This window comes from Coturnix japonica, chromosome 4 (assembly GCF_054131305.1).
Source record: "Coturnix japonica strain WE chromosome 4, WE-NBRP24, whole genome shotgun sequence".
NCBI classification, from domain to species: domain Eukaryota; kingdom Metazoa; phylum Chordata; class Aves; order Galliformes; family Phasianidae; genus Coturnix; species Coturnix japonica.
This window is the reverse complement of record NC_140666.1, coordinates 74,022,408-74,094,496: the sequence shown is the minus strand read 5'-3', so window position 1 is coordinate 74,094,496 and position 72,089 is coordinate 74,022,408.

The following is a 72,089-nucleotide window of genomic DNA, read 5'->3' as shown; positions in this document are numbered from 1 at the left end:
TTTTGATTCTTCATGGGAACCAGAGTTTGTTTCTTTGTATACAAGTGGTTCTATTAATATTCTGAGACGATTAATAAAATTTAGAAAGAGTGAGTATATTAACCCCCTCTTGTATCTTCATTTATAATTATCAAGTATGGATCTAGGACAAATGATTCATCAAGGTAATAACAAAAACCATAACTGACTTAAATGGCTATTTAACCCAAATATGAAAACTTGCCTTCAAGCTTAGTACTAACAAAAAAAGAGGAAATAAATAAATCTGGAGATGTGATACTTTCCCAGGTTTTCCTATTTTTGCTGAGAAGTGTGTGAATATAATGTATCCCATCCCTAACCTTGATGAGTATAGAATACTCCTGTATAGCAAACTTATTTTTTATCGTGCACTTTGCTTTTTCACTCTACTACAATATTGTTTGTGCATTTCCTTTGAGGAAAATATCTTGCCAATAACAGTAGCTGTGACCTAAATGAGACCTGCAGTTTTTTACACTGAATGAACAAAAGTGTGAGGAAAGACTTCTTGCATTGAGTTGATGTAATACAAGCATTTTGGAAATGAATTATGTCTTCATATGAAGATCTAAGAAGCTTCAAGAAATAAGAGGAATGATGCAGTATGCATATTGTGGTTTTAAACTCCACCTCGCTTCTTTCTATAATACCAAATTCTATTACATGTTCTGTTGACAGTACATTGAACATATGTATCCATTTATCCATCCATATAAAAATAAGTTATGTTTTCACACCTTGGAAAGAATGCGCACTGTTTCTATATGTTTTGTTCATTTGCACAGTCTTTTTGTTTCATTTTATGTTTTAAGCTTTAAGGCTCAAAATCAAATCACTTTTTAGACACAATTGTGGAGGGTATATTATAGTGAACAGATATTCAGGTATTCATCAGAGACATTTTAGGCCACAATAGAAAAGTCTTTCTTCTTTCTTTCTTTCTTTCTTTCTTTCTTTCTTTCTTTCTTTCTTTCTTTCTTTCTTTCTTTCTTTCTTTCTTTCTTTCTTTCTTTCTTTCTTTCTTTCTTTCTTTCTTTCTTTCTTTCTTTCTTTCTTTCTTTCTTTCTTTCTTTCTTTCTTTCTTTCTTTCTTTCTTTCTTTCTTTCTTTTTTTTCTTTTCTTCCTTTCACTGTGAAACACAGTCTTAAAAATGTACCATAGTGGTTTTTTTTTTAATTTTGCTATTGGTACTCCACATCATAACATCATGTAAAGCACGAGTAACAAGAGTTCATACTTCAGTTCCACCAATTCACAACTTTCCAGATATCTGGTTCTCAAAAGAGAATCCCATATCCCAGTGGACCTTACAGTCAGAGGAATATGTCAAGGAAGGCACAGGATCTCTCTCTCAACGGGAGCTCTCTCTCTTGCTGGCTGGCAGAGGATGTGGGTATGCTTCCAAACAGTGTGCTTTCATTCAAGTAGGCCTTTCAGTTTTGGAAACTCGCTCTCTTATTTTCTTTAATTAATTATCCTCAATTTCAATTAGATTGTATTATACTGTGTTATTTTGCATTAATTTGAAAATTTGCATTTGATATTTTAGTTAGTAAAATAAGTTTTCCTGCTTATATTTTATAATTTTATAATTTTATAAAATATGTAGTCTGTTGTAAAGTGTACAGTTGCTAAGCAGAGCATTATCAACTACTCAATATTTGTGTTCCACAATTAATATTAGTGTTTCATTTTCTATAATGTAGAGAGTTCATGCTGTATTTGGGGAATGGGTTTAGGACATAATGTTTTTTTTTTCTGCTTAGGCACTTTATCGAGGTAGCATAAACCATCAAAAGTGTGTCAGAGATATAAAAGCTTAAGTCATATTGTAAAATTATATTAATGTGATACAGAATGTGGTAGCCCTGTGTGAACATAGAAGAGTTCAAGATGCTTTTGAAAGCCCACAGAGTTACTATTAGTAATCACCTTTAGGCAATTAAATCCTCTTTGCTTCTATGTCTATACCCTCATCAGACTGAAATTAAACCCACTTTTCTTAGGTCCAGTAAGCATGGATATTTCAGCCTAAACTATCAGTATTGGGAACTGTGACTCATTTACTTTCTTTCAGAGTTTGGAACTTCCTTTCAAAGCAGAGGCTCAGAAGCTTTCAGCCTTTCCTCAGTGGTCCAATTTTCACAATCAATATTTCAACTGCGATCACATAATAAAAATCTTAGTTATTATATCCAACTTTTTTCAGCTCTGACACTTAAGATCAGCTATGAGATGCTCTCTTTGCTTGCTAGAAGTCCCATCTGAAACACTCTAGTTTGATCACATCAAATTTTCTTGTGTTTATTTGTCAAATGCTTGTTATGTCATTGCACTTGAGAACTATCTTTGACTCCAATATATTATTATAAAGCCATTGTCAAAAATGCTGTTGTTTTGAAGCCTCATGCTACCAGAGATATAGAAACCATCATGCTAACCAATATAGAAACAAAGACTTTTTAGAACTGAATTTTTAGATTTATAATAATTTTTAGAATTAGTTTTCTGAAAGGCCACTATATATTTATATTTTAAGTGGAAACTCAGAGAATTATTTAAGTGTTCAAAGTTATCAGAATTGTATGAGCAGTTTTTATGTTCCTTCAGTGCATGACAAAAATGCTGACAGGGAACCCTCAGGCCACCTGCTAGGCATAGCAGCATTCACTATGTGCCACATTAAGGGCTGAATGGCAAGGCTGACACTGAGTTGCTCAATAAAATAGATCTTTCACATTCTGCAGGAATTGAAACTCTAGTGTTTCAGGACAAGCATCTATAACCACCCAAGAGAGCACTGCAATATTTATGTTTTTTAAATGGGATTTCAGCCTTCTGTCTACTTCAGTCTCCAGCTGGGAATAACAGTGAGGAGAGAAATCCAAGAATTCAAGCAGCACTGAGACATTTGTTTTTCTACTCCACATTTATGGTCGTGTCACATGCCACAGATGCAACATTTTGACATTATCTAAGCTTGGTTTCTTGAATGAAGAATTTCTATTACAAAGAACTGTTGCTTCATACTGGAAAAAATTCTATGAACTTTCTTTGATTTTAATTCATTTTAAAGTGTTAACAACATTAAAAGGATAAAAAGAAAACAAACAAACAAAAAATTCTGACTCTAACCTCAGATTGCTCCTGGCCACGAGATCCTTATTCTTTTGCCCTTGTAGAGAGATTCGGGCAACACAGCAGAAGTCTGTTTTTATGAAGATCAGGCTGCAGACTGCATTAAGTGTTAATCTTCGAACTGAAGTTAATATTGAGTAATTCAGAAACTGGCCGGACTTGCACTAAGCAATGTGTAGAGTGATGATGTAGTGTAACCACTGCTGTAATGCAATCATTAATATTCAGAAAACTGCTGCTTCTATATAAAGTCATTCAAATGAAATAAAAAATTGTATATGAGAAACTACTTTTTGGCCTTAATACAACTGGAAGTTTATATATCATGATAGGAAGAAATGGGGAAAGGCAACAGTGAACAAGAAGTTCTGGGACTGTAAGGTTCAGTTTTCAGGAACAGTATTTAGCTAAATGTTTTCTGCTTTGTAATTTAACAAACTGGCAGAACAGTATTGGGTAATCTTACTATTATGAATATTCATTTTCCATTTAACTCAATCAATTCCCTGTATTGAAACTTATAAAGTTTAAAAGAAAATTTTCAACTAGTAAAGAAGAGGATGTATTTCATATTGGTGATGGGTAGGCAATATATATACACACAGAGACCACCCTTGCTGAAACACAAACATTTAACTTGTTAACACTATCTTATCTTTATGAGATGGCTCAGGCACGTCAAGCATTCAAATTTTCATGTAAGCAAAACATTTCCAATATATGAGACACAAAATGATGCTCAAAAATGTTCTGTTTCTTCTGATGCATTCTAAATCAAACACTACAGTATGTTTTAGGTTAATTAGTTTAATCCATTTTTAATTAAGCTGACGTTTCCATGCCAACAAATGGTTTTTAAATTGTGGAAATCTTGGTGATTTAGAGTGTGAATAAAAAATTAATTGCCTAAAGTATTTTTTGTAGTAATTCTTTCAGCCAGTATGTGAGGCATCAGATTTGTAGTGCATGTTCATCTAATGGACACTTCCAATTCTATGAGGGAATCATTTAGCTAAACATCAATTTTATCACACATCAATTTTATACCACTGTAACAACTTTTCTGAAATTTCACCTATAGACGGACTGGTTCTAGAAATGAGATAGATCTTCACTGCCAACAGGTACTGTGCATGGGTCTAAACTACCTCAGACACTGTTTTCATATTTTGATTGATTATTGCTAGATTGTTTAGTACATTAGGATTAAATTCTGCATCAGCAGCTTTAAGCATAGTTATAGTGTGAAAGAAAAAGTGGTCTGGGATGAAAATGAAGAAAAATGGATGACATTTTTTCTTGCATTCAAACTCAGTGGTAAAATATGCCATGTGAACTGTACAAACAATGCATAACTAGCATGGACAACAGGGAATATATTTGTAAGTATAAAAGTAGCTTACAAACTGAAATAAGGAGCCCTGTCTTTAGTCTTTTGGTTAAATATTTCCAGGTAGAGCCTCTACAGTAACAAACTGTCCATTGAGTTTACAAGCAACATGTCCACCTTCTCCTTTTTTCCTTCTTTCTCTTTCCTCTCTACTCTTCTACTTTCACCTTTCTACTTTCTCCTCTCCTTCTTCTTCTTTTCTCTCTCTTCTCCAGTTCTCCCTGTTTCCTTCTATACCCTTTCTTCCCTTTGTTTGTTTATACTCACTACTTATATTCCTTATTGTTCCTGCTACAACATAATTCTGATATTTTTTTATCTGACTTCTGAGCACTGTGAAAGCTCTATTACTTTTTGAAACTATCCACAAGAACAGAAGGTTCAGATAATGCAATTGACATTAAGCAGTTATTAAAGGAAAAACATAAAACAGCCTTGACACAGAGCTGGAGCCAGAGGCTCTGCTCTGCCAGGCCTGTGCCTCAGATCTGCAGGCTCTTTCATCCCCCTACTTTTCTCCTCCTGATCCCTTAGGTCTTGAAATATATCCCAGGATCGCACAGTTCAGTAACACAGAGGAGGAGGCACCACGAATAGACTAAATCCTCTTCAAATATTTGAGAACTCTGGGTAAAAATTCTTTAAAGCTGACAACGGCACAGAATCCAGATTTCTTACTTCTTGGTTCAATGGTGTGATCTCTGACCTGACACATAAAAAGTCAATGACACCACCACACACAGTACTGAAAGAAAAAGAGATGCCCTTCTCCCTTTTAAAAAAGAAGAGGTTACACATCCAGCCTGAGAAGAGGATATCAGACTAGTAATCCAAGTCTGACAATGTCCTCTTCTTATACCTCAGCACTGACTTTATAGATCCTGAATGGCATAGTGTTTAAGATCCATTCTCCCTTTTTCACTTTCTATTGACCAGTTCAAGATGGAATCTGTTGTAAATCTCTATCGTGCTGCTTAAAACTTCTATGTAATACATTGTTCCCTTCAACACACAAGATGTTTTATGCAGTTTTTAACACCACTGTGTTGACACCTTTGTAGATCTGCCTCTAGAATCCGAAATTTCTCAACACCAGTACATGCTAACACATCTAAATTTGGTATTACAAGTACAGAATAAACACAGTGAAAGTAGCAGTTAACAGTTTTTCTGCTTTCAGAATTCATTTATTAAAGCCTTTTAAATTATTTATCATTTAAAATGGTTAAGTTATAGGGATTCAAGCAAGCACTAGCTTTCTTGGATTTGGGGTTTGTTTTTTGTTTTTTTTTAATCAGATTTTAATGAGCACTTCCCTTGATGCCTATTCTGTTGTCATGTTCTGTTTCTTGCTGCTTCAGTTGAGGGGATTTTCATTACTGAATTTAAAGTTTAACTTCTCTAATAAATCTGGTTAAAATGAGTATGACAATCAGTGTTACTCTTTTGCCACTGTTTTAAAAGATACAGTGATAATTATGCCAAACTGCTAAAACTGAACTGCTTAAGAACAGAAAAATTCTGCTCACAGGGTGTGCCATAAAATATTTTCACTTTTCACTAGATTCTTCACATCAAATTATGTTTTCCAAAGAGCATTTAAAAATAGTCTCTTTAAAAGCAAATTAAAGAACTAAGAAATTCAAAATAATGACCTTTTCTATCAAGTAAACTCAGACTGCAAAATGATGAAAGGTTCCCAGAATACTCTGCGGGATGTCAACCAATCCACATTGTTGTCTTGGCAACCAGAATGAATGTAAACATATTTTTCACCAGAAACTGAAAACAATGCCATCAGTTAGGAAAACTAATTAATTTTATTGAATCATAACTTGAAAACTTTAAGTTCCCAAACATAATCGTGAATCATTATATTTACAGAAAATAAATAAAAAATATTAAATATTAGTTCATTGTATTCATAAAAATAATTGAAAATATTTTCATTAGAAAAAGTATTCTGAGCAGCAACTTCCACTGGCTGGGAAAACTATCAGAGAAGAAGTTCAAAACTTGAGTGTGTACAGCAGGAAGTCAGTGTTAACCAGTTTGTGTTGGTTTGCTCTTTTGTGCAAATTTTATTTGAACTACTTGAAAAAATTAATAACTTGTTGAGTAGATAACAATAGTATATGATTAATCTTTGAAAATGACTAGCACAGTAAATGATCTCTGAATTAATACTTTAAATTGTAACTTCTAGAAGATGATCTCTATGGCATAGAAATGCTGAACTGAGTTCTACTTCAGGGATAATTTCACTGGGAAAACAATCCAGCAAACATAATATTTTATCAAAAGAATAGAAACTCATAAACCTTTTCATGAAGAAATTTAATCTGCAGTCAGACATATTTTCATCCGTTCATGTTATATAAATACTTAGTGATGAAAATGGTTTTAACTGAATTATGTAATTATTAAAAAATATATATATATTCTCTTCTAGGTGTGGTGTGTAGTATTACTTTGCAGCTAATACTCAAACTTGAAAGATTAGACTAAAGATGATGCCTGTAGAAAGGTGCAGTTTAGAAGACCTACTGAGATATTGTGTTTTGAAAGATTGATACCGTAATCTTTAAATGTAGTGATATTATAGTGAATTCTAGTTTTTCAGTGATTAATTATTCAAAGAAATGGTTAACCCTTTTGAATACATGGTGGTTCTTTTCTATCTTGTATTTGTGGGGCAGCAAATCACATATTGCTAGCATATATCTCTGTAAGCACTTGTGGTCAAGAATAACCACACACACAAATTTAGTTGAACAAAAAGCATAAATTTTATGAGGGTAGAATAATGCAGGCTTAGTGGCCCCATTTCTTGTTGCCTCTATATGAGGAGACAGAATATCCTAGTTTTTAAATCTGTGGGTTTTTTTTTCTCCTTTTCTGCAGGAACGTTATTATCATGTTTTAGGAGCTCCAGGTTCTTTTGTGCTGGGAGATTTTTAGTGGCTCAGAATACAAAAAGCAATACATTACCTCTTGCAAACTAGATGTCCTGCTCAACAACCTACTCAATTCATGACCTATGTAGACCTATCAGACATCTTTCTTGCCATTGACATCTTTATACGATAATGGATTTTTACTAAACTGATTAAATTCAGTCTATACAGACATAAAGTTAATCTTTTGAAGTCAGGCCTTCACTGACACATATGACTCTCCTGTTTCCATGTATACGCAATAAAGGGACAGAGGTACCAGACAGAGTAAGTTGGTATCTGAAATACAGCTGCAGCAAGTTCATTTTCTGCAAATAGTATTACCTGTTCATTATTCTTTAGAAGGAAAAATGCTATTCAAAGTTGTTTGTGGGTTTAAAAAACACTTTATGCTTTAACATTATGCTTTCCACCATCTTCATAGTACAACATAAGCAAGGCAGCTGCTGAAAACCAAAAAAATGTTATCTTATAAATAAAGCCTTTTCTTAGCTCGTATTTTGAATACCTTTTACTTAAAATTGAGTGTGTAGAAAATAAATAATATTACATATGAATTTGTTGAATGATAGACTGTTTTCCTTAAATTTTTAAGCTTTTCATAAATGCTCTTCTATTGTGTCTCTCCAGGATTGACAAAATCCTATTGTATATTAAATAACACTTTGAAGCATTAACATTTTGGTAAGAAATGTGATTCTGACTCCAAGAGTACATCAGCTGCTATATCCAGATAAATTAAAAACAAAATCCAAAGCCAGTGATAACAAAATGTAAATGATTGGTTACAGGCTTTGCTTGAAGCATTGACTAAAATTTAATTATAAATCTCCTGGAATAATATTGGAGAGATAATTTAGCAAAAGTTTCATAGATGGATACAGGAAAGCAATTCAGCATTTATAATTTGATGTGAAGCATTTTTCTTTATCCTGTTGGGGAATACTCCTGTATACAGGTATGCAGTGCTTGAATAAGGATTTGAACATTAAATTCAGGTCTTCTACTGCATTTTTCACTAACTCATGAAGATCTGTGATGCACTAGGGGCCCAGAAGACCATCAGTATCCTGGTCTGTATCAAAAGAAGGTTGGCTGGTAGGGTGTGGGAGGGGATCATCCCCTTCTGTTCTGCCCTCATGAGGTCTCACCTGGAGTACTGTGTCCAATCCTGGGGCCCCCGGAACAAGAAAGACTTAGAGGTGTTGGAGTGGGTCCAGAGGAGGGCCATGAAAATGACTGATGGAATGGAGAATCTCTCCTATGAAGAAAGGCTGAGGTAATAGGGCTTCATAAGCCCAAAGAAGAAAACACTCTGGGGAGATCCAACTGTGGCCTTCCAGCACTTAAAGAGAGCTTATGAACAGGAGGGAGATGATTGACTTTTTACATTGTTTGATAGTGGTAGTATAAGGAGAAATGATTTTAAACTAAAAGAGGAGAGATTTAAGTTAATATTAGGCGGAAATTCTTTACTTGGAGGGTGCTGAGGTGCTGGCACAAGCTGCCCAAGAAAGCTGTGTTAGTCCCATCCCTGGAAGGCATTCAAGGTCAGGTTAGAAGGGACCCTGGGTAACCTAGCAGGGTGACTGGAACTAGATGATCTTTAAGATCCCTTTCTATCCAAGCAATTCTATGATTTTTTTATTCCTGTACCTGATCATTTCTCAAAATAGTCTGATTTAACATTTCAGTAATGCAATGCATCTACTTTCAGTTTAACTGTGGAGTTCCAGTTCTAGATAGCACAGTGCTTAAGAGGAGGTGCTCAGTAGGAGTGTCTGATACCTGTAACTATTGCAATCAAAACCTAAATCTTTTCTTCTTTCATTCCACTCTGGTATCCTGAAAGATGATTAAAGAGTCTCTCATTCGCCTTTTACACCTATGCTTATATCTAGACCAGATTTTTCACTTACTGTGGCTTATCAAAACTATTTATCCCAACTTTAGTTGCTGTTATGTAGAATTTAGGCTATAGCCATCTGTGTTGCTCTGTTTTACTAAATGATGACTTGTGCATCTTTTTCAAAACTTGTTGAACTGAATCAGCACTAATAGAATTGTAAAATAATAATAAGTTTTAGACTTCTCCACCTCACTACTGCCCTACAATGGTGGGCTCTATGTCCCTCACTTCCCAGACCTGGACTTTGCATGACTTGTGCTGGTACTCCATTTGACTGGCACTGTTTTAGTGGGATTATGCTGCTCCACCCCTAGGCCTAGAGATCTGGAAAAATGGCTTCCATTGCTTCTCCTAAAAGTCTCTGGATATTCAATAAGTTATCTTTTCTGGATCACAATGTGTTTCTAGAAGAAAGAAGGGGTTGATAGCCAGAGCTTTCTCCGAATTATTCAAGCTTTCATTATTCAAGAACTCTTCTAGTTCTGCAGAAAGAGAATTCTTGAGCAAGCATAAATGAAATACTTTGTAGTCTGGGAAAGCGAGTTACATTTCTTTACTATAAATTAACATGCCAAAAGAAAAGCAACTACAACAAATAATATAAAAAATAGGAGGAAACTGGATTTTCAAACTGGCCTCTGGAATGATCATGAAGTCTAATACCTGGAAAAAATCACCCTCAAAAAAATGTCATTTAGGTAGCTAAGTGAATATTTATTGCATGCTGTTTCAGAGAATCTAAACGTGTCAGAACTGTAAGCTTAAATTTTGTCTTTTTTTTTTTTTTAACATAAATATATATATAATTTTAATATTATTTTTGTCTGCCATTTAAGCTTATCACCACTATGTATGCACAATGTGAAATAACTCTTAGACCTGTAGGTAATGTGTCCTCATTCACTGCCATTCCTCTGTACCTTCAAGTCACTATAAAAGCCATATCTTAAAATATTTTTTCTTGTTTTATTTCAAATTGCTTTTTCATGCTACATTAAGTGACCAGATTATATGTCACAAAACATATTAGTTTGAATTGTAGATACTATATGGACATATTTAAATGACAGTTACTTCATGTTGTGGTGGTACTTTACACCAAGTTCAATGTATTTAAATTCATTAGATTTGGAGGCAGTGCAAATCAGGCAACAATGGATAATAACTTTATTCCTCAAGCAGATATTGCTTCAGGCAGATGGGACTATTTAATGAGTGAATATGAAATACAGTAACAGAGGATCTTACCACTGTACCTGGTATTTAATCAAGCTCAAGGCATAAAAAAAAGGAAACTTTAATTAAGAAAACTGATTCCAGCATTCTCAGACCAAACGTATATTTTCTGCAATTTTTTGTCTTTGTCTAAATACAATTTTTTTCTTTGAATGCTAGAATGTCTAGAAACTTTTTATCTTTGTAGCGCATTTGGAAGGGGAAATCAGAAGGTGATAGTAACTTGAAAAATAAGCACTGGCTGGTTTGAGAAATATGGAAAGTAAAATAAATTGGTTTAGGTTCATGTAACTAGCTTTGAAAGTTCATACTCACAATCTAATCTTAAAATAAATAGAATTTTAAGATTGAATTTTTTGGGATTATGGGGAACGTGGTTTTGTGGATGAACTCCAGCATGGGCTATGTTTAGAGGCTAGGATAGCAGCCAGCACTCAAAAGTAGAATCACAGAATTGTTTGAGTTGGAAGGGTTCACTGGATGTCATCTAGTCCAGTTCCTCTACAGTGAGTAGGAACATCTACAGTTAGATCATATTGCTCAGAGCCTGGTCCATCTCACCTTGGATGTTTCAAAGATGTGATGAAGATGGTAACTGTTCTAGCACATCACCACTGGAACAGCTAGAGAAAGCTGTCCTCAGATGCAGTGTACCATTAAGTTATAGACTACTTAAGATCTTGTTCGTCTTTTCATGCACCTGCTGTCACAATTCTTTTTAATCCTTTTGAACATTAGTCTTAAATGTTTTTGAGCATTAAATATTTGAGCAGTATACTGACTATCTCAAATAAACTGTAGAGACGTGAACCTTGGTAAATTGTGTCTGAGTGTGAAGTGTTTGAGTGCCATAGAATAGGAAGACACTGCTCTCTTCCAACTAAAACCATTCTGCTTAGCAGATAAGTTTCAGATTATATGTTCTTATTGTTGCACCACCCTAAGTTCCCCCATGACATATCCAAACAGCAATTGCAACTATTTCTGAGCTGTCCCTCCTTCATGTCATAGTATCTGAGCTAACTCTGTTGTGCCTCTATTAGAGCTTGTATATTACATTAGGCACAAAGATGACTGACAGGTAAGTATAATCTGACTCAATCTTCAGATATTCTTATCAACAAGTTTCTTTACATTCATGCTTTGAAGAATCATTACTGTTGCATCACGCTACACTGAGTAAATCAAGAAAGCAAGAGTAGTTTCATGATTTCAGCAGGAGTATGCCAGCAGTGATAGAATACATTAAATAAAAAACCAACATTAGCTGTCAACAAACCAACAATGTCTACCAAGCAGTAGACATTGATTAATACACATTAATTCTTAATTAAAATACACTTTTAAAGTTGTAGCATGTGTAAATAAAAAATACAATATGGTTAAACCATTGGCATAATCATTTATATTGCTCCTATAAGAATAAGTCTGAGTTTACAAACTGAAAAAAAAAAGTCTGCGAGATCAGAATAATTTTTTCAGGCCTAAGCAAAAATGTCAACATTGTTATCTCAAGTTCAATTTGCTGTGTAGCAAGACCCCCAAATCCCTCTCAGAGCGGCTGTTCTCCAGCATCTCATTCCCCAGACTGTATGTATAACTAGGGTTGCCATTCCCAGGTGCAGAATCTAGCACTTGCTCTTGTTAAACTTCATTTGGTTGATATCCAACATTTCCCAGTTTAGTATTGTTATCAAACTTATGATAATATTGTTATATAATTAGACATCAAATATATTACTACATTTGTGCTCTGAAATAAATTAAAAATAAATACAAAAAAGCTTGCTTTCAGGTTGTGGTTATATTTTCTGCCTCACGTTAATCAAAGATGCAGCAAATCTGCCTGTAAAATAATATTGCCAGAAAGCTTTATGGATGAACCAGGGTCTGGTCATGTTCAAAAAAGCTGTTTCAGATTTTGGAAGCTGTCTGAAACTACTCATATAGAAGCTCTATTTATTTAACTGTTATTACTGAAATAAAGTCCAAATTATTTTCAGTTGAATTAATGTGAGACTAATAGCCATGCAGGCAACATCTGATGTTTTCAGCCTGGATTTGGATTTAGTTCTTAGAGGCAAAAGTTTAGAATGATGAAGAAAGTAAATGAATCTCTTCTGGGTCTTGGCAGTAGAGTATGCTGTGATTGCAGCATAAAGAGATAAGGAAGAGACTGTCAAATTTGCTATTATTATTTTAATTTAGAGGTGCTTGGAGATACAAATACAAGATACAAAGCTCACTCCAAAAGTAATGCCTCCTATTTCTTTGTATTATTTATGTGAGATCATTTGCAGGACCCATCCAGCACAAATTTTGCCCTATTCCAAAACTGTCATAATCATTTCCAATGCATTGAAGCTGATATTAAGCTCTGTATACAAGTTTCCTGTTCATAATCCATCAATTCACATGGATGAACTCATTGGAGCACTCTTCATTTTGTGGTGTGACATCTGTGCATGGCTGCCTGGAAGGCTTATGTCACTGTTGCTAAAATGCACCACACTTCACTGTGCTCATATCCACTGAATGTCATGGAGACCAAACATAAACACTGAATGTATAATGTCTGCCATTTTTTCTCATGGAGAAATTAAACAACACGCTATTACTTTGTCTGCTCATCCATTTCAGATGCCAACTTGTCAGACTGACCCTCTGCTGTCATCTGTCATATGGCAAGAAAACATAATGGAATACTGGTGGGAACAGTCACCATCTACTGCCATACTATCAACACGTTTCTCTGGAATTGCGGGCTGATGTAATAGAATAGGAAGTATCCTTTTCAGAGGAGACCTTGTAGTTAGAAAAAAGAATACCAATTAACTTCTCAATTTACCTCTGCTTTTCTGCTTTCTCTGACCAGGTCCTTTTCCAATGTAGGTCTGTTTCAGAGTTGAATCACAGAACTGTAGGGGCTAGACGGGACCTCCAGGGACCTCCAGAGATCATAGAGACCAGCCCTCCTGATGTGTGGAAATCAAACTCTATAACCACAAAGTAGTTATAAAATAGGGGTGTTTTATCAGTGATGTGTATACACCCTGGTGCAAGGGGGATAGCTCCACCTAACTTGCACATTATTAGGAGAAAGAGTGCAATAGATATAGGCTGAACTAATACATAATCAGTAATTTGCTAGAATTCAGATACATATTCATTGCATTCCCAAGACACCGTTAGCATGAGGTCCCTCCCCCCTTGTGTGTGTGTAGTGAGTCATTGGGGTGGTCATGGAATGAAGGCTCATTGTCTTCCTCATGAAGACTCTGTAGTCATCCTCCCTGTAAACTTTTCACCCTGCAGGAGGGGCACCCCCAAAACCAGTTCCAGTGTGCCCTGTGGACATCTAATCATCTCACTGTCCTTCGGTTGTTTTCGCACCCAGAGCTGTTTTTTGCACCCTTATCTTTATGGACTTCATCCCCCTTGTTATTCTAGACCCAGTGTCTGCAATCCTCATTCTTATAACATCTTCTACACAAACTATCTTTTCACTGCCCCTATCCCAGTTTCTGTGAAATCCCTTTCTCTCCCATAATGCAGGGCCCTTATCTCTTGACCTGGTGGCCAGGATATTTTTTATAATAGGAGTTTTGGAATATGAAAAAATGTGTATGGTTTCTAGGATATTCATCTTCAGCATCATGCATAGAAGAGTGGAACAGAAAAAAAAGTTCATTTCTGAAAGATAACAGATTTCAAATATCAGTATTTCCAAACTTTGGATTTCAAATTTCAGAAGCAGGAATTACTTGAATTTGTTTAATGCACTTCAAAACTGATATTTAAAACTTAGCACATCTGATATTTATTGAAAACACTTTAAAAACTTTATTGCTATTATATTTTAAATATAATTGTATTCATACTTTCTTTAGTATTCTTTAAAACAGGCCTAGAAAGGTCTATTAAATTGCATTTAAACCCAGTACACTTTGCAGGTGTCCAGTATAATGAAAACTTTAAATGGTTATACTCTAAGGTTAATTTGTTCAGTAAAATTGCCCAGGCCCCTCTAGAGTATTCATTAGTAGAATAAAACAGAGACCTAATCCAGATAAATGCTAAAGGATTATCATTATTGCTGTAAGGATGACTTTGATAAAATTCTAATTGGTATTGCCTCATGGGGACTGAGCAAACGAAGCAGATTATGATAAATATTGAGTTTCAGACCTGTCTAACTAAATTCTGAGACTAGGGTAAAATAAAGTGATCAAATACATCTGAAAACAGATAGCTACCTCAATTTACTCTGAAATTTCTTTGAGTGATCTTTGAAAGATAAAATTATAGTGAACAGCAGATAATTACCCAAATGTCAGCACAATACAATTAGAACTAAAAGACCATTGTGGCACTCATTTTGCTTTTAACGGCATCTTCATTGCAAATAGTCTTCGTCTCATTAGTGCAGGACTGACAGATTTAAACTTGCAGTTATACAGATTCATCCATAATAATATCAAATGTGATCATTAAATTTTCTTTCAGCATTACATAAAACCAAAATATTTTCAGCTGGACTACTTAAACGCAAGATAGAATTTATACTTTCAAAATAAAATTAAAATAGATCACCTTACATTGTATTTAGATCTAGCTGATAAATTCCCTGATAAAATTCTTACACTATCAAACCATACTGTAAGTTCAGAAGGTACTACAGAGCCATCAAAGACAAAATTTTATTATTTTGATGTCATTATTATATTTACCCTTAGCAAAAATTATAAGTCAGTATGTTTTTATGTGAGTAACATTAAATGTCTACCCATATTTGATCTACGTTCAACTACACCACTCTTGGAAGAATAACTCTACCCGAAAGGAGTTATGATACTAGGATCGTCTTTTTTTTTCCCCCTGTTGTGTTGTAAAACCCTGTTTTTTTTCTATGTCATACTCACCTGTAGAATGCCATTATTCTGTATATTTTTGTTTTACAAACAATGTGTCATGTCTTATGTGACGCCAATTTATTTCAAGGCCTTTGTATTATAAGACAGATGTATATTAGCACAGTATATATAAAGTTAGGTGACACACATATTTAGGCTAAATGTGTTTATGCTATTATGTTTTCTAATAACGACCCAAATTCTGAAGTATGCAAATTGCATAAATGTAGACATATTTCTGTTTATATCTGCACCCAGATTTAAAATGAATCCATCAGTAGCTATACAAAAGTAAATAAAATGTCAAGAATAATATGTAGGAAGTTAAAATATTAAATGTGAAGAATTTTAAAATAAACACCCAGCCTAGAATTAGCAGAAAACAAAGAATTAAATACTTATTTCTAGGATAATTTTTGAAAAAAAATGATGTCAAAGAAGGTCAGGGAAAATATTCTAAGGTATATATTTACAGCAATCTTCAAGTGAACATCACATCTACTTTCTTTTATTATGCAGTTTACTTATAATCACTAATTCCAAAGGTTGGAGCTGAGCACAGGCTGACAAAAATGATACTATATACTTCAGAAATACAAAAAATAGTCCAGTTTTGCAGTGGATCTGATCTGTTTCTATAAACAGATTGTCACATTTAATTCTTTTGAAGGGCGTGTTTTTATAACTTATAATATCATTTTACTGCTGTTAGTCATCAGTTCCTTTTCATTGTATTGTATTCATAAACTAAGATAATTTTGCCTATTTGAGAGTTTTACCTTGGGCATCTAATGATGTTGTAAGGTTTTAACACTTGCACTATACCAGCAGCTGGCTGTGCTGGAACTGCAACCACTTCCACTGCATACTCGACTCTATGCAATACTTGCTGATAACATGTATTAACTGCATGAGTTTCAATAGAGCCAAACATTAGGTTTGGTCACAATAATGCCAGACAACCCAACAGGCTTGGGGAAGTGCGGCTGGAAAGCTGCCTGATGGAAAGGGACCTTGGTGTACTGATGGACAGTTGGATGAATATGAGACAGCAGTGTGCCAGGTGACCAAGAAGGCCAGTGTCGTCCTGGCTTGTATGAGGGTTGGTGTGGTGAGCAGGACTATGGAGGTAATCCTGCTCCTGTACTCGGCATTGGTGAGGCTTCACCTCGAGTACTGTGTTGAGTTTTGTTCTCCTCAGCACAGAGCTGGAGCAGGTCTAGAGACAGGCAATGAGTTTTGTGAAGTATTTTAATTCTGTAAAGCAGAAGCTGGTATGTTTTTTTCAAGTATATCAATTGCTCTGATAAAAAAAATAAATAAATAAAAAAAACAATAATCTGCTCCTGTTAAGTCCCCTACCTGTTTCCTGTAGATTACCATTAAAAGCCTCATTATTACCATTATTTTCTCTAAATCTACTTTTTACAGAGTGCCACAGATCTGTACTAATCCATATTCACAGAGCATGGAGGCCTCACAGACCTCCCATTTTCTGCTTTCAGTTCTGGAACAAGGACATTCAGTTTCATTCTCTCTAAGCCGTTCTCCACTGCAATTTTTTACTTCCGATGCTTGCTTCTCTGTCTTCCTTATTTTCTAAATGGACTTTTTTTTTTTTTTTTTCAGTTACAGAAAAATCTGACAGAAACCATCTCTTGAGGTAGCACTTCCTGTTTTTGTGATTCTGAGTGATGCTGATAGGGGGTAACATTGTCTTAGAATATGAAATGTCAGCAGCACTGATTCCCGAGAGTTTGGGACATTAATTATTCTTGATGTTACTTAGATGTCTCTGGCACTCTGATTTAAGTAGTTACATAATTAAAAAAAATATATAACCTGACCAGATTTAATGTATTTTCCCCCCTCCCTGTTCTAACATCATCATATCTATCTATATATTTAAACTCTATCTTTTCAGCTCTTATCTTTCCGATCTCTTCCTGTTCTATCTGCCTATCTTCACACTTAATGTATCCTGTTGCCTCCTATACTCTGAGACGTAATTTAGTCAGGTGTTTAAATTGACATAGCAAATATTACTTTTATGTAATTTAAGTTAAACATGAAATTTATGATCAAGTTTGTATAGCCTAACCTTTTTTTTTTTTTCTTTTTCTATTTCTTTTTTTCCCCTTCTTTGCCAGACAGCTAATAGTAACCAAAATTCATTCCAAAATAGTAACCAAAATCATCACAAGAGATTTGTTTCATAGGATCATGAATCACTAAGTTTGGAAAATACCTTCAAGATCATCCAGTCCAACTATTCACCTATCAACAGTATTTCCCACTAAACTATTTTCCTCCATCAAAACATTTCTTGAACACCTCCAGGGATGGTGACTCCACCACCTCCCTGGGCAAGCCATTCCAGCATCCGACAACACTTTCAGAGAAGTTTTTCCTAATGTTCAACATAATTCTCCCCTGGCACAACTTGAAACCATTTCCTCTAGTCCTCTTATTAGTTACGTGGGAGAAAAGGCTTACTCCCATCTCCCTTCAGGTAATAGTAGAGGCCACAACCTCCCTTCAGGTAGTTGTAGAAAGCAATAATAAGCATTATGCAGGGAGTTATTCTGCTCCCCATGTACCCTGAGGAAAACTGGTCTGACTTTTAAAGACAAATGTAAAAGAGGCATTGAAAACTTCAGCCTTTACATTATAACCCATTTAAGTCCCTATCTAGTTTGAAGAATAAATATTTTGTGCTCACAATTGTTAAGAATAATGAAAAAAAAATATAAAGAAAAGGAGAATAAAAAAAATCTTGAAAAAATTATAGAAAAATGCATTTCAGTAAATGACATATATAACCTTCTCACTCAGAAGCTCTATCAGATGTTTTTCAGCTCAGTTCTGTAGATTTTGCTGGTCATCTCTCTATGATGTATCACTTTGTGCTTCCGTTTACAACAAGTTTCCAGTAAGATTTAGCATCAGAGAGTAGTATACTCCCAAAGTGCTCAGACAGTCTCAGAGAGAAATGAATCATATTCTTATTGGCTGACATGATATTTATGATTTTAGCTTTATTTATCTTCTGAGAAAAAATACCATAGAGACTGTCATTAAATTTAAAAATGTGCTGTCAGATCAAGAAGACACACTTCCATATCCCTTGACAAATTCATCATAGTGGTAAATATCTCTAATATGCACAACATTCATCGTCACAGATGAATGTTCAGCATCACAGCTTTTTTCTCTTCTTTTTGAATTTGCTGTCGCAAAATGAATTATACACTAAATAGTGGTGCCTGAGGATATCTTCATGTGAAATTTGAATAGAAAGCACATGTAGAACAGAGCTTACTTGATATCCATCAGGTGATTCCAATTATACTTGCTGCATCATCATGTTTTATAAGTGAACTATTCACTTGGTACATTAATACATTATACTGTTACAAAGCCATTTACCCCAAATGAGTTTAATACTGGATAACGTTCAAATAATTGGTTTTCACATAGACAGTGGTATGTGAGCTGTGAACTTCCAGAATGAAACATTTCCTTTCTTCTTGTATTTAGTGTCAGTGGATAGCAGACATGGATTTCCTACTCTGCTTGGAGCTTTGTTTGGATTACTCTATGTCTGAGAATGTTTTTACATTTTGCTCTTTCTAGAAAACTGTGAATCTGTTTTAATTGTTTATCAGTCAGAATTTTTAAAGATTAAATTACTCTTGGAAACATGTGCTAAGAAAAATATAATGTAATTATTCAAACTAGGGGCAGGTTTAACTCCAGAGTGACTTAGAGAAGGAGAGCTCTCTCAGTTTAGAAATTACTCTGCATGGCATGGCAAAACCAGACTGTGATGAAATTGTGGGCTTCAGAAAGAGGAAGAACACTTCTTCAACTACAGAGAGATCCTCAGTTCCATCTCTCACATAAAGTCTAATTGAGAACATAAAATCCACTTCCCAATTTTCTCCCAAGTGAGAAAAATTTATTTTGTAAATTAAAACAAAATCTCTGAACAATCAGTCTTCAGAATGTTTATTCATAAGTAGCTTGCCTGAGAGGGAAATTACAACAGTATCTATCCACAAATGTTGAATAGGGAAAAACCTCTCGTGGGCACCTATGAACAACTACTTGTCTTAGGATTTAGCATACATGGTGATGAGGACATTGCATTCTAACACTTTGTGGCAGTAGAAAGGATGGAGAGAGGGAGGAACAGAAAAACTAAACCATACTTCAAAATTTTCAGGACCACCAAGCAACAGAATTTTCAAATACATCAGTGAAAGAAGTAAAATATATGCCTTGACAAATGAATTTCTCTGAGGATGCTTCTTGGGTAAATTATTCTGCAGTTGAATACAGAATTAACACAAAGTTCAACCAAATATTTTTGATCATACCAATGAGGAAAGTTTTCCAGCTTCCTTTCTGAGTGTCTTATGCTTACTGAAAATAAAATAAATATAATAATAAATATAATAATAAATATAATAATGATAATAAATAAAATAAATTTTTAAAATCACATAACACAAAATCCACTTAGAGTCTATGGTAGTGTGGGAATACAAGAAGGACTGTACAGAGCAGCAGCTGTGGGGAAAGATAAACAGCATGAGAGCAAAGAACACCTCCAGAAGAACAAAGAATGGCTTGCAGCTCTGACTGGATAAGCACCCACATGAACGGCTGAAGACTGTTTTTGGAATACTCTGTTTATGTGTAAATGTGGTTGGGAAAATTGTGGGGGCGAATGGGAAAGCTAGAAAAAGAAAACTTGTGAAAGTATATAAATAATGTGAGAATTTGTAATAAACTATTTGGATCATTCACATCTGAGTTTGTGCATCAGATGCTGCAGGTAGGTGACCCAAGTTTTATAAAAACACAAAGTGAGACAAATAATTTGCATTCAGTAAAGTTCTAAATGAATAATATAAAAGTTAGTAGAATACCACATTGTTAATTGTCATACTCATCTGAGAATTATCATTGCAACAACACAGGTCATCTTAAAACTGTTACTAGTAAATGGGTAATGTGTCCAGATATTAATTATTCATTCCCCCTGCCCACCGCCCGCCCTGACTAGAAATAAATAAAAAAATAAAAATAAAAAATGGACTGATAAAATTTGTTTGGCAATTATGCTTTACCTTCTGAACACTATTGCAATGATCAACATATATATATATATGACTCCACAATGAAATAAGCTGTAAACTAAAATCAGACTAGATGAGGTAACAGCTGCTTAAACTGCACTAAACTGCATAGAAAACTTACACATCCAAGAAGAATGGAAGAATCTCTGAAAGGTCAGGCCAAAGCCCACTTTACATCAAATGTAAAGGCCAATTTTTAAAATGCATTGTTACCAAATTTTGATCTTTTCCCCACCTTCTTTTCTCTACACATTAGAAATATTATTACAGATAGATATTCTTGATCAAATTAAACTTAATTTTCCTTTTGCCAAATCTATCTACTTTTATTTACATAACATCTCAGTTAAAACCTGAGCCCAAGCCTCAGCTTTTTAGTATGTGTTGCAAATACATAGTGTAATTTGCAGTCTGTTGCACCATTGTGTAATGTACCAGAAAGAAACAAGAATGTACAATTAATGATTTAGTATGTATTTCAACATGATAAAATACATCAATTGATCCACATCTCATTTTGTTACATTGAAACAAAAGAATGATATCTACACCTTGATTTTTTCCCTGGTATTTTGCTTTTCAAGTTAGGAAACGGAAGTATCTGGGTGGATGATATCTCTTTCTCTTGAATTAGGGGTTGGACTCAGTGATCTCCAGAGTTCACTTCCAGCCCCTAGAATTCTGTGAATTCATTCAGTGAATATCTTTGCAACTTTTATTGTCCTTAAGTAATAATCAACTAATCTTGCAGATTATTATTAATCTAGCAGTAATCAACCAAGGACATAATTAACAGTCAGATTTAATTATCTTGGAGGTGAAAGAGTTAATAGTAGTGGTACTTAAAAGATTGTAACAAAAAAATACATTAAAATAAAAAAGGATAACTTCTTTAACATCATACTGTTTCTAATCATCTCACACATATGTAATGAGTGGGAAATTTTATTAGAATAATTTACTGCTAATCTAGGATAATTCATGGGATGTAACACATTATTATTCACCTCTTATTCTTACAGTTGATTTACCTTTCTTCTCTGATATTTTTTTCCCAGTACGTAGCTGACATTTAGAAGTTAAAAACAGTAAAAATACGTCACCATATCTGTATCTATCTACATAGACAGACACATCAGAAGACTTTACAAATAGATACACTTGAGTATTATTTAAATTTTAGACTGTTTTTTTGTAAAATAAGCCTTATGTTTTTTAGGGGCAAGGAATTATGCACACAGCAATTGCAGGCATTGTCTGTTGAAACATGAGAACTATTCATTCTTGATATGAGTATGTCTAATATACTAGCAGTTCAATCCAGGAACAGGCCGTCTGTATGTTGTATAGTTTTTCTTGCTTAAGTGAAGGCTATACCTTTATCTATGTTTTTCTGTACTGCATTGAACATCAACAAGTGAATTTATCAGAACTTCTTATTGTCATTGATGCTAGTTTGAAAAAGTCTTACTTTATAAAGTATTCTGAAAAGTTACTTTTCAATTCATAACCTAGCTATTAGCTTCAGTTTATTGTTCAGTTGAGTTATAAAAAATTAACATTAGAATAATAAAGTCTGAATGATAATGTAGCACTAATGCATTTATGCTTGTGTATTTACACCATCATTTTATAGAGTTTACTGTGTTCATGCAATTTCTCAATAGACATTATTTACCAATTTCATTCAGTAACTTAAAAAGAAATACTTGTTTGACTCAGAAACTCTTTAATATCCCCAAACTACTAATTAGGACGAAAAATTATGGCAAGTCGATTTCTCAGAGTTTGAAATTTTTAAAAGAAATATGATCTAGAGAGATTTTATTACTCAAAAAACCTGAAGGAAAACAATTATACCCTGTCCATCTTTCTTAACAAGCACTTTAATGAGACTCAATCTCTACTTTCCTATAGGCAGCTACTGTGCTCAATGATTTATGGAAAAATATTAGAGAATCCAGTAATGAGATTTTCTGCTAGAGAAAGACTCTTCTAATTGATACACTGATACTGTCAGAGCCCAAAGAAAATATTCATTTTCTGATCAGTCAGTTATTTCACTGAAAATTGTTTTATGCACTTTTTGCAAATATAGCATTGCAGCAAATTTATGCTTTGGATAAAAAAATTCTGTGGAAAACTGCATAGATGCAAATATAGAAAATATATAGGATATTATCTGATAATGGCTTCAAACTGTGGAAATTAGAGCTAGAAGTAAAACTAATTGTAGAAGGCTACCCATTTGGTTGGGAAAAAAAAAAAAAAAAAAAAAAAGAAGGCCCTTGGTTAATATTTCCCAATTAATCATTTCAGAGAGAGTACTTTGGAGGCTTTATATAAAAACAGCAGATGACACTAAGCAAGCTATGCCTCCTCATTCACTAAGGTAGGATGTAGGGCAGGGTCAAAATGCGCATTGACCCTGTCATACTCTACTAAAATTAAGATAAAATATAATTATTGTACTGAAATGTTCAATATTTCAGTATACATGTGTATCTAATATGTGTGTTGGGGACTTTTAGAGCAGAGGGAGTGATGGCAGACAGAGGAGCAAAACAGAAACTTGATGCATCCAGTCTCCCTTGCCAAGGCTGCACCAGCAGCCTCCTGCAGGGAGGCTGGAAGGAGTGGCATCAGACTCTGAAGCGACAATGTGGAGAGCAGCAGACAGGGGTACACATCGTGAAGATGTATGCGGCCTCAGAGGGGAGTTTGCCATCAGCATGTGTGCCTTAGATGCTTACAAGGAGAGAGACTTGCACATGTAAGGCTAAAGGACCCATGCAAACATGCTTGTAGCCCACATATCTTGTGGAAGACAGTGAGTATGCACATAACTCATAAAGTGTTGTATTGAGAAGGTGTTCTGAACTTTTGGTGTTACCTATCAGTCATTTAGATTTTTATAGATAGATACCTACATCTTATAAGTTTTTCATTGTAGTGCAATTGAAAGTGCAGCAATGACAGCAGAGTAACAAGGTCCTAAGCTGCAACAAGAGTTTGCTCAAATGCAACCATAGAAACTATTTACCATTGGAAGCTTCAGGTATAGAGATAACTCCAACAAGATAACCTTATTTCCACTGTCAACACTTAAATGAGATCTGTGAAATGGTGGGTCCTGGCTCCATACCTTCCTGTCATTCAGGTGCAATGCTTGCAGTTGAGGTCCCCTGTGTTGGCCCTGCTTTCCTCCCAGGTTCTCAATCGTTGTTTCAAGCTGTGACTAAGCATTTCCTCTACACTCACATTATGCTTTATCTGATGTTTATTGATACTGGTTCTGAATGCATCACTTAGAAGGAAGTTTTTCACACAGAGGGTGGTGACACACTGGAACATATTGTGCAAGGAGGTTGTGTATGCCCCATTCCTGGAGACATTCAAAGCCAGGCTGGATGTGGCTTTGGGCAGCCTGGTCAGGTGACTGGCAACCCTGCACATAGCAGGGGAGTTGAAACTGAATGATCATCGCAATCCTTTTCAACTCTGACTATTCTGTGTTTCGAAGAAGTTGTTAACTTTCTGTTATTTGTCAAAAAATGAACTACTTCATTCCTGATTTGATTTAAACCATGTTACGTGAGTAGTTTGTTTTGTTTTGTTTTGTTTTGTTTGGTTTTTTTGTTTTTGTTTTTTTTTTCTGTGAAAATAACTCTTTACAGGAGGGAAGTAATGAACATGGAGAGAAGTAATCATGTGTAAGACAGTAGGAAGCTGACTTAATTCTGCTAAACATTGATGATATTTTTTTGTAGAATATTATTTAATTTTATGTATTACCAATGTTATATCCTCCACTAAAATTGCCTACAATAACATGGTAATATAAAAAGAGTCTGGGATTTGTAAGAAACAAAGGACAAATTTTGTTTGTAGTGTCTTGATAAGAAAAAAGTTATGGTTACAGTTTTAGAGAATGTAAAATGGAATTATCATCTTGGTGATGATTTCATCATCAACAACAACAACAAAAAAATTAGCAATAAAAAAACCAAAAAATAAACAACAATAATCCAATAATATAACAAACCTGTATAGCTCATATAAATAATGAAGATTTAGGTTGTATATTAGGAATAAATTCCCAGTGTATCTTATTGAACAGTTTCAATGAAGTTTCTCTGAAAGTACATACAGATTTCCATACTTCTTTGAATTAAAATTGAAGTTTGACCAAACTAAGAAATCCTGCAGTGAATCTTCTAGGAATTCCATTGAAGGACTGTTCTTAAATAAAAGACCTAAAGCTGAAGGGTCACATAGTTGGAACAATACTCAATGAAATGAAGAACAGGAACTTCAGTGCTGTTTGGTTAGCACTATGACAAAGTTCTAACCTCCTGTCTATCCAGTACTGGCAGTAAAGCCTACACAACATGCTCTACTTTCTGAGGTGACATTTTATGCCTTTTTCCTTCAGCTATTCACTTTTTGCTCTTCAGATAAGCTAGCAGGATCTGTTACCATGGGACAAATACTGGTAAGGCTATAATGTATTCCGGGTCATCTCACCTGGTGTTACTTGCTTCATTTTGCAAGCTTACTATGATTGTACTCTCTCTGTATTTGCATTGAATTAGTAGATTTTGACTGTCTCTTTAACGGAAGGGAACATATGGCACACAGCTTTAAAAGTGTGCTACCAAACAAAATGAATGTTGGATTGACATTGTTACACCCATAGGCTTTGTTGATAAAAACAAATACTTACACAGTATGACATTCTTTCTGCAAACTGGTACTCCTACTCAATGTATGATTCATGAGGAAAAAAAAAAAAAAAAAAAAAAAAAGGATCAGATACTATAGATTTGCCAGATGGGTAGAAACAGAAATAAACAATAAGCAGAGAGTAGAATAAAATTCTGTACAGAATACAGGGCCATAATGCCATTGCTAGAAATAGACAATAAACTTTTTATTATGTTTTGAAGTCATCAGGACTGAGGCTTATCAGGCTTGCTCTGCACGAACATTTCTTGACCTGCTTGTGGCTTTGTTTTACTTGATTTCTTTGTGAAAGTAATTTTTCTAATTGACAAGTTGTCTACCTCTGCTTTACTTTTGTTTTATTAAAATCATAGTTTTCTATAAGTAATAAGCAGTAAATCCATGTAGTTTGATATATTTATACTTCTAATGATGTAGTACAGAGAAATGTAGACCTGGTACAGTAACAGAAGACTTGATATGCAGAGGCACAAGATGAGGCACAGAGGAGCACAGAAAGATAAGGGATGTAGCATGAGCCTGGAGATCCCAAGGCTATAAATCACTCACCTACAGTCAGTTAAAGCAACGGAGTTAAGCAAATCTCATTGTAAGAATAACAAACAGAAAACATAAATTATATTTAATTTACGTAAAAGTCATAATGTACAATTTATATACAATACATCATAATAATGTATACAATAAATTTGAATATGGGACTGCAAAACAAAGGAGAAATATAAAAGACACAAAAGCATGTTATCAGCAGCACAAAATTACCCCAGGTGGGTCTTAAGTCAACAATGTGAGCATCAAGTTAAGGACCCAGGATGCTGGTGATGGTCTGTAACACACTTTCCCACCACTGTGTGCATGAAGCCACCAAGCTCAGGACCATGACGTGCAGGAACAAGGTAAGCATAACACCAGAAAAAGGGGTCGTAACTAGTGTTCCTTCCTCTTCCTTTTTCTCTTCTTCTTCCTCTTCTTCTATTGAATTTTTTTCTATGTAGTACTTCTTTTTTACTTCTTTTGGTGTAATAAGTATATCTGGATTAATCTACTGTTCTCTTTTCTCTAATGATCAGTGATAGCAACTCAAGAAAATGGCAAGAAACTGCATCAAGGAAGGATCAGGTTGGGTGTTAGGAAAATGTTCGCCAGAAGGTAGTGGGCATGAAACAGAGTCCCCAGGGCAGTGGTCATGGTCCCAAGTTGCTGGAGTTCAGGGAATGTTTGGACAACTCTTATCCAGTATGAGTTTAAATTTTGGATGTTCCTATGAGGAGCCAGAAGTTGTACTCAATTGTCATTAAGGGTCCCTTACAACTTGGGATGATCAATGATTCTATAATAAAAATCATAGACTCCTACATTTTCAATTATACTTGCTTTATACATAACATACAGTTTCTCTTCACCCTTAAAGAAGATTTTGAGTGTAATGTCTCCATGAAGAATAGTTTTTGTGTTCTGTATTGAGACATTCCAAGAAATCAGTTAATCTTCCACAAATACCAATTGCTGATATTTTATTTTATTTTTAACAGAGTCTGTTGCTACTCTACACATTAGAATAGCACTGAAGAAGGAAAGTGCCACATAAAAATTTCTTCCAAAGAAAAACTTCTGCAATTGGCTCTACCTTTGTGTTACATCACATACAGAAATTACGCATTTCTGCTTTATTATATATAATAGCCACTTATATAATGTTTATTTTCTCTCTATGACTCTATGTAATGAGATATGGCAATCTATTAACCTATTATCAGAGGCAAAAGAAGCTGCTGCAAGACACCAACTGAGGTGCTGAAAGCCAGATGGATTTTAAAAATCCATTAACAAATATTCAGTTTATTTGGCAGGCAGTCTGAATAAAGGCAATATGATAACAGTGTACAATTAGGTGTCTTGTACTGCCACTGGGACTTCTCTTCTGAGGTAGTTACACAATTACCAGGAGGAGGTGTTGGCATGACAGCAGCAGATCTGATGACTCATCTGCCTTAGTCTGCATTCATTCTTGAGATTTCAGGCATCAAAATGGACACAGTGAACTTTCTTTTCGTGACTTTTGGAACCCAAGCACATTTCCTTGTTTTCTCCATGTTATGGGCTTTTTTTATGATTATTTCATAATACTGTTGGACCATGTCATATGGTAATACTGATGCTGCTCTTCAAACTGAATATGAATCAACTGTTGGGCAGTTCCTGGCACCCCATATTTAAGTGACAGTTTTGTTTGTCTTCAGCTAACTTTTTAAACATTTGTATATTTCCATTTCAGCTAACACAATATAGCACATTACACATATCCTTGATCTCAAATGTCTGTTAAATAGAATATCAGTAGGTGTCAATCAGTGATTATTTAGTGTTCTTCCTGCAAGGTAATGATAGTAAATACCTCAGCACTTCTCCCTGCAGCCCTTCAATATCTGTTGATTATTTTGACACTGATTTCCATAAGCCCATACACAATGCTTCCTAACCCCAAACTTCATCATGTATTATTTGAAGTCATGTTGAATAATCTGCAACTTAGTCTCAGACATTTCTATATTAAGCCTATCATGTCCTGCAGAAACAGTTTTGACTTGCAGGCAGTCACCTTTTTACTGTCACATTTTGCAGAAAAGATAGTTTAGGGGTATGTCAATAATAGGATTAAAAAAAAAAAAGAAGAAAAAAAAAAAAGAAACAATAGTTGAAGTATTGGTACTGGAGAGGTTTATAAAGTCCTGTAGTTTTCTTGTTGACTGATCTAAAAATTCAATGGACTATTTCTTAGGAATCTATGAGAGGTGAATAAAAATGTAGCTATCTATAAGTTGCTGCAATTCTACAAGATGTTGTAGACTTCTGCTGTTCAGTCACATTTCAGACATGCTAACACACCCTGCAATTTTTTAGAAAATAGACCTGTATGTGCCTTTATGTTGGTTCAGAAGATAATGCATCCCAAAAATCACTTAATTATTTCTGATTTACAGAAATAGAAGACTGCTGGCACAAATGAGAGGATGAGGCAATTCAGTGAAACAAGTCAATTCCAATAGTGATAAAAAAAGCAGTTCCTTGTTGTTTGTTTGTTTGGGTTTTTTTCACAGCTTTCAGCTGAGGCCATTCTTTTATTCCAGTTTTGGAATAAACCATAGAGTTATTTAGAATCAAAGCATAATGGCATTCTGTATTTTTTTAGCTATTCTTTTATGCGGCTGCCACCTATGACCTCATGGCAGTAGATATAAATCCTTGTATTCCAATACTGGTGATTATATATTCCCTATTATTATGACAGTGCTGTTAACTTTGAGACATGCTCGATGATTAACCTACCAGAAAATATGCTTGTGGCTCACAAGTGACTAAAGAAAGGAACAAAGAAGAAAAAACATCAGTTTTCCTGCCTTTTAGCAATGTACTGTTCAGGGGGAAAAAAAAAAAACAAAAAAAAAACAAACAAAAAAACCAACTGAAATAATCTCTCAAATTCTACTATCATTAAGTGAAAAACAATGAATGGTATGATGGTCCTTAAAGAAAACTGGATTGCATAGACCAAATTATGTTCAAATGGGCTTTTCTCGAACTATGTCAATTGAAGAACTATAGTTTCAAACATGTATTACAAAGTATTTGTTAATGGAAAAAGAAAATTATTTCATCTTTGGCACCACCTAGAAAGAAGGCAACTTCATTTGAAAGACAATTGGAAGAGTTCCATCAAGAATATACTGAGTGAAGTGGAAAAAAATAAGTGAAAACAGGAAAGGAAATTGTTCAGCTACCGCTGTGAATACAGGTGCAGAATTGCTAAAATAGTCGCTTTGAATGATCCACAAAATTATGAGTATTAGAAAAGATCTGAAAGTCACTGGAAACCACTCACTACCTTGCAGCATAGAAGAGAAAATACCTATGGTACATGATATATTGCATTCAAGAATGCCGATTTAATAGTCCTTGGAGACAATATTATCAAGATATGATCAAAACGCATGTTTTTCAGTTTCTGCTAAAACAGAGATTTTATATTTATAAAATCCTTTATTACCCATTGCCAAGTCCAGTTCCAGCTGATCCAAGCCCTACACAACCTTGCATTATTCCTATACTTCTTTCTCTATATTTATTTGATAACTATGATACTTTGTATGCTTGAAAAAGTGTGAGATTCAATAATGATCAAAAATATAAAACAAACTATTACATTAGTGTAAGAAATGAAAGAATGAATGGATGTAAAACACATTTACAAAGATTTGGAAATTTGCTTATGATTTGGCTGCCAAGGAGAAAGTTCTAGGGTGTTGTGATGGGAAACAGAGCTTGAATTTACTCAGGAAATTTTATTTTTATGATAAAACAAGTAATGTTGCTGTGTGTGCCTCTAAAACACTTATGGTTATAGGAGCTCACTATGTCAGCCTTACTATAAGAAATGAAATGCTGTTGTAGCCTGGACAGATACATTCTCTAGAATGGACACTGGAACTGGACATTGATTTTTTCAAACTTTCACTTTTAATTTTAACCCTTGTATTAGAATCAGTAAATATAATTGCAGACACAAAATCCCAGCTTGCATTGTCCTATGAAATATTTTTTCAATAGGTCTAAACTTTCTTGAATAATATTAAACCTTTTCTTGGACAAGTATATAAAAAATGTCTTATTCCAATTGAGAAACTGAGACAGTCCTTTCTCCATATTCATTCTGTAGACATAGGGCATACTCTAAAATATCTGAGGTTTGATATCTGCTTTTTTCTCAGTATTTAAGATTAAATAAAGCTGGTTTTTTGTTTGTTTGTTTGTTTTGTTTTGTTGTTGTTGTTTTTACTTTTCTTTTGTGGGAAATACACAAAGTCTCTAAATATATATATATTTTTTTTACCATACGCCAGCTTACAGTTTTGAGTGCATATTTCTTATAGTTCAGTGGCCAAGAAAACAGCATCATAACTGAAATCTCACCAGTGCCAAGTAGAGCAGAATAATTGCCATCTGTGTCTTACATTTTACACCTCCGTCGAATCCTGCAAAAATGACTTTTGTCGAGTCACCCATACAGGTGACTCACATTCTAAGGGTAATTTTCAACAGTATGTAGAATCTTTTTCAGTACAGTTGCCAAGAAAAATATTTATCCCTTTCTGTTAGCTCATATGATTTTTCTCCTGAAGTATGCTAATAGTTTTACTTTTGTCCTTATTTTATTTTGTTTTATTGATTTCTAGAATTTATACAGAATATTCAAAATTCTATTTCTTTTGCATAATTTGAGAGATAAAGAAAGGACATTAAATACATTCCTTTTAATTGGATTACATCTTATTAAAATTCACATTAATATTATTAAGGAAAATATTACAAGCTTACACTGTAAAAACAACAAGATTGATGTTAAACACTCTGTATTACTAACTTTCTTCAAGGATTGCTATGGAAATCCATAATGAATTATAAGCAAAATCATAGTCCCTTTAGCTTATGCTTGCTGACTACACCCAGAAAGAACCTATTTTCATAATCCCAGCTTCACAGACTCTTTGAGGATTTGCAAATTCTTGCAAGATTGTAAAATCCATTGCATTTATTCCATCTTTTGACAATATAAAGTGCTGGTAGTCACTGTGAGCATTCTTTTATTATTATTATTATTATTATTATTATTATTATTATTATTATTATTATTATTATTATTATTATTATTTAATTACTACTTGTTACCATAAAGTCTTTTTGTTTCAGGGTAGATTCTTCTTCACATTGTGACCCTCCTGTTCACTCTCCTGTCTGGTTGGAATTTGATTTTCTGAGGCAGAGATGCCTTCCTTTTCACACTTTCCCCCATTCTCTTTTGTAGGCATTCATCCCAATTTCCCCTAGCAACCTAGTATCTTGGTGAATCATTCATTATGTCCAGTGTTGTAAGAACTACTCATATATCTTTATCCACTTATTCACAAGGTGTTTTATAGATTTTTACTCCTTCATGTGAACTACTTAATAATGCCTTTGTGTTATACTTGTTTTGGAGCAAGGTTACTTTTCCTTGAGTTCTGTCCTGTGATTTTCCCTCTGTTGTCATCTGTGTAAGCTAACTGAAAATAAACAGAAAGATGTTGCAGAAGGTATCACTCTCAAAGGATATACAGATTTGTTTTTCGTGTTATTGATATTTATAGCTTCCAAGAAGAGAATGAAACAACACTAAAGATTGCTTCATTTGTCTTTCATATTTTCACAAATTTAGTCCCAGAGAGCTCCATCTTATTTTACATCACACTTTCACACCTAATGGTGTATCTCAAATAAATCTTTCTTCCTGGCTGCACACAGTGCAAAAAATAGTCACTATGTAATATGGTATTTGATAAAGAATTTTACTGAGTGCATTTTGCCCAAACACTTAATATGAGCTTTTTATTAAGCAACAAGTTAACACGTGATAACTTAAGATGAAATTTTAAATATATACATATATTTATATTGCCTATTAATTTGACTAAATTATATATATATATATATATATATATATATATATATATATATATATATAATATATATATTGATGTGACATTTTGTTTTATTACAGTATAATACTTTAAGTATTAGATCCCAGTTTGGAATATACTCTATAGATTTTTTCAGTAGTTTATAAATAAATAGAGAATCGCATTCATTTGAATAAGCAGACTTTCAGAACTGGCATGAGCACCAGCTGAGTAACCTACATGCCTCAGCAGCTCCTTAATTAATTTTAATAAAACCAAATGCACATTGCTTTCCCCTGTACAAAAGCACGTGAAAAAATGACAGTGAGTGTTTTGTAATGGAGATTTTTAGATGGTCGTACTGACAGTAGAATCCTTTAAAGTACAGAAAAATAGTCATGATTTAAAAGCCTGATACTCTGTCCATCTGGTTTTGGAACAGAAGCAAAGTCATAAGCTGATATTCAAAGCTATTTCTTCATACTACATGGAGCAAAACCTTATATGCTCCTTCATACATTTTCTCTGCTGAGACCCCACAAATATTTCTCAAGAGCCAGTTTAAAGGTATGTAGAGAAATGGGTTCAGTTTTTGGAACAAAATTGGAATTCTATTGCAGAAATCTCAGATGTTTTTCATAATAAAACTGGAGATCTTGAATCTTAGAAGGTTATAATACATAAGAGTGCCATTGCTGCTGTTACAATATCATGACAGACTGAGTCATTCTTGAGTTAAACAATGGTCTTGAGTTAAGACAAGAATGTCCTTATTTGTGCAGCAGGGGCCTGTTTATTGACTGTATCTTGTCTCTCATCAGATAAAATGAATAGAAGGCTCTACATTGTTAGGAGAAAATAGTGCCTTCCTTTTCACTTCTCTTGGATTTGAATGGCAATATGACATTTTCTGCTCAGTTTTGTTGGTGGTGATTTTTCCCATGTCCTTGAAGGATTTCTCCCACTTCTATGTTAAAAATATACTGATGAATGCACTGTGTAGATGTAAGTCTTTCAAATAAACAGAGATATCTTTGAAGGCTGATGTTGCAGCTCATAAATTGACATTCTCCAAACTGAGTAATATAGTTGTTTTATGTCTTCTTTGTTTGAGCTACCTTACTATTTACATAGTCTGATGATTGCCAGTATAAATGGTACAGACATTATGAAAACCATTTCTCCCCTGGGCATTCAGAAAGCAAACAAACACAATATAAAACTTGTTTTATTTCTTTTCTTCCTTTCTTACATAAACTATGGCACCATACCAATCACACTCCTTTTTTTTTTTCTTTTTTTTTTTTCTTTTTTTTTCTTTTTTTTTCTTTTTTTTTCTTTTTTTTTTCTGATGCTGAATTTTTTATTCTTTCTCATGCTGTACCTCTTGCTACAGAGTAGATAAAGTCAGGGCTGATCAAAGGTCAGACAGCAAAACTCAAATTTGAATCAAAAAAAGACTTGAGTTTTGTTAAAGACTTTCAACTACTGAAATACCAAATCAAAACAAGAGCAAACTATACTTTTATTTATTAAATCTTTATCAGTGACATAGATTATGTGATTGAGTGCACGCTCAGCAAATTTGCTGATGACACCAAGCTGAGAGGTGAAGTTGGTAAAGCAGAAGGAAAGGATGCTATCCTGAGGGACTTTGATAAACTCATAAGGTGGGCCTTTATGAACCCAATGAGGTTCAGCAATGCAAAGTACAAAGTGTTGTATTTGTGTTGAGATAATATCAGATATGTGTGTTATCTTGCATTCTAATACCATATTTAGTAAATTAGTTTGTTTCTCCTCAGATCATTGCCTCTGTTTTCAATTGTTTTAAGGTCCCCTGTTTGTCTTTTATGGAGGCACGGAATTTGCAGAATCCCTCCACCCCACTAGTCACAGAACCAGGCCAAACTAGCCCGTAAAAATTGACATACGTCACTGGGAAGTTTTACTGGGAAAGTAGTGAGATTCTGGAATTGATTGCCCAGAACGTGGATACTCCATCCCTGGAGGTTTTCAAGGCCAGGATGGATGGTGCCCTGAGCAATCTGATCTATTACTTGATTTAGCAGCTGGCAACCCTGCCTGTGGCAGGGGGTTAGGGACTTGGAGATCCTTAAGGTCCCTTCCAAGCCAAGCCATTCTATGATTTTATGATTCACATTATGTCTTCCTAAATGCCATTTGAAAGGGGCTTTTTTGCCTTCACAGTTTCAATTCACTCACATTTATAAGCACATTTATAACTGAAATACTCATTTATTTCACCTGTATGAATTCAATACTTCTTTAAGCTTTTGTTTCTGCTGATTGATTTTGGTAAATTTTTATTTTGATTAAGCTTAGTACATCACATTTAAGAGAATAAGTTTTGAGTCATGTAGTTATCTCAAAGTTACCATGATGCAGACTTCTAATATCAATAAACATTTCTAGGATAAAGGAGATTTAAAGGGCCTGATGCTTGTGTGTGTACTTATCATGTAGTCCCATATATCATATCTCACTCTAGCACTTCCATTTCATCAGGTATGTCAAACCTGCAGTCTCACCAGACTGTAACCAGGTAAACTGAAGAAACAGGAACATCTACCTACAGACATCTGAGAAGTAAAACTGCTAATTTTTTTTTTTTTTTGCTTTGGCAATAGATGAAAATGCTGATGCTACAGATACAGTTTCAAGTGCTTTTTTCATTAGAGGTATTGCTAATGAACATAATGTCACTGGAAAAGCGCTTTGTATGGTGCCACTGAAAGACAATACTTTTGATTTATATGAAGCAGTAAAAATTTCATGAAAATGACTTTTTTTTTAGCCTTTGTCAACACATATAATATAGTTACTGATGGCATCCTGGTGATTAATAAAAACAAGACAAAATATGATGCAATTGCCACTGGCAACTCATGTTTGATTAAATACTACTGTATCACACATAAAGAAAATTTATTTGCAAAAGCTTTAAAAATGGATAATGTCATGCAAATTATCATCAAAACAATGAATTTCATCAGGTCCAGAGGATTGGATCATCACCAGTTCCAAGGAGTCTTTTAGAAGTATGGATGCTGATTAGGGAGATACAATTTACTTTTCCAAAAGAAGGTAGCTAAATAGGGGTAAAAGGTTAAAAATACTTTAAGATTTGTGAAATTGTCAAATTTTTTATGGAATCAAAAGAAAAATTTGTGCCAGCACATGAAGCTATTTTTTATGAATTTGACCACTCATTTAAATGAGTTTAGCATGCACCTTTGAGGTGAAAATCAACTTACTTGTGCTATGTTTCAAACAATAACAGTGTTTGAAATGGAACTTCGGTTTCGACAAGTTCAAGTTATGATAAAAATTTCACGTATTCTTATGCACTGGATAAACACAGTCCTGTCAATAGCAAAATCATGCAGAATTGCTTTCCATTTTGATAAAGGAATTTGAGAACATGTTTCAAGATGTCTGAAAAAATCATCAATTTTTTTTGTTGTTTATTTTTGACTCCATTTTAAGTCAACATAAATACCTTACCAGTGAATTTTCAAATAGAACACACAGAGCTGCAATCAGATATTCAGTTTGAAGAAAAATTCAATCATGTCTCTTTGCAAGACTCTTACAAGAAATACCATAAAAAGCAAAGAAATATCTGCTGCTTCACAATGATGCTTTATTCACATCATCATTTTTTGGGAGTATGTACATTTATGAATTTACATTTTATGTCATTATAATTCATTATAAATTTCTGATGAGCACCCTGAGAACTCACTAAAAGTTTCAGTCATTTCACTGAAACTGACATTTATGCAACAGTTCACTGAGTGAAATATCCCACTATTTTTATGTTGTTGTTGTTCTCTGATTTTCATGTTTTAATTAAATCAGTAAAATAAGTATTGTTAGTTGTATACATTAACTGTATCACACATTTTATATGTGGCTCAAGACAACTCATGCTTGCTCAGAGTGACACCAGCAAGCCAAAAGATTGGACATCATGCATTATGTGATCCTTTGAAGAGAACACTCATGTCAGGATTTTAAGAAGAAATTGAAAAATCAAAAAGAGAGAGTAGAGAAACATTGCCAAGAACATGGTTAGAACTCACAGAGTTAAAAATGAAGGATGCCATTGCAAGGGTATAGACTCTTAAGAAAAAATTACTTAAAAATTTATCTTCTGTTTAATGTTAAGTAGTTTTTCTTTTAATGAATATTATAATCCCTATTAATGACAATAAGTATGAATACACACTTTAACTAGAATATATTTGGAAGAAGAAGTGAATATGTCCACTTTGCAGAGAAACAGCATGAAAATCTTTAAAATTACATGTAAAGCTTAAATTGAGTGCATTATTTGTTTCCTGGACATTTTACAAGGATGAAAATTTCTGCATTTGCAGGATTAAAACGATAGCTCCATTAGCATATTCTGGAGAAAAAGTACATGTTACAAAGTGGCAAAGCAAATTATCTCATCTTTATCACCTTGAACTAAATTGACCTCAAACTGAAATGAAATTCCTAGTCATGTTCAGAGGTCAGCTTGGCATGAACTTATGTAAAAATATGTTGCAAAGAATTTGTTGCATATTCATGACAAATTTGAATTTAACTTCTTTGCCAAATTTATACATCCTGGTTATGATCTTCAGAGACATGAGATGTCTCCACTGTATTCAAGAAGCTTTTGTTTGTTTGTTTGTTTGTTCGTTTTTGAAGTAGTGGTACTGGATAATCTTAAGCCTTTTTTGAACTTGTACAAAGTAACTGGAGAAATATGAGGGTTTTAAAAAAATCATTATTTATTTTTCTTTACACCATATCAGTTTCTTTGTAATGAGCACAGGAAAAAAAACAAACATATTGATAGGAATTTCTGGCATGATACATTTTAATCTCATCTGGTTGTAGCCATTGCATTTAACAAATAACCATTTATCAAAATGCTGCATTCTCTCTAATTTCATATTTTCAGAACTGTGATTTTTAAAGCACTTTGCTTTCCTAGACTGCTGATTATATGAAGTAAGTGCAAGTTCTGTGCACTTTCATAGGTAATACACACTGTGCAGTACATCAGTCTGCTGTCCTGCTTGTTATCTTTGCATTTACCATGCATGAATGCTTGGCTTGAGCCCATCTCAGAAATGAAATGCATTGTGTTATAAACTGAAATGTTCTGCTGAATTTTAGTACAGATAATGGTTTCCCTTAAAATAAATAACTGCTTTTTTAAAAAGTATTTTTCTGTGGCAGAATATTTCCTGGTAGAGATAGTTTGTAAAACTTATGTGAAATTGTGCAACTGTAGAACCAGAGAAGAATTTTGCCTGCCACTCCTAACATTTATTGAATCTAAATGTCCCTTTGAATTAAAAATAAATAAATTAATCAACAAATGTATGAATATATTAAATATAAACGAATATTTAAAATACAAATAATTATTTCTTTCTACTTGCTGGACATTGAAATACTAGGCTATGATTCATAATTTAGGAGTCGCCTGAACTTTCTTAAACAGGGCTAGGGTCCATCCTTTTAAGCATGTGTGTACCATGTCAGTATTTAGATGGCTGTGACTTCTACTCCAGCTAACTCTGTGGATATATAAACCTCACTGATAAAACACATCTTTTCAGGCTTTATACACAAGTCCATCTTTTGCTCCTTTTCTTCACTTATCCAAGCATCAGTTTACTGTTTTGTTTTTTTTGTGGGTTTTTTTTTTTTTTTTTTTTCTGAGGTATAATCACTATTTTCAGCACAACCATTCAGTTGTCATTATGATCTCTTAATATGTACTCTTCAGGTAAAGTGGGAATTGACAGCCTATTACAATTGAGTAATAGACATAGCAGTAGCTTAACTGTTTTCTAACAGCTGCACAATAACATGCATGCAATTTATAAGAAAAAGATATTAAGCCAGTATGTGCAAGTGGTCATGGAAGGAATTCATGACTGCAAAACCTGGATGAAGGGTGCCATGGAAATGCTTGTATCTTACAAGACAAGGACATATACACTGACATATTCTTCTGTTTCTCACTCATCAGTTTACTTGACAACAGTCAGTATATCTCAGCCATTTACCAGACCAACAATTCCATAGCTTTTTCTTTACACGAATCATTAAGTTTGTTGTTTGCTTGTTTGTTTTAACTTAAATAATTTGTGTACTGCAGTTAACGGAACTTCTGCTCTACATGTCAAATTATTCTGTATATTGTTTATTTCTAGATGTGTTACTCGGTGTTGTGAGCTGTGATAGTTGGCAAGGAGAGTAAAAGTCCTAGGATTAAAAAAACTGTAGGATCTACTGCACAGCACATGAAATCATGTTTCAACACATCTCAGGATTTTCTGGAGCTACTCTACAGTCTTTTAAAATACTGTAAAACTAGGATTGTGTGTATTCTTGCTAATTTATTTTTTTTTCTTTTTTTTTTTTTCTTTTTTTCTGTAATAGCATATTCCCTTGGGTGTAATAATTGAACTTTCTTTGAAAAATACCTACCTATGTGCTGAAATGTGCTACTAACTACAGATATGCATAGAAACTTTGTAATTTTTGGACATATCTCATATTTTTTAAAGTACTTACATGATGACAACTGCAGATTGAGTGATCTGATACCAACAGATGTTATTATCACTGCTCTACTAAGATGAGTGTCTAATTGAGTTCAACCCCACAGGATAAAATGATATTACCCTTTGTGGATGCTGTTCATGTTGTTTAAGTGGATGCTTTGTGGAAAATTCCAGGTCCCTTTTATTCTGAAGAGATCATTAGAAGGTTCAAATTTTTAAACTGAAAGGAAGGAAATAAATTTTATTTTCATACTAGTAAATGCAATATTGCACCAGGCTGTGAATGTGCTCTCAACAACACCTCAGACAGAAATTCAATATGGTCATGTTAAAAGCATCCACTACTTTTAAAAAAAGTGCAATCTACTGAAAGCATGGGCACTGTCATGAACACAATTCGATGTATAGTTTGTGTGTGTGTGTGTTTGTATTTATGGGGATAAAATAATCACCTTATAAATTGTCATTTTATTTGGGTACAGGACACACAAAATTTGTGTGAAATTTCACTTGCAATTTACACATTAATGAAAAGAAACATTCATGCATCATTCATAATTTAAAACACTAACACACGAAGCATCTGTTCTTTGCAGTTAGGTTTGTCTCATGTCCTCCACATGCATATTTCTCTCTTGTTAAAAGTGAGGAATATTGAGATAAATTGACTTTTCTTTAAGAAAATGAGCAGGTTCTGGTCTTTATTATGTTCTTTATCAATTTCAGAAAGGCATAATGGGTTTGTCTTAAGAGTTATAATTTTACAAAATACAAACTTTATTTCCTATTTTTCAGTCTTCTGCATGATATGTGGCATATAACAGCAACAGCATTCTATAAATAAAACATGTCCATAAATACTTCATAAGGAAGAAACTTCCACATAAGCTTGTGAATACAATAAGTTTTCTTATTAAAAACAAAACAACCACAAAAAAAAACAAAAAACAACCAACCATCCAACTAACCAAACAAACAAACAAAAAACCACACACACCCCCAAAAAATAAAAAAAAATAAAAAAAATAAAATCCTTGTCATTTTACTTCATTATCATATATTTTTGTTTGGTTGTAAATGGGACTCTGCTTGGCTATCTGGTTTCTTTAAAAAAAAATGAAAGCAAAAGATATTAAAAAAAATAGTAAATGGGGGCTGTAGAAGAGATTATACAATAGGAAAAAAAAAAAACAACTTAAATTCCATGCTTTTATTCCACTTTTGCAGTCATTTATGCTTCCATATGTTAGGTGGATGATATCAATGGACAGATACTCTTTATTTTTTGAGAAAATGACACATCTATGGGATGTTAATGTTTCAGAACCAAAATCTTAAGAATTGAGAGAGAATCCCACCCCTTCAATACATAAAGGCATTGTTGTTTACCTCGGTGTCCTTTTCTTACACTGATAAATGCATTCAGTTACTCATATTTTAAACAAAGACTCACCCGGGACATACCTATCTCATGTCAAAACCATATTAGTGACCTATTGCTAAGCACCTACATGCAATCATATTACAATAAATAAATTTTCTGGCAACTTTGTAGTTTCTTCTTTTTTACATATTTGAATAAAGAGTTACATAGTCATATTACACTAAATAGTAATCACACAGTATCTGGCAAGGAAAGCTTTAACACATAAGGTACTCACAATGACTTTTGAAATGGATATATCCCAGGTGAACTCTAACATCTGCTATATGACTTTTTGATTTTGTTGTACTATTGTCTTTAAAAATGCATAAGCTTCTGTGCAGGTGACAGACTGAGTACTTATGAAGCACAATAGAATAAAAAGGTTGTCAGAGTTCATTATTAAAATGCTTAGTTATTCAGAGACTTCATATTTTTCCAGTGTCATCTCACCGCTGGTGTTTGTAAACTGGATAAATATTATTATTATATGCTTATATTTTTTTGTTGTTTTAATTAATACTGCCAGCTAGGATGCAGCATCAAAACTATGCATTCTAGATGGATTAAAATGTGTTTATTTTAGAAGTGCCAAATAAACCAATTAATTAAGTTTCAACATTAAAAATGTATGCTTCATCCTCACATGAATTTGTTCTGTTTTAAATATGATTAATTTATAAATTGTAAATTGGGATCCATTATAAAATACTCATAACATTGGTAGTGGTCATCATTATTCATAATGCAGAAAAAGTAAACAGGTCAGTTATTAAAGGTTAATGTAACAATCAGCACCAGTGAATAAACTGAACTCACTGAAAGCAAGATGAACTGCTGAAGGTTAAGTAATAAAAACAGAATAAAGAATAACAGTATGGAATGTGAAACTGTGTCAAGGACAGAAATAACTGAAGAGCAGTTGGTAGCAATGGACGTGAGCTTTCATTGCAATGTCATGACAAAGCCTGTTTGAGAAGTACTTTAAAATCTGAACAGGAATATAGTAAATAAAAACAATAAAATAGTAACACCAACATGAATGTTAATTATTAATGCCTCTGTTAATGTTAATGTTAGTGGAACTTTTAATGGAACATTAATTTCTAGGATTTGCAGGGCATAAGGAAATCTGAGAAGTATAGAGGAAAGAAGCTATTCAAAGACATGAGTTTTGGATTTGCCTTATTTGAAGGTATTTGAACAACTTAATTCATTTAAAGAAAATTAATCACATTTATAGTTCATTTGTATTATGGTGTTCATCAGTTAAAATGCCTCAGTTCAGGAAATGTAACTAGACACATTTACCAAATAAAGTAGTTTTTTAGCCCACATAATTATGTCTAATATGCTTTTTTTTTCTTTTTTTCTTTTTTTTCTTTTTTTTAAAGATACCATTCAAAGTCTCAAAAGCTTATGGGTCAGGATTAAAGGTAGGACAGGGTCAGGTTTGCTGCATGTCTCTCAACCAGGAAGACTAAATGGATGAACCCCTCTATTTTATGTCTACCTAAACATAGAATGACTTGGATTGGAAGGGACCTCAAAGACCACCTAGTTCCAAAACCCTGTTCTGGACAGGTTTTACCCCTGCTGTCTAGGGCCCCATCCAAACTGGTCATAAACGCTTCCAGGAATAGAGTATCCACAGCTTCTCTGGTTTGCTTGTTTCAGTCCCTCACCACCCTCTCAATAAAGAATTTCTGCCTGATATCTAACCTATATCTCCAATCTTAGTTTAAAAAAAATTCTCTCTTATGCTAATGCTATCAGACCGTGCTAAAGAGTTGGTATCCCTCCTATCAGCAAGCTCCTTTTAAGTACTGGAAAGCTGCAATTAAGTCTCTCTGGAGCCTTTTCTTCTCCAAGCTGAAAAAGCCCATGTCCCTTTGCCTTTATTTATAGGAAAGGCACTCCATCCCTTCAGTCATCTTTGTGGCCCTCCTCTGTGTATTTCTTGAGTAGAGGATGCCTGGATGCAGTAATCCAGATGGGGCCTCATGAGAGCAGAAAGGTCTTTCAGCACCATTCTCCCACTGATCACCCCTCTTCTGATGCAGCCCAAGAGATCTATCTAAAGGGTGGTGAATGTAGAAAGCTTGTTACCATTTTTTTACCTCCATAACAAATTATGTCATTTGTACTGTATAATGATGTTCTGTAGTTTAGTACTCCCTCCAAAACAGAATAAATCTACAAAAAATATTTGAACTAGTGATTTGTGTGCCTTAATATTTTGTGGAATTGTCTCTTTGGATCCTGACATCCATTCACCAAGTACGGGCTTTATTTACATAAAATTTCTGCTATGTCTTCTGAGTCAATGCTCTTCAAGCTGCTGGCTCACATCATTTCAACAGCATATTAGATTTGTACAGAAGTAGGTAATTGTAAAAGATACTACTAGTGTGTTAACAATACTTTTTTAGTGTTATGTTTCCTACTCACATTTAAGCTGACTGCAATGAATTTTATTCCAATCATGATCTCATCTTACATTATTCCTCAAAAAATAAACCAGTAGCAAACTCTTCACTGAAGTAATGTTTGGAGTTAGTATTAAATACCAAGAACAGCAAGAATAGATGAGGAAAGTAGTGGTAAATCAATAACATATTTTTGAACACACTTCAGGAGGTTATCAGTTTAGGAAGGAATGTAGATCCATGTGACTCAATTAAAGTGATTAGACTTTAATAGCTCTCTCAAGTAAAAGCTAAAGTAGACATACTTATCCGATTTTACTGGTTGCACATATAGCGCTGTAATCTCAACAGAGTGGATGTAAATAGTTTTAATACTGTACATATATTCCTTATCTGAGGAAACGTAGCATTGTTTTTCCCTGTGTTGCCCCACAGTGAAGCCGTCTGTTCCTCAGAGGTGTGTAGCTTCTTCTTAACTTGCAGACCTTCTTTACTACATGTACAATAATTTAATTATTATTTTGTCTGAGGAAGATGCAGAAGGGAAATTCATTCCGTTACTAATAGCCTTTGTTTAAAAATGATATTTCCCTTTAGAAGCAATAGAGTCTGATGCTTAGTTTGAGATTGGCAGTGTATTTTCAAGGTAGTCATGACAGAAAAGTATTTGACTTTCTGTAGGTTGAGCTATGGAAGTGAACTGTACTACAGACATACACAAATATTGCAAATATACAGGTAATGCCACTTGATAGATATCTGGTCTGGGAAATCAAAAGCAATGACATATGAATGTTAGCTATATAATCCCACTGTACCCTGTAGACTAAAAATGCTGAAGGACGTGTGATCAAACTCTCTTATGCCAGTTATTTCTTCATTGACATGGAGTTTTTCCTCTGCAGTAAATTCACCGTGACACATTTTTATATTGAAACAATGTTGTTTTCTTTCTTTTAGGAGGAGGTCTAAACAAAAACAAAACTAAACAACAACAACAAAAAAAAAAAAGATCGGAGAAAAGTCACTCTAAACCACTTTTCACATAGAAATTCCTTTTTACTCTCTCGTCTGAGATAGTCAAGTTCCAGTAGTAGTCTATTCCTGTTAATGTTTGCACATTACTAACATGCAGGTTAATGTGGAATATAATATTCACGGGAATTTACACTTTCCACTTAACAGTGGCAGTTGCTATGAAAGGAAGAAGAAAGATTTAAAAGTTCCTGAAATACGAAAAAATAGCTAATAAGGTATAGTAGAAGATGACATTTAGTCCAATAAAGAAGTGTTTCCACATTTCCATGAAAGATGAAAATGTTATTTTAAAGAAGGTTCCACTTCTGCAATTTAATAGAAAATCCTACAGAAAAATAATTTACTCATATCATCAGATGAAATAAAGCTTACTCAAAATGAGAAATGTAGAAGTCTCCATGGCTGATAAAAGCTATTCAGGCTTGCAGTTTGGGGGTATAATTTTTTCCATGAGTGTGTATTCTTTCCTTAGAGTTTACATTAAGGAACAGAGAAAATAGAAAGTTCATAAGTATTTCAGAATTTTTGTGTAAGAAAGCTCCTCACTAAAAAAGATACTTGGCTAAGGACTGCCTGTCCTGTTAAATTTTGTGTTGGATAATTGGATATCTTTCTTGAAAATAGGATGAAATGAGCCAAAAATATTAAGTCTTTCACATCCATACTCAACTTTCAGCACAGTAAATTGTGAAAAACTGAAGAGTCTGAATTCCTTGATAGCAGACTACAAAACAGTGTTAAGCCACTGTGATAAAAATTACACTGCTGAGGCAAGATTATTCTCAAATACCAGTACCAACTAAACCCTGAGGATTTGTACCATCTAAACTTTTAAGTTTGCTACATTAAACATAGAAGCCAGTATTCATTGGTGTCAGCATCATGGAGTGATAAAGAGCCGTTTCTGACACTATATTTTATGTAAATAAGAAAAAAATCCACATAGATTTAGAATAATTAATCTGGTAAATTTACCTGTCAGAAAACTAGAAGATTCTTGCTTATCTAAAGCATATTATCTTTATACTAAATGCATTGTTTCCTCATATTAAGAAAACGTCTGTTTTTGACTAAGCAGTTATTCTCTAAACATGCTTAGGTATATCTACTATACAGTAAAGTCAAAAATCTTAGTTTATGTCCTCGAGGGAGATCTGACTTTGTCTCAACAATGTGATGTGAAATAAAAAGGAAGTCTTCCTAAAAAGCTAAGAATATCCAAGTTTTCTCATAGCTTGAATGAGCCTTGTTTGTTTTCACTTATTTTGTCTTAGGCATTTATTTAGGAGGGTCGAATTAGCCTTTAACTTTAAGTAACTGCTGAAATAACCTCACATAATACTAGCCTAATGTAATTTTGTTGTTGATACTAATCTGCTTATTCTAATTGAAATTGTTCATGTAACACTGAAATTTAAAATGTTGATCTTGCAAACACACAAATATCTAGGGTAATATTTATGAGCAATTCAGAGTTATTAGTAATGCTTACTACATTTTTAATATCAGGCATGTAAATATTTGCAGGATTTTTGCCTAAAAATGTTATAAATTTTTTCTCTGAATAAATGCATAAACATGATTCTTCTCCTAGAGAATATACAGTATATACGGTATATACTATATACAGTAGCAAGAATTTTCTATGCTTGGAGCATAAGTACATTTGTTTAATTTTATGTTTGCTATGGTATTTCTATAATGCTGTAATGATTGCTTTTGTTTCAACAAACAGTATTGAATGTCCCTCTATGATATGAGTTATTGAGATATGTAACATGTTTTTCTATTTCATGAGTGGGCAGCAGAACTCAAGTTCACTAAGATATAAATTTTTGCCCTGGACTGAGGGTCTTGTTACATGGTAAGAAAATGGAAACTTTACTAACAATAAATAAAACTTTGTAATAATAATAATGCAATACTTATTATTAAATTTATGGTTTATAATTTACTATTAAAGCAAACAAATATACAAAACAACAACAACAAAGTCAGTTTTCATGGTAGCGAAATAGCACAGCTGGTCATTTGGCCACTGTTTTGCTGATTGTGTAAAGATGCAGAACACCCTGAACCAAACATATTTTGTCAATTCTACTATGATGTAAACTTATGAAGTATAGATGATACTTTTTGTTGGTCAAAAAAAAGAATAAAGCTAAGCTAAACTTGTCTAGAATATAAGAGAACAGACAATATTTCACCCCTCCACTTTACTACTAACTCAGTAACAAAATCGAGGCAGCAACTGTGGATAGATCTAAATAGCCTCATCACTACACAAGTATGTTCCAAACTAAAGACCATGATAATTGAATATTCTTCAATCTCCTCTCATAAGGGAAAGTACAGCATTTAGAGCAAAATTCAGGAACACCTACATAGAATTTTTATTTTTTTTATGTTTTTATATTTAGCACAGAGAGGCTTATGTTTTGTAAAAAGAAGTTTAACTATTACAAGTTCTGTTGAAGTGTTCAATTGTTATTTCAATTAAACTTATAATTCCTAAAGTTATTAGGTCATTTTTAAAATAAAACAATGCTCAAACTCTTTTGACAAGTTTCCATTGCATGTTCTTCAGTGGAATACTGAAATAATTAAAAACAGTGAAAAAAATAGCCACCAAAGACTGCAAGTTTCCAAAAGAACTTAAATTATATCAACGAATATTTTTTCAGAATAAAGATGCAATTAGGCAGTATCACCCTGGTACTGAAACATCGAGAAAAATAATATATTCAGGGCTGTATGTGTGGTCTCAGCAGAGCCATATGGAGATAGATGATCACCTCCCTGCTCTGTTAATACTACCATTTTGCTTTGCAAGCTGGTGTTTAATTTGCTGCCCACGCACAACTCATTTGGGTGTCAGCACCAAATGTGTTTATGCCAACTGTGTTTCAGTTTATTATTCCTCAGAGGTGTCTGGTTACATTTCTCAATAGTGAGATCTTGGGATTGGATTAATTTGTATTACAATGAATTACAAAAAAAAAAAAAAAAAAAAAAGAAAAAGAAAAAGAAAAAGAGAATTTCAAATCATAAAATAACAAAGGAGAAAAGGAGAAAAGGTTGGAACATATCTTCATTACAAAAATCTATGAAGAATAATTTCAGTCAGAGAAAATATACCTTTGATAGATTCATGATAGATTTCATTCTGGATGACAAATCATCTGAGACATTAGCTATGTATAGATTTATTGTTTTTCAACACATTTAAAATTGTTTTCATTGAAGCACCTGAATATTAATTATGAAAGTTGTGGATTTTTTGTCATACAGCTACTAAAGAATGGAGTTTAGTCCAAGAATCTCCTTCAACATTTATGATTATTTTGCACAGTATTCTGTAGGTTAGTGAGTTAGTGAAGATTGCTGTCCTTATTACTGCCTGTACAATATGCCAATACATACTAAAAACATACTGCTCAGACTATGATGATCAATTCAGGTAGTACCACTGACAATAAACTGTCATCTGTTTCAGTAATCTGCATAAGAGCATCTGATGTTTTATGTAAATATGTTACATTCTGTTGTGCTTACTATTTTAATAATAAAATAAGTTTCACATGTCACAACATATCTCACAGTGGAAAAAGGGAAGGAAAAAATCTAAGTTGAAATAGCAAAAGTTAGCTTTCACTTTTAAAATTATTATTGCTTTTAAAAAGAATGAACTATAAATTAGTTGTGTAGGTTAACTTAAACATGACAAGACCAAGAATATTGATTTTTTAAATATATATGGAATGATAAAGATAACAGTGACATTTTTATATTCAGAAAACCTTAGTTTGAATACAATGATTTAATTTATCATCTGATTACATATGAAAAGAGTTCCATTAAGTACCACCAGGAGTTTTAAGCCAAATCTCAGTTGTTATATACATAACAACTTCTAACACCTCTGATGGAACTACAGTGACATGTATTGTTTAAGGATCTGACCATGGGGCAGACAAATGTAACAGAGAGCGATAGGTTATGTCTTTGTTATGTAGAGAGATATAGAGAGATATGATCTGTTATACAGAGACATATATCTCTCTATATATCTAGTGAGAACTGTTGATGATAGGTGGACAGATGGACTGGATGATCTTGCTTTTTCCAACATTAGTGATTCTGTGATTCTAAGTTCATATATGTCACCATTCTTTACTCATAAATGGACATCAATCAGAATGTTTCAATTAAATTTGAATGGATGTAGACTCCTTGTCAGCAAGGAATCTACAAGGAGCCAATGAATCAACACAGTCTGTCAGTATTGTTTTCAATGAAATCCCTTTTATGGAAAAGTTAGGCTCTTAACACTTTCTCACATATATAGGTAAATAAACGGGGTGAAATTTGGAAATACTTCTGGAGAACTTACTTCTGTGGAATATGTAGAGTGAAAGAATATGAAAGTGTGAAGGAAAGTAACTGAGAAAGACAGAGGTTAATGCTGTGCAGCTGAAATGTTTCACAGGTTGGAAGATTTGGGATTAAAAGGAATTAACCACCTGTGGACAAAGAGAAAATAATCTCCAAAGCACTTCTAAGCACTCAGTGAAAAGTGACACAGATAGGATGTTCAAATGACTCTGAAGTGTTGCTCCTATCACTCTGGTGGAATGAAAAAACTGAAACTCTAAATCTGTTTCCCCAGGACAGCATGAAACAGTAGCCCTTGTGTAATTTGTCTGAAAGAAGTGCTATAAAATTATTCCTTAAATGAAGTGAAATAGAGAAGCCAAGAGCCAAAAGCCAGCCATTGAAGAAATATGTTTTTCTCTTTCATGATAGTGATAGAACGTTTTAACAATCTAACTCAAGATAGGCAGAAAACAGGAGTTTAAATAGGATTTTGCACGTGATGTATTTATCTTCTTACATGTGTGTAAACTTTATAACTGAGCAAATTAGGCTTTCTACTTTATTGATGAGTTCCTCTCAGGAGTAACACCCGCTTTCAGATTTTGCACAGGAATTGGTAATACAAAACATCTTTATATTTATTGTTAAGTGATAAAAAAACCTAAATAACACCATTTCATCTCACAGTTTGATGGCATTTTGTCAGTGAGGCGTATCCAGTTAAGCAATGTATTTTCTAAATATACTGTTTGTTACTTTCTTCACTTTAAAGAAGTTTAAAAAGACAGAATAAAAACAATAGCAAGACCTTACAAAAGGAAAGTATATATATGTTTTGGATACTCTTTATGCCATAATATCCAGAATTAATATTGAGATACTTCACAGTTCGAAAAAAATTGTAAATATTCTACTTATTCAAATGAATAAGAGATTGTTGAAAGAAACTCCTTAGACTGTACTTAAAATGAAATCTGCAATAGTTTTTGAAGAAAGAACTTTTAAAACTGAGAAGTGCATGAAATTTCTCATAATGGCAGTGAAGTTATATACTTTCAGAACTGTTTTGCACAGTTGCAAAGATTTCATGCCATAGAGCCTTTAGAAATACATTTCCTGAGGAAATGTTGGTTCTGAAATGAAATCATCCGTGGAAGTTGTATAGAGTTTTAAACAGAACCAGTGAGACACATGCAACCTATAGAAAATTCTCCTTATTTTGCAGAAAAGAATGTGCTACAAATGCAAAGTAAATGAAGCACATTTGTAACATTTTTAGTACTTAATTAAAATAAAATAAAATAAAATAAAATACTTACAGCAATGTATTATTTATACATTCCTTCTACCTGTTTGGTTATATAAATGGTCCCCAAGAGGAATATACCAATCACCCTTTGTCAGGATAGAAATCCTCTGCAATGTTCCAGTAGAAAACCAGTTATTATTTCGTAGTTCCAGGCAGATCACAATTTAAAATTTCCCTCCATATACAACAGTGGCAAACTTTTGACCTTACAAAGGAAGAAATAATTCTTCATTTCTTTCTATGCAAAGTGGTTTATGGAGCTGTGGCAGGTCACATGTCACATTTAATCTCACAAGTGCTAGGACTTCATTACTAGACAGAAATACGTAATATGTTGTGGGATATCAGCAAAGGAAATTACTATTTAACTATTAAGTGTTATTAAATTGTTCCTAATTTTAATTTCATCTATTTTAATGACCCTAAATTTTCCGGAATACACGAACATAAGTTGAATTTCCTCTAATTTATTTGTACAAGTTATCATTATTTAAAAAAAAATGACGTTGAAAATGCCTACAGAACATGTTTTCTTGTATCTGACCAGCCGCTATTTACCATCAGTGATAACAGTTTGAAAATTCAGTACTCTGTATTTTGATCTCAGGCTCTGTAAGACTGCCATATCTCCCTGAGCATGAATTTGTCTGCACCATGTTGAAACCAACATCTGTAGGGGTAAATACCGTCTCATAGACTATTAGTTGATTGGAAATCCTCTTGTGATAAAATGTTTGCTCATTAAGACCGGGATGTGGTAGCATTGTGGTGGAGTGCTTGTTCATTAGGACCGGGATGTGATGGTGGAATATGGAGGCCACAAGGGTTGCAGAACACTCTAATTTTATGGGTAGATTGTGTACTCTGCATAGTTACAGGCAAAGCGCGCCCCGATGGATACAAAGTTTCACGGAAGGACCAACCAAGGAACGACACACCAAGTGGAACGATCACGACCGACCAATTAAAGGACAATACACTCGGGATGGACCTTACAAAAGAAGTTGCAAGGGGCGGGAAGGCGCGGCAGTTGGAGGAACGAGGATTCCCCTGTCGCCCAGCGCTGAATTGCCTTTTTGTTTTACCCGCTACAATTAATAAAAGTTTCTAATTGGAACATTATCGGCTCATTGCTTGTAAATTGATGACAATTTGGCGCCGTGACTCGGACGGGAATACTGGCGTGGGTACGAGCCTGAGGGGGCGCCCCGCCTAAATAGGCGGCCTCGGCTCCTATCCTCCCGCCCTACTCCTGCCGACGATCCGAAATTTAAAACACAAAGGCAAGGAAAAACCGGTTAACCCTTTAAATTTCGTGCACGAAAGTCCGGACGAAGACGCAGGACAGGTGAGTATAGTCCGGTCTGGGTTGGGAATCCGGCGTGTGGCGAGTGTTGTGTGCTTGTGAAGGGGGGCCGGCAGCCGGCACTAACCCGAGCGAGTGTGGACCCCACAGTAGTGCGGTTCCCATTGCCCGCGAGGGCGTGGGCCACGACCTGGGGGAAGCGAGTGAATGCAACACTGAGTGAGGGCACGCCGAAGGGTGGGTACAGGGTATAAGCGGGACCCTTTCACCACCACAACCCCTAGGGCTATGGGCTCTATGGAGGGTTATTCTTTGGTGTTCCCCTAGAGCTACGAGCACTAGGGATGATTATTATTCAGGTGTTCCCCTAGAGCTACGAGCACTAGGGATGATTATTATTCAGGTGTTCCCCTAGAGCTACGAGCACTAGGGATGATTATTATTCAGGTGTTCCCCTAGAGCTACGAGCACTAGGGATGATTATTATTATTTAGGTGTTCCCCTAGAGCTACGAGCACTAGGGATGATTATTATTATTTAGGTGTTCCCCTAGAGCTACGAGCACTAGGGATGATTATTATTATTTAGGTGTTCCCCTAGAGCTACGAGCACTAGGGATGATTATTATTCAGGTGTTCCCCTAGAGCTACGGACACTAGGGATGATTATTATTTAGGTGTTCCCCTAGAGCTACGGGCACTAGGGGGAGCTACAGACGTTGAATAAAACAAGAGAGCAAGAAGTAAAGAACGAGATGGGGCAGTGTAAAACTAAACCATCCACCCCTTCTAAACGACCATCCATTCCTAAGGACTCACCTTTAGGGTTCATGCTAATTGCCTGGACGCACTATCCAGGAACAAGAAATAAAGATAAAGCAAAGATGATTTATTATTGTATAGAAATTTGGAGCGGACAACAAATTGGCCCGGCAGTATGGTGGCCTAAGTATGGTTCTAATGAAGATTGGGTACAACAGCAATTAAATTTTTGGGTAAACTCCAAAACCCCTTTCAATCAAGAAGAAAGTGACTATGCAGCAGTATGGGTCACTCGCCCAGAGGGTTTAGGAGTCCCCATTTTTAATTTGACACAAAAAGAAAAAGATGTCGAAAAACGTAAACCTCGAAGGGAAGAGGAGGCCTTAGTGGGACCCCCACCATATGCTGTACCACCAGCAATTCCCCTACCTTCTCCTCCTCAGTTGGATCATGGGCAGATGGATTCGAGAGAGGGAGAAGTACAAAAGATAGAAGGGGGAGGGCCTGTGACACGGGCAAAGGCACGACAAAATAACCTCTACCCTTTAAGAGAAATGCCCATGGGAGGTCCACAACCTCAGATGGGGTTTATATCAGTGCCCTTAAATTCAGGGGATGTTAGAGATTTTAAGAAGGAAATGGGTAATATACTAGAAGATCCCCTGGGGGTGGCAGACAGAGTAGATCAGTTCTTAGGGCCAAATGTTTATACCTGGGAGGAACTACAATCTATTCTAAGTATACTGTTCACAGCAGAAGAGAGAGGTATGATTAGGCGTGCAGGGATGCGCATTTGGGATGCTCAACATGCCCACGGGCCTGCTGCGGATATTAAATGGCCCTTACAGAATCCGCAATGGGACCATCAAAATCAACATCATAGGACTCACATGCAGGACCTGCGAACTATCATTATCCAGGGCATTAGGGAGGCAGTCCCAAGAGGTCAGAATATAAATAAAGCTTTTAATGAAAGACAAAAGAAGGAGGAAACACCCACTGAATGGCTAGAAAGGTTACGCAAGAATTTACAACTATATTCAGGATTGGATCCCGATACACCGATAGGCCAGGCTCTGCTCAAAACACAGTTCGTAGCTAAGGCTTGGGAAGATATCCGCAAGAAACTAGAAAAGATAGAAAATTGGCAGGATCGGGGGCTTGATGAACTTTTGAGGGAAGCTCAGAAGGTATATGTAAGAAGGGAGGAAGAAAGACATAATAGGCAGGTTAGGATGATGGTAACAGCGGTCAGAGAAAGTAGGGAATTGGAAAGGAAAATGGGGGGATGGACGCAAAATCGAATTCCAGGACAGCAAAAATTTAGGAAGCCTGAAAACAGGGAGGAGGAGAGAATATAAGATGGACTGTACTCCCCCAAGGCTTCACAGAATCCCCTAATTTGTTTGGGCAAGCCCTAGAACAGATCCTGCAAGAGTATCAGCTAGATCCTGATACCAAATTAATACAGTATGTAGATGATCTATCAATTGCTGGAGAGGATGAGGGAAAGGTTTGGAAAGAAAGTATTAAATTGCTGAACTTTTTGGGACTGAAAGGACTTAAAGTATCAAAAAGGAAATTGCAATTTGTGGAAGAGGAGGTTAGATATCTAGGGCATTACCTGAGTAAAGGAGAAAAGAAGATAGATCCTGAAAGGATACAAGGAATATTGTCCCTGACGTCGCCAAGCAATAAGAGACAAATAAGACAATTGCTGGGATTAGTGGGATATTGTAGACAATGGATCGAAAATTATAGCAGTAAAGTAAAGTTCCTATATCAAAAGCTCAGTACCGATGGATTAATAAAGTGGGATAGACAAGATGAAGAGAATCTACAAAAGCTGAAGGAGGATCTCATCAATGCCCCTGTCTTGAGCCTGCCTGACTTAAAAAGACCCTTTTATTTATTCGTTAACATAGACAGTGGTACAGCGTATGGGGTTTTAACACAGGATTGGGCAGGGAAGAAGAATTAAGAGAAGGGGAAAAATTATTTGTGGATGGATCCTCTAGAGTAGTGGAGGGAAAGAGAAGATCAGGTTATGCAATAGTAGATGGAAAGACCCTCCGGGTATTGGAATCAGGACCCTTGAGTAACACTTGGTCAGCTCAAGCTTGCGAGCTGTATGCTGTTTTACAGGCACTAAAAAGATTACAGGGAAAAGAGGGCACTATCTATACCGAATTTCCTAAAGTAGGAAGATATAAATATGTATTAGTCATAATAGACCACCTCACACATTATGTAGAGGCATTCCCCACAACTAAAGCAACAGCTCAGGTAGTAACAAAAATATTACTCGAACAAATCATCCCTAGGTATGGGGTAACAGAAGTAATAGATTCAGATCAAGGACCACACTTTACATCAAGAATCACTAGAAATATAGCTGAAGCCTTGGGAATAAAATGGGAAGAACATACTCCCTGGCACCCACAGAGTTCAGGGTGAGTAGAGAGAATGAATGGGGAACTAAAAAAGCAATTGGCCAAATTAACACTAGAAACTAAGCTCTCATGGATAAAATGCATTCCCCTTGCCCTCTTAAACCTTAGGGCCCAGCCCCGGGCTGACATAGGAATATGCCATATGATGCGGGAACCCCTAAAGATCACCCGGGGGTGTTAGATAAGAACATTCAAGCTTATATCACGGAATTAATGAAGTATAAACAGGAATTGTGGAAAAAGGGACAATTGACTCAAAGACCCCCTCTTGACATTACCCTCCATCAGATAAAGCCTGGAGATTGGGTTCTGATAAAGACCTGGAGAGAAACCACACTGCAGCCTCGCTGAGAAGGTCCCTGTCTGGTATTATTGACTACCAATACTGCCATCAGAACTGCTGAAAAAGGATGGACACATGCTAGTCGTGTTAAGGGTCCAGTACAAAATCACGAATGGAGAGTCACTAGTCCAGCGGGTGATTTGAAAGTAAAACTGTCACGAAACCCTCCGTCAAGGAAAATGAGAACATGAATTAACAATGATTGTATAAACGTATCAGTATAGAATTTAATGTAGAAGGGAATATTTTGACTATTGTGAATGCAACTGTTGGGATATGTTTTAGAAAGGTAGTGGACCCACTGCGAAAACAGGAATACACAAATTGGTTATTAGCCTTCAGAGTGGCCGTGGAAATTTTAATAGAAGGGGGTAAACCTGGGGGTGAATTTGGATCCTTACCAGCATCACTTAAGTGTATAACCAGTGGGAAAAAGAATAGGGTGCAGTACCCCAAAGACCCACTTGAAAGGGAAGCAAAACCAGCCCCTCCTGAAGAATACTCTTGCTGCCGAGAAGATTATACACCCCATGGCTCGAGGCAACCGAGTCGATGGGCGAGGCAGAGGAGATAAAACATGTGGAGGAGTCTGCTCCATTATGAATGAATCCAAAGATTTAGGATCCAGAAGATACCCCAAGACTGGAAATAACTCCCCCGAGCAATTAAAGACTCACTACTGCAGTGGGAAAACTGCCTATCTAAAACTAGCTCAATTGATAATAATATTAAGTCTCATTAATGAGGGTTGGGGTACAGAGGTACAGACACATGAGCCATTTAAGTGGTCCCTAATCAGAGGGGAAGATCAGAAGGTGATAAGCACAGACGTGACCCCAGGCGCTCCCATCCTTAAAAGTCAAGTATGTGACTTAGTACCAACACAACCATGCCTGAATCGCAAGGCAATCTATGCTTGCCCAGCATCAAATCCAGGGAAAAGTTATTGTAATTACCCAGGGGAATATTATTGTGCATACTGGGGTTGTGAAACGGTTTCACTGGGATTTCTGCCAGGGGGGGGACAAGATGAATATATAACAATTAGTTGGGGTCCCTCAGGTTGTACACCTCCGACTCATGGGACTCACTCTGGTGAAGTAACATGCCAACATTTAGAGATAAAAATCCTTAAAACAGAAAACACAGTGTGGTGGATAGGAAAGACTTGGGGGGTACGAATGTGGGAGCCTGGAAGAGACCGAGGGGGCCATTTCCTTATTAAAAAAGAAAGAGTTCCGCCAGACCCCCCAATAGGTATAGGACCTAACGTAGTAATAAATAACAATCAGAATAAGACAGAAGCTGTTACTGTAGGCCCGACCGAAGCAAGCCCTTATATTACCGAATATGGCACCCTTTGGAAAATAATTCAGTCTAGTTTCAAGGTGTTAAACAACACCTACCCAGAATTAACTAAGGAGTGTTGGCTATGCTATGATATAAGACCCCCTTTTTATGAAGCAATAGGGTCCGTAGCGAAGATTAGGAGAAGAAATGGGACTAACCCAGCAGAGTGCCTATGGAAAAAGGGAAGGCCTAATGTTCCAGGGATAACTCTAGCACATGTTACTGGAAATGGTGTGTGTGTGGGAACTGTACCTCTAGAAAAACGACATCTATGTAATAAAACTATAGAAGTACAAAGTCAGGAGAAACCCTCAGACTGGCTCCTACCCGCAGACAATGCTAAATGGATATGTGCCAAATTAGGGGTCACTACATGCTTATCGACCAAGATATTTAATCAAACCACCAATTACTGTGTACAAGTAATTATAGTTCCACGAATCATATATCACCCTAAAGATTATGTGATCAGTCAACAAGAAACCTCTGAACATCACCTGATTAAAAGGGAGCCATTCACAGCCCTAACCGTTGCAATGCTATTAACTATAGGAGGGGCCGGGCTGGGGACTGGAGTAGCATCTTTAATAAACCAGCCACAGGGACTGAAAACCCTTAGACAATCTGTGGATGAAGATCTACAGAAAATAGATGAAGCCATCAATGCGCTTACAAAATCGGTACGGTCTTTATCAGAAGTAGTGTTACAAAATCGAAGGGGGTTGGATCTTCTCCTATTGCAGCAAGGGGGACTATGTGTGGCTCTTAAAGAACAATGTTGCACCTACGTTGATCAAACGGGGGTAGCAATAGATACAATGGCTGAACTAAGAAAACAGTTAGAACAAAGAAAAAGAGCCCAGGAGTCTCAAAGAAGTTGGTATGAGAGTTGGTTTAATGGTTCCTCCTGGTTCACTACATTATTATCCACAATAATGGGACCAGTTATTATGATAATATTAGGTTTGACCTTTGGACCCTGTATTTTAAATAGACTAATCATTATCGTTAAGAACAGGCTAGAGGCAGCCCACCTAATGGTAATTAGAGAAAGATATGAACCCCTTGATGGGGAACGAGAAGAGGATGCTCTAGAATGGAGTCGACAAGAACTAAAACGGTTTAATGAGCAAAACAAAATAGTACAATAAAAGAAAAGGGGGGACTGTGATAAAATGTTTGCTCATTAAGACCGGGATGTGGTAGCATTGTGGTGGAGTGCTTGTTCATTAGGACCGGGATGTGATGGTGGAATATGGAGGCCACAAGGGTTGCAGAACACTCTAATTTTATGGGTAGATTGTGTACTCTGCATAGTTACAGGCAAAGCGCGCCCCGATGGATACAAAGTTTCACGGAAGGACCAACCAAGGAACGACACACCAAGTGGAACGATCACGACCGACCAATTAAAGGACAATACACTCGGGATGGACCTTACAAAAGAAGTTGCAAGGGGCGGGAAGGCGCGGCAGTTGGAGGAACGAGGATTCCCCTGTCGCCCAGCGCTGAATTGCCTTTTTGTTTTACCCGCTACAATTAATAAAAGTTTCTAATTGGAACATTATCGGCTCATTGCTTGTAAATTGATGACACTCTCATAAGAGAAAAGGCATTATTCCATGTATTATTCCCTTCAGGGGCATAAGTGTGGTGGTACAGGGTCGCCAACCACCAGACCAGGCTACCCAGAGCCACATCCAGCCTTGAATGCCTCCAGGGATGCAGCATCCACAAACTCTCTGAGCATCCTGTTCCAGTTTGCCATCATGCTCTGAGTGATGATATTTGCAGTAATGTTTCTTAGCCTTACAGAAGAATATTACCAGAAATTCTGTGTTATTTCACTGCAATTTAAATTAATTGGGCTTGTGTTGTTCATGCATACATCTGTATTAAAATATTGAAAGGAATAAAAAAAATTAAGTTCATACTCTTCCAAGCTTGACAAGCAAAAATTTTTTCATAATTTTGGTTTTCAATTCTAATTCTGCACACACACACACACACACACACACACACACACAAAAAAAAAAAGGAAAAATAATGCTACCTCATTTCATTGTTGAAATATACTAAGTATCTAAAAAGCGTTTTAGTGTTAGAATTAAATAACAATAATAATAATAAATAAGTCTCGGTTGAAAAACAAACAACAAATAAAACAAACAAAAAAAAAAACAAGAGATTTTTAAACAGCTGATTCATAGACAGAAAGAAATATCACTGCATGAGGCATGATACTACTGGAAAAAACAATAAAAATACATTCAGTGCTCTAGGACTGACTGATAGGGAAAATTAAAATTGTGCTTTGAACTTCACCATTTTCAAGCTGTTAGACTTTGACTTCAACCTTAATATTCTTATAATGTATGACCAAGTAATTAAGATTAGAGTGTAGCTATAAAGAAAATAAATCATATTTTTAAAAAGGAGATAACTCAAAATTATTATTTACTGAAATATATTCTGATAATTTCTCAATCCTGCCATCTGGCAATATTGCAAGAAAAGTTGACTCCCTGTTACAAGATACTAATTTGAATTTCAAAATCATAGAAGTGCTTCATAATTGCTTGAAGTTTGAACATTATTTCATTTACCAGCAATCAGCTGTTTAAAAATAGTGTCCTTAAATCATAGATCTATATTTTTTTCTGGGCCATTTTCCCCTTAAAATTGACTTGACATTTAAAACATCAGCTTTTTTCACAGTGTGCATCCCATCTGCAATTATGCTGCAGCCCACTCAGCCACTCAGTTCTGTCCTTGCTACAGCAATAAACCTGGTAAAAGAACACATGCTTATGGGTAAAATGGATAGCAATACATCCACACAAAAGGAAAAGAAAAAGAGAAAACCAGACTTCCTTACAGACACCCACTGCAGTACGTGGTGTAATGTATAAACACAAGAAAAGAATACTACATAGTGGAGTGTCTCCCCTGTCTGAGTAATTGCAGGATGAACAATAATCAACCTTTCTCACATACAAGAATAATAACAAAGTTGAAACACTCAGTCTTATCTATTTCACTTGTAGTATGGATGGAGCAGCAAACTGATAACAGTGCTTGTGTCCTTTGTCATAACCAGCTACAACTTTATGTGAAGGAATTATGATGAAATGCTTGGAATGCTGGGTTTTCAAATTTTATCTGGAGAATAACAACAGCAAAGATGCTGAGTAAATGCTTCATGTTTGAGTGTGTTTGACCTGTTTAAGCACAATTTTTATACCAATTCAGTGTCTAGAATTATTTCTAATTGGTTAGGGCATAGAAAAGGAACTAGACTGCATGTGCTTACAGTTGTATATACACAACTTGCAGTGCCTGTACCAGCCAGTATAAAGTTGGCTGAAATTTTTCTATTCAACAGTGCAGCCAGTTGTGTAACAGAGACAGAGAGATAATCTCCATTATGCTTGCTCACTTCTTCAATAATGCAATTCACGTGTTCATATAAACTGATAGAAAAAAGAAACAAAACAAAATGAACCTACCCTGAAAAAAACAATCCCAAGTGAGTTTATATACATGCAAGACTTTTCTTGAGGAATATAAATGGAAACTTTGTTCAATTCTGTGCTATTTGCAATCACCAATCTCAGAAGGTTTCCTATTTTCACTTACAGGGAATATATAATATCTCTCTGTTTTGGAAATATTTCATCATTTTCAAGAATATTAGAACAGTAAAATCATGCTGAAGCCTTTACCTCAAAGGAGATATCTTGAATATTTCTCTTCTATTTGGAGTACAGAAATTTTCACAAAGTTTGTAGGAATTCAGATCAAAATGTGTTTGGAAATTACCTTCATGTTCTAAAGCTGTAAGCTAGAAACTGATATATAGACGAAAAGATGAACAAAGACAATGAGAAACTAGGCTAAACTGAAAAGAAACAATATATCAGTGTTTTATTGGAGAAAGCTTTCTTTTCAAGCTAAAATATTGATGGAAGAACATCCCTGAAGTGTTGCCAAACAAACATGAGTTTTCTTACTATAAAAAGTTGCTTACCTAATTCAGCAGTTGGTGGCAGACAGCCTAACTTCCTTCCTAGTTGTTAATCCTATACCATAAAATATCCCTAATGTAGTTTTCAACAGTTCTGCTTATCTCCCTCGGGATAAAAGAACCTGCTGTTTTGAAGTGTCAGATTTTATACTGTGTTGCAGTGAGTTATTTTTATTTATCTTCCATTCTATGTCTTTCTTAGGCATATACAAAAGTAATCTTCAAAGAGCTATTTGTACTATTTGGAATTTTTTTCATATTTAAGCTTTGCTTTGTAGAATCATCTGGAAAAACATATATAGCTTACATCCTGGACATTATACTCGGATTGTGTGCATCTAACAGATTTTTAATCATTTTTTCCTCACCTTCTGGAACACATGAGATGTCTGTCAATATAAATCATCAGATTTTAAATAATACCACATGATATTTGTTTTCTGAGAACAGGCGTTTGGGTCACATTTAACTACATATTCCTTTCTGTGTCCTAGGGATAGGAGATACCCAGGTTGTTTTCTGTTTAATTCTCTGCAAAACAGCTTGAGATTTTGTCTCCAGCGTGCTTAAGGTTCCTCCGGTTCAGCAGCAAACACACAGCTGCCTGCAGCTTGTGAAGCAGTGGTAGATTCTTGAATGTATGTTACCAAACTTGGTAAGGCACAAAGTATCCTAGTTTCTACAGTAAAATATTGGACTGACATAACGTACTTACGGGATTTTAAGTCATCAGAAGTGACAGACTCTGCAAAAAGGTTGGAAGTTCAAACATTATGTCTGTGAAGAATTGGTCTGGCAAGGGAATCCATTGTGGATATTTGGCCAAAATCAGCCCAAATAATTTATTTCCTTTTCTGAAAATGGGAGATTAAAAAACAAGCAAAAAAAAAAAAAAAAAAAAAACCACCAAAAAACCAACACCATACTATTAAGACTTGGTGAAAAAAAAACAACCAAACAACAAAAAAAAAAAAACAAAAAACAACTAAGCAAACAAAAAAATAACCATGCAAATGTACATAAAAGAGTCCTTCATGCCCCAGGTAAATGAATGAAAAAAATCAGTACCCTAAATTTCATCTTTCCTTCAGCCTTGAAGCTGAATTTTCATAAGAAAGTAATGAAAGCAGGAATTATCCAAACATGAATACTTTTTTTATTTTTATTTTTTTTCCGGGTAAATAGAAATTTTATCTACTTGTGCATCTGAGCCCTGCAAATCTCACTTAATTTGAAGAAATAGAACTAATGAAAATAAAAAAGAATTCATCTCAGGAGTGTTCTATGAAGGGATCTGTAGCATAAAAGCATAGTATTTGTCTAGACATGATGATATAGCATATTGCTGTTTGTCTGTTTATCAGGAGCTTTATTTGAAATCTGATTCAGCAGCACAGATATGACCCATGAATAAGGAGATATCTTCTTGAATCTACAGGTACATATTTGTGCATGCACTGCAGACCTGGAATAGAAACACTGTTTTCGTACTTTTTGTAAAGTTGTTTTGGGGAAAAATAGAACAGTACAGTCAGAGGAGCTACTGTCAAAATAGTAAGAGAACTGAATGTAGGGAAAAAACAGATTTTCTGAAATAATTATTAGGAACAAATAATTACAGAAAACTGTAATAATTATAAAGATGGGGCTATTATTTTAATCTAGATTATAATGCTGTTCTTTATATTTATCTTTTTTAGGCATATGTTTTTATAACATTGCTTTTTAAGTGTGCACATAAAGACCAAATTTATTTTGTTTTTCTTTATTTCTATCCTATAGACACTGTAAATAAAAAGAGATCTTAATAGAAGACCTTATATCAAATATGGAATCCTTTGTCTTTGAATTTTGTGAAAGATATTAGCACTCACTACAGAGGAGGCAATTGATCTAACCTGTGTTTTGTAACAGTAAATTGTGTCTTTACATCTCTTCCAGATATCTGTGTTCATGGTTACCTAGCTCTTCTGGGTCAACATTTTCCCTCATAAAGTGTAGCTTATTTCTCCTTTGACTTTCATGTGTCCTTATTTTAGTGTGTTCTGCTAGTTCCATAGTTTTTGAAAATTCTCTCCTCATTTTCTATTTTAATCTATTCTATTCCCCACCGTGCCATTGTACTACTCTCTGCTCCTGTGCTGTGCTGTCCTCGGGCTAACATGAATAGCATTATGTATATATCTGAGATTCGATGCAAATCTAGACTAACACCTTTTAGTGTACATGGCCTGTAACATGTCTCTGATGGCTGCTCAAAATGTTCAGATAGCATAAGCTGGGATAAACTTAATGCGTTATCAGTTACCATACTACAATGAATAGTGAGAATTTCACATCACAGTGGAGCATGAAGGTCCCTCTATGACTTAATTGATTCTAGATTTGCAGACACCTAGGATCTGTACATCCAAAGAGGTGCTTAAATGCTGTGATGGAGAATACAGCAAGATTTGTTTTAGGGAACACATTAAAAAATAGAAATGTGTTGAGAACTAGCCATTTCAAACACACTGAATCTACAAAGAAAGGGAAACCAACATGCTTGATCTTAACTAGGAAGTAATCTCAATCTACATGCTTTTGTAAGTTCTCTTAAAAGTAATCATCCACAGGCTGATGTGGACTGAAATACCCAGATCCAAATCCAATTCATAGTGAAAGTTTCCACTGAATTGTTGAAGAGAAGGGGATGCCAGGGTGTGTCAAATGCAGGCTGCTCCACAAAGTATCAAGAGCAGGATATGAAGGAAGCACCAAGGAAGCCAGAGCAATATCCTCATCTGCAATGAGTCAGAATGCTGAACCAGGACTGTCAGGGTCAGAATCAGGTCCAGAAAAATGGTTCAGAGAGCAGCTACAGGCCAGTCATCATGCAGCAAGTCCATTATGATGAGTTAAGGTCAGGGTTAGAGAAGTTGGACCAAACACATGTGTGCCTGTCAGAGTTGTGACATTGCTCATGTGGGAACTAAGCCAGAAAACCTCACACTTGAAATAGGCTCCCAGGGAAAAGAAGGTCTAACCCTCATATGTGGTTCAACTGTTGTTGTCAGTGAAGGAGTTGGTCTTGGACTTATCTCGCAGAACTCTTTTATTTACCTGCACTAAGCTTGCAGAAGGAGAGATGTTCTTAGGATACTGACAGGAAGAATTTTAAATTCTCTTGAGATTATGGGTTATTTAAAAAAGCATCAAGGTGTATCAAACCTAGAAAGTCACGTTTGTATACCTGAAGAAGACCCAGAGTTATTTTAATTAAGAAATGTAGCCAGAGAATTTCCTTGGTGAAAATGAATAAAATGATCTTTGGACTAAGACACAAAATCTGCCTGATCTGTCTGAAGCTCCTCCAAGATGAATAACTGTGGGAATCCTCTGAGGACAAAGTTCTGGAAAGTGTTCTGTAAAGAAAAGGACATGATTTTTCAAGGATGGGTACTTTTATTGATCTCTAAATAGAAATGTAATGCTTGGTGCGATACAGAATTCACAACTACCATCTACCAGCAAGTCACCTGAAGTGGAAAAGGCTCAAGGATTGATTTTTAAGAAGTAGTCTTGATATAATTAGATTAGATATGATTTTCTTTTCTTTGTTCTTCTGTATTATAATAAAACTTATTATTCTATTGTCTGCTTCAGCTGGTATGAATAAACGTTCTTATTTACATTTTATCATATCCTGGATTATATTAAGAAGATGTTTCTTAATGTTTCTCATCTTAGGGATGTGGGGAATAACATGGGACTTAATAGCAATTAAGCATCCACCCTTAGTACACCTTTCACAGTATCAAGGGCTAGGAGTGATCCCTGGTACTAGTCAAATGCACCAGAACATTGCCACCACAGAGATTAAAAAAAAAAAAAAAGGCATAATTTAACACAGATTTTTGTCACTAAGAAGGTTCTTTGGCAAATAGTAAGTATGAGGTCTTAAAGAATGTGTGACAAAAATATTTTTATGCAAATACACATGGATATTTCCTTTAGTGAAGCAAACACTGTAATATGAAGGCTTGCTGTCTTGGTTCTGTCTCTTTGGATTCACTGTGTACTTCACATCTGTACTTCTCTAGAGAGGTTGAAGAGTTCATCATCACTGTAACTGGGAAGCAGAGTGGTGAGTTCAAATCACTCAAAGAAGAGAAGGCACCAAAAGAGGGGTGACCAGAAGGGCAAGGGAGGGTACTGTCCCTCTTTGTTTTGCCCTCATGATGTCACATCTGGAGTACTGAGTTCAGGCCTGGCGCCCTCAGAACAAGATACAAAGCTGCTGGATTGGGTCCAGAGGAGGGCCATGAAGGTGATCACACAGCTGGAGCACCTCTCCTACTAAAATACGCTGAGAGAGATAAACTTGTTCAGCCTGAAGAAGACAAGGCTCCAGGGAGATATAATCAAATCTTTCCAGTAAGATAAAGAGACCAACTTTAGAAGGTCTGAATTTGACAGGACAAGGGGGAATGGTTTTAAACTTAAAGAAGGAAAGTTTGATTAGATGTTAAGAGGAAAATTTTTACTCTAAGTATGATTGGTAACTAGAACAGGCTTCCTGGATGAGTTGTGGATGCCCCATCGCTGGAGCTGTTCAAAGACAGATTGAGTATGAGACAGTATGAGGCTTTGCACCCCCCCACTCCAGTGGGTGGCAACCAAGCAGGGGGTTTGTAACTAGATGCTCTTTAAGGTCCAGCCAAAGCCATTCTGTGATATACTAAGCTCTAATAAGAAATTCAGTATGCCTCTGGACATAATTAAAGTATTGAGTAAATCTTGTACAAAGACTTGCTCACTACAATTTATGTCAATAAAAGCACATAAGAGTCAAAATGTAGTGTTTATTGCTTATGTGGGGTAAACTTACAATGCATTCTGAGGGAAAAAAACAGCTTGTTTCAGGGGAAAAAATAATGGACCATGGTGTACTTTTCTACTGTGTTGACTAGCACATGCAGAAATTCTGCTAGTACAGCTAATGAGGTACTCCTTGGCATCAGTGCCTCTACAGAGCTAGAGAAGAAACAGGGAACTGACTATAGCCAAACCCTTAGTCTTGTTGTTGTTAACACATGCTAATGGATTCCACAGAGCACTGTTTTCCAACCATTTCTGTTGTGAATTTAGAATTATATTGTATTTTATTTATTCTGCCCATTAAAGACTATTCCTGAATATATAATAAAATTTGACATTTTAGACCACTTTGACAATTACATTTCCTCTGATTTGTCTTGGCTAGTCATTGCTTACATTGTGTGGCTAGATATTTAAGTTAATATATATATATTTTCTTTTTGCTCCTCAGTCCAAATGAGCAAGTAGTTCTAAAAAAGAAAATAACAATTATGGGCATTCAGTGACTTTTTAGATGAATAAGCATTAGTGGGAGAATTCCAGAAAATATCTTTTCAGAACTACAATATTGAATGCATCCAAACAGCAGTAAGACTCAAGCACATACCAAGAAGTTACTTTAAATTTAGGAAAAGATGGGCTAGAAGACAGCTCTTATTTAAAAATTTAAAACCATCAATGTAAAATTCTGTATCTTATTTTCTAGCTCAAAAACACAATAAGCAACTACATGAAAAATGTAAAACATTACAATAAACGGACAAACAATTGCCAAAAAAAGAAAGAAAACATTTCAAACTGTATTGCCTTTTATTAGCAATGATGTCACTGGAAAAAGTTGGTTAATTTATCTGTCAGAATATGCAAGATTTAGAAAGAAAGTATTCAGAAGGGCAGACATATGTGCACAAGGTTATTCTCAGCTCAGACTTTCTCATAATTCTGTTTCAAGAGAGTAGAATATATTCTGATCACAGGGGCACCGGTATGCACCCAAAGTATCTTTTCTTCCCTCTGTGCTTCCGCACTTTACACTAATATCACTATAGGTCTCAAGTGTAATTCTTACCTTACATAAAATGTCAAAGCTAAGTTAAATAAATAAAAATTACAGAACTATGAAGAAAGCCAAGCTGAGCTCAAAAATATATGTTAAATGAAATCACTGTTTAGTCTGCAAGATGATTAACATATAGGGTATCCTGTAAAATTAATGCCACCTATCTTGTTATGTTGGCCCATGATATCAGAGATAGGTGTTGGTGGTATGACACTAGAGGTTGAATCTTTCTGACAATTTTCTATTATATTTTGTGCCATGTGACAGATGGCAGCAGAGGGCAGTCCAGAGCAATTGTCACTGACATGGAAGTGCACAAGAAGTAATGTTGTGCCATCAAAAACCTACATGCAAAAAACAATTGCACCCATTGGTGCACCCATTCATTGACACTTGCTGAACATTTAGAGAGATAACAGTGGATGTGAGCACAGCTAGGCAGTGTGTGGGTGTTTAAGCAGGCCACCTCCATTGGTGCAGATTTTCACAAGCACAGCTTTCAGGCTCTTGTTCATTGCTAGTGAAAATACTAAGCTAATGATGGTGTCATCATTTTGTAATTTTGGCTATTGGTATTCCATGCCATGTGGAGCACAGAGATGAACTACATATCCCAAAGGACCACACTGTCAAAGAGGAAAATGCATCACAGAAGTGATACTTTCTCTCTCTGCCTAGCAGCAGGTGTGGGTGTGTTTCCAAGCAGTGCGCCTTCAGTTTCAAAGTAAGCTTCTTGGTCGTTGGAAAACTCTCTCATTTATTTTACTTGATTTATTAGCCTCGATTTCAATTAGATTATTTCATATTGTATAATCTTGCATTCCAATATCATAGTTACTAAAATGAGTTTTCCTCCTTAGATCGTTGTCGCTGTTCTGTTTGTTTCCTTGAGCCCACCCATCTCACACCTCCCTACCCTTTTACTCTTTTCCCTTTCCATTTATGGAAATCTTGCCCCATGTCAGGGACATAGATTGATATAGATAACTCTGTGACAGATGGTGACTATGTTGGAAAAAGAAAAGAAAAGAAAAGAAAAGAAAAGAAAAGAAAAGAAAAGAAAAGAAAAGAAAAGAAAAGAAAAGAAAAGAAAAGAAAAGAAAAGAAAAGAAAAGAAAAGAAAAGAAAAGAAAAGAAAAGAAAAGAAAAGAAAAGAAAAGAAAAGAAAAGAAAAGAAAAGAAAAGAAAAGAATAGTGTTTTACGGCATAGAATTGACTCTATTAATGGTTTAATGTGTTCATTATACCTGTTATACTCTCCATGGAAATAAATAGGAGGCATTACTTTCAGAGAAACCTGCATTTGATGAATTCATTTTCTGAATTTTCTTTCTAAGAGAAGATTTTCCATTTCCTTGGTGCAGCTGATTTACTATAGTCATTGAGACATATTCATAGTAGATAAATTTTTCTTTAGCACATTATGCTCATAATTTTAATAAAAACATTAGAATGTGTAGTTCTTCACTGTATTCCACATAATGTCATGATGTGGACTACCAATAGCAAAAAATTACAAAACCATGGAATACATACACCAGAAAGAAATCTAAGATAATGTGGTATATTTTGGTGGGATGTATCCACACTTATAATGTGAACTTTGTGAAGGTATTAATCTGAGCTCTTTGACCAGAAATGTTTCTAAATCTAATTTTAACTTCATTTTCTTTTTTAAAGCAGTGATATTATGTTTCATATTTTGACTTGGACTGATTGTATTTCACTTCTCCATAAGCTTTGTACAACTTGGAAATGTGCCATAACCTCATTGTCCTGATGGCTGCTTCCTTGTATATGATTGTAGTCCAGTCTAACAATTACTCTGATCTTCAGCTCTCAGAATTCAGCTTTTCATTAGAACCCAGACAAGTCTTGTGGACTTCATGAAAACCAGCAGTGAAATTAAGTCTTTGTTCCCAAACTATAAGGTATGCCAACCTTCAACATATTCTTAATTGCACCCTACTCTTGAAGTTGCATCATACAGCATAAGATAACGCCTTTTTAATATCAAACAGCTATTACTCATTTAGTCTTTGCTAGATTTGCAATAAATTTATTCTAACACTTTTGCTCTCAGGAATAAAAGTAATTATGCACACAGCACTAGCTATAACCTAAGTGTCTCATCCAGGAACAAATACCAAACCACTGCTTGTTTTCATTTTTTGCTTACTTTCTCCGCTCTCACATTAATTTTATATTCTGGCTACAGTGCAACGAGGAGTAAAGATCTTTGTGAAATTGTCTGTGTGTGCATCTGATCTCAAACCCTATTCTGTCTCCATCCCTAGTAGCCAACCACTGACAAATAGGCATCCAGAAAATGTTGTTTGAATGGTTCACAGTTTCTGAAAGAACTTTAGAAGCTTTAAAGAACTAGCAGGTAATCTATTGACAAAAATATAACTTAAAATGTATACCTCACTCTATGCTCAGTATTTATTCCACAATTCAGCTAGATCTAATATCAATATTAATACATTCGCTAATAGATCGTCTATGCAGAACTGTCAAACCTGTGAAAGAAGCCTAGAAATTTGGCTTCTGCTGTCAAGGTTAAGACATCAGTGATTCTGAGACTCTAGTTGGGATTAGTATTAGCTGGTGTTTTAATTAGGACTTCAATTAATAGCCCTGTTTATTACTCTCTATCTCAGGGTTGATGGGGTACAATTTAAACTCAGGAAACTGGCTCCTACTATTTTCAAGCAAACAACAGAAACTTGTATTTGCACTGAAAACTAATGTCTTAAAGATACAAGGAGCGATGCATGTATACTATGGAAATTTGAACTCACTTTCTTGATATGGTTCCTCTTTTACAAAGGGCATAGAGACAGGATATTAGCAGTACCTTGCATAGAACTGTTCTCAATATACAACAATAAAACTACTTCAGGAAAAAAAAATTAAAAAATCTATGTAATTATTTTATTGCAGAATGAGAAGTTAGCGATTCATAGAGATTTTCTCCACTCTTCAGTTTTCTTACAAAGAGTATTTGGTCTGATTTTTTTCCCCCCCTCCAGTATTTTACACACATGATTAGCAGAAATCAAGGTCAGGAGGACCCCCCAGATAATGGTTCTATAATCTTTACCAAGTCAATTGTGTTTCATTCAATGGTTTATGAAAGAAAGCTGTCACTTCAGGATGAACTGTAGTATGTACAATAGAGAGGCATATGAATATAGACATAAAAGAATCAGGGCCTTTAGGGAGAGACAATTGCTTTGATTAAATAGCAGTTAAATACAGTTTTGTTTGTGTTTTTTAAAAAAAAAAAAAAAAAAGTGAAACAGACAAGGCTTGGGCTTGCTGCCTCTTTATCACAGCTTTGAAAAAAGGCAAAGTTGTTGCAATGACATAGTTCTCCTAATTTATAGGCTGTCTTTTTTCCCCTGTCAGAACATGACTGGCTCTAGTTTTCATCTATTGCTTTTGTTTGCTAAACAAAATATCCATCCACCAGAGATACTCACTGTTAATCCTCATAGATTCCGATAAAATCATTGCAAAACATGCCTTTAAAAAGATACCTAAATAAAGCTATTAGATTTCACTTTTTACAGAAAGATTTCAGATATACTGGATCTCACTGCATTTCATACACAATTTCAAGTTTTTTCTTAAAAAAACTATTTATTTTTTTTTTCCCCCTGCAGATAGCATATTCTGAGGAAAACATTACAACAGAGGATTTCAAATACCAGCTGAACAGAAGTACATAATAAATCCTGGCCAGTCTCAGAGAGCATATGCAACAGGATAACAGTACTTGGTGAGTCTTATTTTGAAGAGACATTGAGAAGAATAAGCCACCCACAAACTTCTTTGTGGCCAACCTTGTAGAGAGGAGTTTGACAATTTCTTCCATGGGGGTAGTATTTAGTTTCAAGATAAAAAGAAAAAATGAGATGAAAATGTTGAGTGGCATTTTGAAAGATCTGTTTGACAATCTGTGTCTTGTTGATTTTCTCTGATGAGAAAGAACATCATTGTTTAACAGGGAACAATTTCTAAATGTCAGTGGTTTTTCTCTTCTTTGAGAACAGTCAGCATCAAACTAGGTTTAAAAAAGCAACCAAAAAACAAAACACTGAGTCAGGTATCAGAACTAGACTGGACAACATTAAACTCAGAAACTAAATTCCCTATTGTACTTCCAGTAGGCATAGTATACAGAAACAAACACACTCAGAACCACAGAACAGTTTTGGTTGGAAGGGACCTTTGGAGGTTGTCTAGTCCAGTCCTTTGCTTTGGTAGGGACATGTTGTGCTGGTTGCCCAGAACTAGATACCCAAGTGGCATTTGAAGATTTAGAGGCTCTACATCTCTGGGCTACTTGTTCCAGGGCTCTCACCCCTCAACATAAGTGCTTCCTGACATTCAAATGGAACCTCCTTTGTTCCTCATCCATTTAGGTCATCTCTGCTTCTATGTAACCTAAATCAAACTTAATCCAAACACTGCTGCTTTGTATTTTTAGGTCTTATGTACTAAACAATTAGCATAGAAAGAAAAAGTGCATGTACTAAGATGCATGTGTACAGACAGCAAAAATACTCTTGCAGCACTAATGGTGTATGGAACACATAGTGAGCTGGCAAGAGTTGTGCATAGCTGTGCTAATCAGCAGTGTTCTTCAGGGAATGGAGAAAAGGTAGGAATGGATGAAAGAGTAAAATTGGTATGCATGACATGTTAATGAGATGTGTCCAAGCCATCTGAGCTTTGGGGAAGATAATTGCTTGAGAGTGAAATCACCATTTTGCTGTTTCAGGACAATGTTCTTTAGAACTGTCAGACAATGCTGAGTAAAGCAAAGGAGACAACAAAGTATTGAGCCAACTTTTTAAGTATCTTCAATACAAGAATTTTCAGTCCAACAACTTGTTGATGGTAACAAGTTATTTTATCCCTTAGCAAGCAAAACATCAGATTTTCAAAAATGAATTTTAACCATTAAAAAATAAATAAATAAATAAATAAAGTTTTACCATTGTTTTTCATTTACTTCATGCTAGAAAAGAAGGAAGTCTGCCCCTTTTACCATCCAGTATATGTATGAAATGTGGAAAGAAATTCCAAGATACTCTCCTACAACATTAAATTATCGGACTAGATAATCTTAGTAGCATTTTACAACTTTAGTTTTTCTATGATTCTATAATAAATGGTCAAAGAAGACTGGTACTGACACTGCTGTTTGGTTGTTGGATTTGTTTGTTTTGGTTTAGATTTTTTTATTTTTATTATTTTTTAATTATTTCCCTGCCCAGGGACTTCCAACAGTAGAAGGTTCTGAAAGAATTGTGCCTCTTTTGCACAGTAGGTTTAAATATCCTTTAATGCTTCTGACCAATTCTACATTTCTCCCATTTCTCCTTCACTCTTTTTTTTTTTTTTTTTTTCATATCCTCCTTTTAATTTCTGCTTTGAAATCAAAAAAAATAAAGCACTTCACCAGACTAAAGTATCAGTACTGGCACTGTCTACTAGTAACATGAACAATTAAAGAAGTGTTGAATGACAAACTACTATCCTGAAGTCCCTAAAACAGACAAAAAAGTGTTATACCTTTTTCACTACACCTCTACTGATAATTAACATTTCTAACTTGATCAGAGAGCCAATATAGTTGGAATGTCTGCGGTAGGAAGTACACAGAATTGTACTATTTTGATAGTCGAATAGTGTTTAATTCTATGACACACAGTACCCAGAAAAAATTAGAGCGGATTTGCCAGACTATTTAGGACACCCTATTAAATGACCTATTCAGAAAGAATTCAGCAGCACTGTGGGTAAACAAGTCTCTAGGCCTAAGATGAAAAATGTACAAGGCATGTCCAGCACCTGTAACCATTAAAAGACAGTGTGGCTGAAGTGAAGAGTCAGGATAGCATCTTAGTTGTCCCTTTGTGCAGAAAAAGAATGCCCATCATTCTCCTTCTTGCCTGTCTGCAGCTTCATTATGTACACCAAGATTGCTCCTACCAGGTCTCTATTGACAAGGTGGTGATAACGTAAGGGTGTGGTAATACGAGAAGAATTTTACAGAGCTGCAGCTATGGTTCAAGATAAACAGCATGAGAACCAAGGACACCGCTAGGATAAGAATGAATGGCTCACAGGTTTGAAGGGGGGTTTAAAGAGTTGTTATTGCAGTAACTTTCCTCCAATTAGTGTGTGCGATTTTTGAACACCCTTGTATGTCTTCTATAAAAGTATGGCTTTTCGGGCAATAAATTGACCCAGCTATATTTAACCATATTGGTGTGTGGCTGTTTGTCCCAGTGCGCTGACCTTTTGCCTGCATGTTCACCAACATAAGGGGGGGAAATGTTCCCCTACTTTCACAAGCTTTTCACATGATTACAAAATAAAAATACATCAAAAATATACACATGTAAAGATATACCTAAATACATATTGAAAGATTTCCCTAATTAAAGCAAAGAGAATATAATTTCCTGAGGAAGAAAAGAAAAAAAGAAAGAAAGAAAGAATACATCCTTGCCATGAATAATTTGGGAATATTCCCATCTGGAGAACATGGATAAAAGTGAATGATTTAGCATATCAGTATATATGAAGCATCAGAGAGGGAATGTTTAATTCCAAAGAGATGACATCATGAGGTCTGCATCTCTGTTTCTGGAAAGACTGCAGAGCCGGCTGTAAGTATATTCTTGTTCATATGTGTATCAGCTAATATGCTATATAACCTTGTTTCTCCATATTATTAAGCTATTCCAGACATTGTAGTGCAGGGATTTAAAAGACTGCTT